Consider the following 70,020-nt stretch of genomic DNA (forward strand, 5'->3'; position numbering starts at 1 on the left):
GGAGGTGACAAATATGCAAAGACACAACACTGTTCAAAACCACATCAAGCATTTAGAACTGTAGCTTTCAGAGTTTGTTTTGTATGCAAACAACACTTAAGGTAGGAGATAGTATTTTATGATATTGAAGAGATTATAAGAGAGCAGGACAGTGAAACACTGGAGAAACCAAGTTTTCTTATTGTTGCTTTATCTGGGTTATTCCCCCGGCCAAGATCAGTTCCTGATTGAGTAAGTGAATTTAAGGCCATGTGCCTCCCTTCCTCTTTCACTCGCCGATTGTTTGCAGTCCGACTGACACGTCAAGAAGAACCTGAAAAACTGCTGCTCCGGGTAAGAGCGGGTGTATTTTCACTGTATTGGGGTCAAATTTACAAATATATTCTGTTTCTTATATTTGTTCTCAAAGATTAATCTTTCCAATGATGGTCCAAATATTTACCACATTTACCTCAATGTGTGAAGAATTGAATTGTAGTATCTGGAAAGGTTCTTTGCAAAGGAGTACATTCCAGTGAGGATAAACTGTCCTAAAGTGTCCACTTCTGCTTCCTTTGCAGTGTTAAACTTATTTGTTGAAGAGTTAAGAGGCTACAACGCAGATTAAGAAAGATGTACCTAATAGTTTGTGCATTGCCGGTGTTGCTAATGTTTTGAGATGTACAATTAGATTAAATATAACTACTTTCGGAATTAAGTGCTGTTATAGTCAGAGATGATGAGTGTTTTTGGTGACCAGTAGTGAATTATGGTTTCTCTTTGATAAGCAGCTCTTTTACCTCATGGGAACTTCATTAAGAGAGCTTTCCACCGGCAGTCACATGACTTACATTTTGTCAGTTCCATCTGTCTATATCTGTCTGTTCATAAACATGTTCAGAGCCTAAATCTGTCAATTCAAACAGGCAACATACTTAAGTTCAAGCAACATCGACAGAAAACCAAAAAAGAACTAGATAAAATAATATAGATTGTTTCCTACACAACCGATGGAGCTCTTGATTGTGGTAAGAAAAAGCATGTGACAGCCAAATAATTTGCAGACACATGACATATTGCAATTGTGTCTGGAAACGCCATGACTTGAATGTTCAAAAAAGTGGATTTTCCATCTGTAAAATCTTTTCAAATGTCCATATTCAAAATGGACAAATATAGCGGACTGGTCCTTTAATCTCAGCCTAATTTAATAAAAGTCCGGCTTGTCTGCTGAATTATCAGGGGTCATGTGGTTTCTTCAGCACTGACAGTCAGCTCTTTCACAGGCCTCCACTGAAGCAGGACTCCCCAACCCAAGGCTGCAGTGGAAATTTACACAAGAACTGTACTTATGCTACTTTATACTTATACCTCACTACATTTCAGAGGGAAATATTGCACTTTTTTACGTTTATTTGCAGTGGAGTTACTTTTCAGATTAAGATTTTATATTCAAAAACATATCATAAGCTTATAAGATACGATATATTGTTAAAGGTTAAACCAGTGGTTTCCAAAAATCATGGCTTGTGACCGCTTACAAACACACAGTGTCTAGTTGGGGCTTCTTGTCACATTTCGGATTTTAATGAATTGTTAATCATTTATGAGTCACAGGGCCCATTTTTCGAGTACTTTTACTTTTTATACTTGAAGTATATTGTGTTGCTACTGTATTTTTACCTACGTAGGATTTTGATCGCAAAAAATTGACTTGTAATGGAGTATTTTTACATTAATATATTGGTATATTTGCTTAAGTAAAGTAATCTAAGTACTTCTTCTTCCACTTCCACACAATTGACTTCCCTGTGGCTCTTCGGGTTTTCATGTTTTCACATTGCTTGAAAAATAACTAACAAACTATATATGCAACCTATAGGTTATCTTAGATGGTCTTGATCATAGAGAGTAGTAAATGTTGACATTAATTAAAAAAGAAGGGGATGTGCTTTAACAAGAAGCCACTGACATAAGAAAATTATAATCATCTTCTATGAATGGGATATATCAGTGAATAAGAAACCAGTAATAAAAAGGGAAAAAAAGCACTCCTCTAAAAGAGGAAGCCTTAATTTATTGCTTGCAGAATGGCAAACATGTCAACCACACAAAAGCAGAAACTTTGCTTGGTTTATGGTGTCATGTTCATTAAAAAAGACGAAGAGAGTTTTGCTGATGATCTTCTCCTTTTTGTCTCCCAACAGTCAAGATGGTCCTGTGCTGTTGGCTGGCTCTGGTGGCTTTAATCCCTATGACCTTAAGCATCAATCCTGGGGTGAAAGTCAGGCTAACAGGAAAAGGCCTTGAATATGGTAAGGTTTGCAGCACGCTTCCTCTTTCAGTTGGAAAGCCACCGATGTCTCCAGAGTTTCATCATCAAATTTCCTTGCCTTTTACTAGGCAGACAACTGGGGATGGCTTCCATCCAGCAGAAACTCAAAACCATCAAAGTCCCAGATATATCAGGGAAAGAAAAGGTGTCTCCCGTTGGCAAAGTCGAGTACAGCCTGACAAAGTAAGGCACCAGTTTATTCAACACTCCTGGGGATTCTGTAGGGAACTGAGATACTTAAGGTGTCTTTACAAACATGCAATTATGTTGTCTCTTCCAGTATGCAAATAGTGGACGTGGGATTGCCAAAGTCTGCGCTGGATCTGGTGCCAGGGACTGGTGTCAAACTGTCCATTGGTAACGCCTTCCTCCGTATGCACGGAAACTGGAGGGTCAAGTACCTCCGAATAATGTGAGTCAGAAAAGATTTCTTCCTCATCCAGTGCAGTTACATCCATTTTATGATATTTCTGCTGCAGCAGTGACTCCTCTCTCTTAACAGAAAGGACCGTGGCTCTTTTGATTTGAATGTCAATGATCTCACTATCACAACAACTATTGCCATCAAGAGTGATGAGACAGGCCGACCTGTGGTCAGCAGTGTCAACTGTGCGGCCACTGTCGGCAGTGCGAAGATCAAATTCCACGGTGGAGCCAGGTAAAAAAGAAACCCTGCTGTGCACTACGTTTGAACCCATATGAGGGAATGTAATGTGAGGTTTGTTTCATGCTTGACACACTGTCCTAACTACTGTGATTGCTTTTTGTTTCAGCTGGCTGTACAATCTCTTCAAAAAGTTCGTTGATAAGGCTATACGAAATGCACTGCAGAAACAGGTGAGGGCAAACCAGCCTTATACACATTGTTTTATCATCACCCTCCGTCTCTGGGGTTATCTTATCTAAGTTCCTTATTTTACCACCAGGGATCCTCCTAAATGCAGCTAAAAGTTTACAATGGAAAAGACTCTATTGCAAGTTCAACTTCTCATTCAAATTCATACTTAAAGGAGCAGTGTGTAGGATTTAGTGGCATCTAGTGGTGAGGTTGCAGGCTGCAACCAACTGAATACCCGCCCACCCCTTTCCAAGTGTGTACCTGCAGTGGCCTTCAGGTTCATTCGTGCCACCAAATTAAAGCTGCCACTTTAAAGTAAAACCGTAAAAGGCCCTCTCCAGAGCCAGAGTTTGGTTTGACCGTTCAAACGCGGCTGTACAACATGGCGGACTCCCTATATAGATATGAAGGGCTCATTCTAAGCTAAAGAAAACGCAACCATTCTTAGTTTCAGGTGATTATACACTCATGAAAACATAGTTATAAATATTATATTCCATTTCTGCAAATAGATCGCCCTAAATCCAACACATTGGTCTTCTACATATGGATTTGAATACAGACTTATTAACAGCAAAATGTACTTAAAGTTTCAGAAGAAAAAAATTGCAGAAAAATGGCCCTTTTGAGTTTTCTATATTAGATTGTTAATACTGATGCATCAGTGTGTACACAGCATTTTGCTAGCTGCTCGAGGTGGAGCTGATTTAACTACTTTATATACACATATGTAGTTTAGTCCAGTGGTTCCCAACCTAGGGGTCGGGCCCCTCCAAAGGGTCACAAGATACATATGAGGACCCATGAGATGATTCATGAGAGAGGAAAGAAGAACACAACGTTCTGATACACAAATCTGTTTTCATTTTTTGAAATATTGAAATATTGGATAATTTGACCTCTTTGGGCCTCAAACAGTTATTTAAATGAAACCATGTGAGATGTTTAGAGGAAAAATCAGTCTTTGGTAGAGCTGCAAACAACTCATAGACATCTGAAACATGTGACAAGGAAACCCAACTAGAAACTGGTTTTATGTCAGAGCTCAGAAGCCAAAAAGGGTTAGACACCACTGGTTTAATCTTTAACAATATGTTGTTTTTTATAAGCTTAGTGAGTGTTTTTTATGTTAAGTGCTATTTTTTAAAGTAACAATAGCTATCAGATAAATGGTGTGAAGTAAAAAGTACAGTATGTCCCTCTGAAATGTAGTGAAGTATAATTCAGCCAGTCTCAGGATGTTTCGGGAATACAGCCACTTCAGAAAATATTCCTGGTATGATCGGAAGCTCTCACAGAGACTGCAAATCTTTATGATCTGACAAAAAAAGATCTGTATCAGAGTCAGTCAGTATCTCCATTTACTCTTCTAACTAGGGCTGTCAAAGTTAACGCGATAATAGCATGTTAACGCCAACCAATTTTAACGCCACTAATTTCTTTAACGCATTAACGCAACTTGCAATTTTTAGGTTGTAGCGGGCTCAGATTTAAAGCTAGAGAGAAGATACTGCTATCATATGAAACTAAAACCTAAAGAATCCATTTATCATGTCATACTAGCGTAGGGAAGGAGGCTAAATAACGCTCCAAACTTACGCTACATTTTGGTGAAGAAAAATTGGTATGGGCATTTTCAAAGGGATCCCTTGACCTCTGACCTCCAGATGTGTGAATGTAAATGGGTTCTATGGGTACCCACGAGTCTCCCCTTTACAGACATGCCCACTTTATGATAATCACATGCAGTTTGGGGCAAGTCATAGTCAAGTCAGCACACTGACAGCTGTTGTTGCCTGTTGGGCTGCAGTTTGCCAAGTGAGCATATTTTTTATGCTAAATGCAGTACCTGTGAGGGTTTCTGGACAATATTTGTCATTGTTTTGTGTTGTTAATTGATTTCCAATAATAAATATATACATACATTTACATAAAGCAGCATATTTGTCCACTCCCATGTTGATAAGAGTATTAAATACTTGACAAATCTACCTTTACGATACATTCTGAAAAAATTAAATATGTGCGATTAATTTGCGATTAATCACGATTAATTATTTGAATTGCTTGATAGCCCTACTAATAACACTAAATAAAGTTAGACATCATCACAAAATAGTGGTAAATGTGGATGAAGAAGTTATTCCTCTGCAGTTGGTTTTCTGATACCAGCTGGTTCTTTTAAGAATTGTTTTCTCCAGTCACAAATCCACTGAGTGAGTCTGGGAATGTTTCTGGTCTTTTTTGTTGCAGATGTGCCCTCTGGTGGCCAATGCAGTATCTGATCTGAACCCTCAGTTGAAAACTCTGAATGGTAAAACATAGTCTTTATGTCAAATATTTGGATGTTTCATTGATGCTGAATATATGAGAGACTTTCTACCTAACTGCAGTTTTAGCCAAGGTGGACCAGTATGCAGAGATTGAATATTCCATGGTGTCATCGCCCACAGTGTCAAACTCTTGTATTGACTTCAGCTTGAAGGTAAAGTGTATATCATTACACTGTACATTTTATATATCTGAAGCTTCAGTTTAGTTATAAAGAAACAAACAATCATGCTCATGTCCCAACTTTTCTGTCTCTGCTTTTCTTTGTCATTTAGGGTGAATTTTACAACATCGGGAAGCATCAGGAGCCTCCGTTCTCCCCCGCAGCCTTCTCCCTGCCGCCCCAGATCAACAACATGTTGTATATCGGCGTGTCTGCCTTCACCATCAACTCTGCAGCCTTCGTCTACAACACAGTTGGAGCCCTCAGCCTGTACATCACTGATGACATGGTGAGCTGCAGCCTCCTGATTCCCTCATCGGTCTACTTTCATGACGTCACAGTTTACACGAACAAAATATTCATTTTTTTTGCCCTCATTACCGAAAAAGACAATATTCCTACTAAGCTGTTTATATGGCTGATGAAAATGAATATTCCAATAATATTCCTGTTTACATGCAGACGTGCATACTCCGATTAATGTAATCGGTGGCGGACTTGTTTGACAGTGCGAACGCAGCCTCCCTCTTTCATTAATGTTACTTCAACCAACTTCTTGAAAAGGTCGGCGTAGTGATATTTGAGCATAACCAAAAACCTGTTGATATCCAAGTCTTTCGCAATGTTTAAAAGTAGATGTTTCTCCTTCTCACTAGAGCAGCCCAGTCGCACAGCAGTTCATGAAATAGTCATGAAATTCAACGTATTGATTCACGTACGTAGACAAGAATTTCACATTTTCGTGATGGTCAGCACAAAATCAGTTCGTATGTAATCCACATAATTGTGAACCGGGAAGTATAAAGAGTGGCAAATGCAGCGTAGGGAGGACGTCGAGGTTGGTCAAAAAACACAGGACTTTCGCCCAGGAGACCAGTGTGAAACCTCAAGCCAAAGTTGATTTATTTGTCACGTGACTTCCGTACCTAAGTTACCCAAACCACAATCTTTTCCTAAACCTAACTAAGTAATTTTGTTGCCTAAGCCTAACCAAGTTGATCTTTTCCTAAGCCTAACTAAGTTGTTTAATTTTGAAAAGACCAGACCGGAAATTGACACGTGCACCACATGTTACTGGACATTCGCAGGAAAACACACTCAAAATACATTGTTGAAAGTCGCGCTGAGCGTCGCAAAAAAAAGGAAATTCATGTCTATGTACAAAAATTAAATAGATTAATTTTCGTGACTATTTCGCTAACTGCCGTGAGACTGTGTTGACCCAAAACGTAGGCTTTTCTTTTGTGCATGCATCTCTGGAAACTGTTGGCTCGTTGGTTTGTGTACAACGTACAAAGCTGGCTGTAAACGGGCACGAGGGCGTTTGTCGCAACCTGCCGTTTAAAAACCCCAAGTGAGATGCATAATCCGAATGCGCTGTATACATGTCCAAAGAATGCTCCTAAAACCATATAACACATGTCTTAATCGGAAAATGCTCCAATAGGAATTAGGCCTAATTCAGAATATCCAAACAGAATATCCTGTTTACATGACCCATATCAAATACTGAATAATAGTGGTATATTAGTGTGCATGTAAACGTAGTCACTGATCTACAACCTTCCTGGCTCTGTCACAACAGATCCCACAAGCATCTCCCATCCGACTCAACACCAGAACTTTTGGAGCCTTCATCCCGCAGGTGACAAACACATTCCACTGATTTTGTAAGAAGCATTGTCTTCAGTGGCATTTTGTCAGCTATGTATGGGTGTATTTTCAGGTTGCCAAGCGTTTCCCAGGACTGATGATGAAACTGCTGGTGAAGACGGTGAAAAACCCTGTCGTCACTTTTGAACCCAACAACGTGACAGTTCAGGCCACTGGCACAGTGACGGCCTACGCTATCCAACCCAACACCACACTTTCACCGCTCTTTGTCCTAAACTTGGTAGGTTAGCCATCTGGTATGATAAAAAAAAAAAAGCCATTTGTGTGGTTCGGAGAAGGTAACTTTCTCACAATTTTGTCTTTACAGGAGACGAGTGTCAGCGCCAAAGTGTTTGTCAGTGGAATGAGGCTGGCCGGAGCTGTCACCCTAAACAAGTGAGTTACTAAAACATCACTACTTGTTCTCAGAAGAGAAAAATGGGGCCAAAAGGTCCTGGTAGAAAATGAAAATCACAGTCTAATTTTGCCTAATTTGCACAGAATGGCTCTGACCCTGGGGACAAGTTATGTGGGAGAGTTTCAGGTGAGAACTGTCTTCTAACACGAGTCACAGTGTGCACCATCATTACCAGCATAACAAACTAACCCTAACCCTAACCTGCAGGTCAGATCCCTCGACAACATCTTCCAAGTGGTCCTCAAAGTTGTTGTGATACCTATACTGAACGGTGAGTTCTTGCATTTTTCAGTTTCTACTCAATGTCATGTACTGTAATCTGCAGCTCCTCTCGGCTTTACGGAGCTTAAAAATGAGTTTCAGCTCAGTGTTTAGCTGTCTGGCGCACAACTTTACTGTTTCAGTTCACTCTCACTGCTCTTATATCGTCGTTTTCAGGGGGGAAAAAAACAATCTACACTACCTGCTCAGCATATAACAGCAGACAGACACAGCTAGACACTAGTGGGTGAACATAGTGGAGCATTTAGCAGCTAAAATGATAGACTTTTTCCCCTCAGGAGTTACAAGAGACCAAAAACAGAGCTAGAAGAGAGTGAATATTGGACTTACATTCATCAGGTGGCCAGATATGTGACTCCAAAATGAATGATAATGTTGTTCCATAACTGCTGGATGTGTAAATAACTGTTCATCATGTAATGTCAATATTGTTTTCACAACTTGTTTCTGCTGTCCCCAAGTGGCCAAAAAAATCAGTTATTGCATGTTTAACTAAAAACAGAAAGACAAACTTGGTTGCCCTTTTTAAACAACTTCGTATTTATTAACATCATATTTATATTTTGTCCTTTTCATTGTAATTATATTGAACCATTAATTGTCCTCTTATCTTCAAGTTCATTTTGATCTTGTGTTGTACTTTTTGCATTTATTTTTTATGTTTATCTACTATTTTATGATTCTTGTTTTATGTTTTATGTTTACTTTGAGCTGCATTTAATGCACAACATGCGCTATATAATTAAAACTCAATATAAAACCCCTGCTAATAATATCACTATGTTTGGATTTTTGTGACTAGTTCATCTAAATGTATGAATTTTGCTTCATAGTTCAACTTGCGAAGGGATACCCACTTCCTACACTTGGAAAGATGAAGCTTGTGAACACTGAGCTTCAGGTCCTGAAGGTCAGAGACTGGATGTTTTCTATAAAACAGCATGTTTTTGAGCTAACTGCATTTATTTATATGACAGAGATTTTAATGTCAAAGCTGTTATTAACTGCTTTTTATATTTTTTTTATTATTGTTTTTCAAGGACTATATGCTGATTGGGACGGATGTTCAGTTCACGGGTTGAATGGCATTTCTGGAAACTCCCAGGATTCATTTCTGCACTGGGGCATGCAACCATGAAGGCAATCACAGCCAGAGTTCAACTATCTGACGGACAGATTTCAAAGAACAAACTGAATGATGCACAAATATTACTTCTAAGAGAAATGCAGATCTCCTGTTTGTATTTGGATATCACCTGAGGTTTTTATCATTTTTCTGTTCTTTATACTATTTTTCTTTTCTTTTTTTTTACTTGTTTTTTTACAGACCAAGTTTTCCATATAAAATGCGATGGGGGCAGTGAACCTTTCCAACAGGGTTACTGCAGTCGTGTCACTACAGGACAGTCTGCAGGAAACGGTTCACTGTTGTCACCACAATCATCTTTTTTTAAATAAAATGCTCCTTCCAAAGCAAATCACAGCACTTTCTACTGCTGACTTTAGGAAAAATAATTTCTCAAAGTTTCTGACCTGCTAGCTTACAGAGCGATTCTACAAATGTGCTGATCGTTGACATTTTTGCTGCAGTTTGGAGAGTCCCATAAAAAAATACAATGACATCAATCAAGCAACATACAAAACAAATCAGTCACTGTTGTATGTATTAAACAATTTACATCAACCAAACCGGTGTCAGCATCTTAAAGGGGTAGTGTGGATGTTTTGAGGTGGGGTTGTATGAGGTACTTATCCATATTCAGTGTATCACCTACAGTAGATGGCGGTCAGCACGCCCCAGTTTGGAGAAACAGAAGAGAATGTTCTAGCTGCAGAGCTCCAGGTTCGGGCATATACCTCCTCCGTCGGACCCTTTCCGGTCCGGAGCTTGGATGATGTCTGAAATTAGGTACGCCAGAGACGAAGACGATCATCAGGGTACGATAGCATGCGTTAAATAGTTTGAATAAGCCACACAACCTCCACAAATAACACCAAGGTAAACTATACAACGTCAATATTTCCATATAACTGTAACTTAGCATAGCTAGCTAACATTAGCAAACTCATTACTATAAATTAGTTATACTGAAATATGAAGGTTGTATTTTTACCTTGGTTTTATTGGAGGAGGTTGTGTGGTATGGATGGAAGAAGTACTCCCACAAAATACTCAATTAAAACTCAATAAAAGCACAGAAGTATCATCAGCAAAATGTACTTGAAGTATCAAAAGAAAAAGTACTCAGTATGCAGAATGGCTCCTTTGAGTGTTAAATTATTATGGAATATTATATTGTTTTGTTTTTATCACATAAAAAATACACGCAAGAGCATTTTAATATTGTAGTTCATCAATGTGGAGCCAATTTGAGATACTTTGTATACAACTGGGTAGATTATAGTACTACTACTGCACCATATCATATAAGCATATTGTGTTTTTATATAAGAAACTAGTAACCTTAGGTGTCAAATAAATGTAGTGGAGTAAAAAGTACAGTATTTGCATAAAATGGCAATACTCAAGTATGTCAAAATTGTACTTAAGTACAATACTTGAGTAAATGTGCTTAGTTACATTTCATCACTGAATGGAAGTGATAAAATGTAAATATATGCTCAGTTCTTTATTTATTAACAATAAGCGCAATAAAACAATACATTGCACAATATAACACAGTGGCATGCAACCGTTTTTTATTGATAAGGAAGCGCGATAAACGCGTAATTTTCCACCATGAGTCCGAGCGATGGAGGTGGGTCCCAGCGCCAGAGCTGCCCAAGTCTGGAGCTCTGCAGCAGGATGCTAATCAAACAGACAGGAGCACCAGCACAGGAGCAAAGCAATGTACTGCTGTAGCAGCAAAACGTATTTTAGTCACCTAAAAAAATCTGTTTATGTTGTGTATAGAGTGTTTTCGCAGAGTTACCGCACCGTCTAACAGCTCTTTCTGACGGGGAACTGAAGCCGTTATTTATGCTCTCTTCAAAGCCACCAGGCTCCTCTGACAAAAACAGTAATTTCACCTCTCAGAACACAGGAGTTGCTGATCTGCCGCTGCCTCGAACGGTTAGTTTGTTTGTGTTATTGTGTGACTTTGGTGAATCTGAACTAAACATTTAAAACACCAAAGTCTCACAATAACACAAACTAACTAACCTATTCAGGCAGCAGTAGACCAACAACCCCTGTGTTCTGCAAGGAAAACATTTTGTCAAAGGAGTCTGGTGGCATTGAAGAGAGCATAGATGGATATAATGGCTTCAGTTCCCCGTCAGAAAGGGTTGTCTGATGGCAAGGTAAAGCAGTGAAAATGTTCCTTATTATAGAGTACACTTAAACTGATATTGATTTTTTAAAGTTGACCTTTTTTTAGGTGGCTAAAATACATTTTGCTGCTGCCCGCGTCCACAGCAGTACATTGCTTTGCCTCTGAGCCGTTACTCCTGTCTGCTTCTCCAAACTGGGGGCGTGCCGACCGTCATCTACTGTAGGTAATACACTGACTATGGATAAGTACCCTCATACAACCCCGACTTCCAAACATCCAAACTATCCTTTTAAGCAGTTCAACATGTACATACACATACTGACTGTATAAATAACATATCCACACAGTCCAGTGTGACAGTAAGATGACCAAAATTCCCGTAAAAACAGTCTCCATGTGTCTTCACAGTCATTCAAGAGAAGAAGGCAGTGTTCTAGTTTTCCCCCAAACAATAACAGTTTGTTTCCTGTGACGTCACCTGAGTCAATCAAGGGCACATTTCAATCACAGTTGTGTCTGTGGCCACATGTTCTTCAAACTGGTGCCTTGGCAGAGTCTCATAGTGCTTCACTGTGCCTCTCAGAGAGCTGTGACTGAGGGCTCGGCCTCTCAGGCTCTGGGAGTTGGCCGACAATATCTATATGAAAGACACACAACATCAAAGAATGAATGATTGACGGATGAACTCTTTGAAAGTACCAGATAATGCCTTAAAGCTCTTGACTGTGAGGATTGTTGAAATGATATCCTCCTGCCATTGACTGGCAGGAAACCGTTTTTTCACGCTTTTATCTTGCCCCCTTTTTTATGATGATTACATGATTGTATTAAGTGTCTATATCTAAACACCTGCAATGGATTTTTCAATAAAAGATGAGTATAGAGACACTTCCAAACTTGAGAAACATGTTTTTCATCTCCATCTTTAAGTAAATGTTCCCAACATTTGAAATAGAGTCTGACCATTAACTGGATTTATGAGAGCGATAGCAATATTGATATTTGAAATAACAATACATCAACTTATATTTTTCAACATAAACACACAATTTAAACAAACATTTAAAGACGACGATGGGGGAGAACCAGGGTGCTGGAATTTATCAATACAACGTTCACGTCCTTTTTGTAAAATAATTAGTGAACTGTTCATCATAACTATAATTGTGAACAAATATAATAAATGAAACATTAGTTAAACGTTTTCTGAATCTGCTTATAAAATATGATTTTACAAGGCAATCATTTCCAGAAGAATTAAATGTTCAGATGAAGGCTGTGGTATGTGTAAATAATAAAATAATCATAATAGTGGTACAAAATTATGTAAAATTGCACAGTTTAGGTCAAAAACCTTATATATCTCCTAGTATCTTTTATTTCCCGTAGAAATTCAGAATGTGTTTCATCATCCTGCTGCATAATATGTAGGAGCATCCTGACTGGGACACTGCTCCTAAAACCTGAATGATACCCGACTATAGGCTACAAATAACACAGGACAGCACACAATCTATTAACACTAAATAATATACAAACACATCCTATAATGTTCCACTTGGATTATTATTGAAATATTATAGGCCTTCTATAGAAGATGCATAGCCCTATTATAATAATATAGCAATAAAATCACAACTGATTAAGACTGACAGAGTATAGCATGCATAAAGAAATAATGAATAAACATAACCAGGAATAAGTCGCAAGAGGTTGCTGATACTGGCCGATGCACACGCCAACATGTGAATAAGACAGTACTAGCACTTATTTTTTTCCCACTTCATCACTGTTTTCAGTTTAAATTTGGTTATTAAAGAATGAAAAAGATATGTACTGACAGTGAGTGGGACACTTACGTTGAAAAATAAATATGTCAGTGCTCTCTGATGGAAATACTATGCAACAGTGACAATGTTTTTTTTTAAACATTTCTGTACTGCAACTTTTTTTTCTTTATTTATCAGCCAACATATACCAATATATCTGTAAATATCTACTAATTATATCGGCCATATCAGCTATGCTCCATTTTGAAGAAATTGTAAAAATGTGATGAGTCTTTAAAGATGTACTATGTGTATGTACCTCCACCAGGACATAGTCTCCAGCATTGACCGATGCAGTGTTGGATTCTGCCGGCTGAGCAGGAACATCCTCTTTGGGGAAAATCACTTTGGTATTGCCATCAGTTCTCCCACACAGGTCCTTGGCAGATCTTTTACTTTCCTGCATAAAAATGGAAACCAGAGATGAGCAGTGTTACCTGGTAATAGGTTATGACAAACCAATACAGTGGTAAAGGACTACAACTTTCATCCACGGTGTTACACATTACGAATTCAATTTCTGTATTTCTATAGGAGACAATCAATCTTCTCCCCCACATATTGGAATGAGTTTAAAGTATCAACACGCCTAAGAGTCTCTAGAGCCATGCTAGTAGCTCTGTGAGGCCACACTTAGGCACAGCGATGCTTTGAGCTAAGTACTATTGATACCATGCTAACATGGTGATGCTGAGCAAGTGTAATGTTTCCCATGTTCACAATCTTAGTTTAGCATGTTAGCATGCTACTATATACTAATTATAACAAAACACAAAGTGCAGAGGATGATGGGAATGTAATTAGCGTTGCAGGTATTTGGTCATGAACCAGAGTTTTGGAAAATCTTAAATTTAGACTTGATGATGGTGCTAAATGAGTTAAGGGGTTGCTGCATTTATTACAATTCATCCTGAGGTGGACATGATTGTCTGTACCAAATTTCATTGCAAGTCATCCAATAGTTGTTGAAACATTTCACTTAAAACCACAGAGGAAAAGTCAGGGGATCACTTGGATTCATCCTTTGGGAATCATGAATGTTTGTGGCAATCCATCTAATAGTTGTTGAGATATTTCAGTCTGAACCAAAGTGGTTGACCGACCAACAGACCCACATTGATCAAGCCATCCCTAGAGCAACGCCACTAGCATGGCTAAAAACAATGAAACTATGATCTTCCATTACTCTTTCCTCAAAGATTAGCCAGTGCCATCTCAATCTAAGCTATCTTTAGAGAGGCAGCAGCATCTTTGTTGTTATTTTGAGAGGCAAATTAATAAAAGCAAACTTCCCATTCTCATGTTTAGGGTAATACACTTAGGTATAATATCCATTCATGCGTATCCTTTGAAGGATGTGCCAGTCATGTGCTCAGTACTCACCCCCTCCACCAGGATCAGCTGTGTGCTGCCAATGAGAGCAGCGTTGACCCTCGCGGCTTCCTCTCTGAATACACGGATACACTCCTCCAGCCTCTGCTGCTTCACCTTAGCTGGCACGTCATCTTGTAGCCGATGGAAGGCGTGGGTTTTCTGAAGTTGCAAAAAGAATGTAAAACTAGATCATTTATGGGTGACTGAAGAGAACACTTCAGATACAGAATTAAAAAAATACAGATTTGTACATTATAAGCCCACAAGAGCTCACCTTTCTCATACTGTAGGCAAACAGGAATCCCACGTTGTAGCCCACCTCTCTGATCAGAGACAGAGTCTGCTGGTGGTCGTCGTCTGTTTCACCACAGAAGCCTGAGATGAAGTCACTGCTGAGACTCACCCCTGACACACAAACACATAATTAATCATGTGGTTCATGTGCTAATACTTGGATCATTGTTTTGTCAACGGAAACTCAGACTGGCAAAAAAGGAACTAACTGCAACAATGGAAATGCAGTAAAACAGAAATGTTTCTCAGTCAGTTATTGTTGGTTTGGACACGAGTTCTTGCACACAAGCACGTGCGTAAATTTCAATGAAGTAACAATGCTTTTAATATATTCTAATAGTCTGGCCGTCACTGCAAATTAAAGGAAAAAAATTAAACCTGACTTTTTGTATCTTACCCGGGATAATTCTCTTGATGTTCTTCACAAGATCAATGTAGGCCTCTCTCGTGTAGCTGTACATTTTGTCAGAAAAGACATGATATTAGAACACTTCACCAGACTTTACCAACAACTTTACAAACAGAATTGCTTTGACAATTTAGTTTGGGAAAAAGAAACATAGTGGTGTCTTACCCACGGCGCATTGCTTGTAGGACCTTGCTGCTGCCACTCTGGGCTGGAAGATGGACCTGCTGACAAATGTTCCCTCGCTCCGCTATCAGATGCAAAACCTGTAAACACCAGCACACAGAGGAGGTCAGGAAGCCTCAAGCAGCCAAGTTAATACAGTGAATTCTCCACAGAAAGTGGCAGGGTATTGTTGCAAAATGTAATCACACAGGAAAAAAGGCGAAGGCTTTGTTGAACATCTTTATTTACACTGGGTTGTGATGAGATTTAGTGCTTTTGAGAATGTGTATTCAGCGAGTTAAGTGTATCATATGGCAGCTCTGAGAGGCAAGTGAGAAAAAACGTGACGGCGTGATGGGCTACAAATAAGGTTAAGCTTGTCTCTTTTTCAGCGCTCCAATAATGCAGTGAAGCAACAACCAGTCGTATGGTATTGTTAGCAGTTGTAATACTCATTTTGGCCACAGGAGGCTGAAGTGCACCACTACCCCATATTCTAAATACGACTAGAAGCATTCATGTTTTCTTCCAGGTGAGTTTTAATTTGCATAACTTGCTAACACACAATATATGTACATTGTGTTTAGAGTGCATGGAGAAATTAAAAAACTAAAACTAAAAGCCAAAACTTTTTTCCCACCTGTTTCTCATATGAAAAAAAAAATTAGAAAGATTATCCTGGCAAAACCTTTTTTTTTCACCTGTTCTTAAGTCATAAACAGTTTAGATCAGACTTAGAAAATCAATCACCAGAAGTTTTGTTTTTCTCACTTGCCTCTAAGGGCTTCTGTAGTATCATGTACCTCATCAGGAAAATCCTTGGGATGAGGGGAGGTGAATCTGATCCTCATGTCTGGATCGATGTTTGACACTCGCTCCAGCAGGTCGGAGAAGCGCAGACCTCCCTGTTTCGTTCTGTAGACGGTCTTAAACCCCTGGCTGAGCTTGGTCAGGTCTGAGCCACAGAACTGTTCTTCTGACGTGTCTCTGTAGCTGTTCACGTTCTGACCCAGCAAAGTCACCTCCTTCACACCCTGGAACAAAAACCATACACCTCACACATACTAGTCAGGGAGAGTTTTATCCGCTAATATATACATTACTGTACAGCACAGACTTTAAACTGATACACGTCAGTGTTGAGGTTATAACTTGCCTGGTCAGAGAGCATACGAACTTCCTCTAGTATAGAGCTGACGGGTCGACTCCTCTCTCTCCCTCGGGTGAAGGGAACGATGCAGTAGCTACACATGTTGTCACAGCCTCGCATGATGGACCTGCCAGCACAAAAGACGCACACAAAATCATCAGAGGTTAAACTATAAAGACACAATGCTGCTGTAGAAAATGACAGTAAACAATTTGCACACTTACACAAAAGCACTGTATCCCTGAGGAGCGTGGTGGACAGGCATGATGTCTGCGTAGGTCTCCTCTAATGACAGCAGCACGTTGCTCGCCTGATGACCTCCGTCAGCTACAGTCAAGAGGCGGGGAAGGTCTCGGTAGGCGTCTGGACCAGCAAGAACATCTACAAGCTTTTCCCGCTCCAAAATCTCTGTCTTTAGCCTCTCTGCCATGCATCCTGGACAAACAAAATGATTAATACATCTTCTAGCCTCTATAAGACAGTCAAATGTCTGTACATTAATGGACTAACTTACCTAAAATCCCAATTTTCATTGGTGTGTGGGACTTTAACCGCTTCTTCTTCATAGCTGTTAGTTGCGGTAGTCTGTTCCAAATAGTTTGTTCAGCTTTTTCTCTGTTAAGAGACAAGTCTGTCCATTAGTTGGTGCATCAGATTTAATTTGTGTGGTCTCATAGAAGCCTTGTAATGCCAATTTTAGTGAGTTGAGTTAAACAATTGTCACTCATAATTAATAATAAATTAATAAATCATCCTGAGAACATAACATTGTCTTACCTTATGGAGCATGTTACCAGAAGAACAACGTCTGCCTGTAGGCGAAAAGATTTTTTTCGTTAACTGTTTTGACATAAATGATGTTATAATTGTTTAGAGCTCTTCTTTACCTGACTTAAATCAACTGTGCGTAGATATCCCTTCCTCTGTAGTATGGACCAGGCTATCTCTGTGTCGTTTACATTCATTTGACATCCATAGGTTTCAAAATACACTGTAATATTAACACAAAACACAAGATTAGCAATTTGTCCCAAACAATCAAACTTAAAGGTCCCATATCATGCTCATTTTCAGGTTCATACTTGTATTTTGGGTTTCTACTAAAACATGTTTAGATGCTTTGATGTTCAAACAACACTTTATTTTTCTCATCATGTCTGTCTAAATATATCTGTATTCACCCTCTGTCTGAAACGCTCCGTTTTAGCGCATTTCAACGGAATGGCAACGGAATTGCGTTGCTAGGACAGCTTGGGTCCACGTTTACTTCCTGTCAGCTGATGTCATTCACATACACTGCAACAGGAAATAAACTGGGACACATTTAGGATGTTTATGTTTAAAACTGTAAAATTGTCTAAATATTTTATATTTGTGACATCACAAATGGACAGAAATCGTAACGGCTTGTTTCAAACGCACAGTTTCTGAATACGGCTGTGTGTGTGTTTCTCTGTGGATTCAGCGTTTTTATACTTTCACAATATTTATATATCACTTAAACCTGCTTTATGATATAAAAGACATGAAAATCTCACTTTTTACAATATGGGACCTTTAACTTAATGTTCTTTCAGTGATGCAGACTAACCTTTCCTTGAATTCCCCATCTCCAAGTCCTCAGAAAGATAACTATGTTTGTCAGAGTACTCTTCATCTTCATCTTCAACATAAGTCTTATTGACTGAAACTCCTTTAATGAAATCCTGAAAACTTGGACCAGAAGATATCTGACTCTTGAACTTTACTGTTGTCTTCCTCTCTCTTGAAGTCACACTACTGTTGGTTAATTTAGAACAATATCTGGGTTGAATACACCTGAGAGGTATCCAGAGTTGTGGAAAGGTAAACAAAGGTTTCCTGAGGTATTCCATGCTTAGTTAGCTAGTTAGCTTACAGGAGCAAAGGCTCTGTAACTACCTCTCTGACTGAACAAACATGTACTTTAGTTAGCTACTTCTATCACTAAGGTTACTTCATAACTTAACATGATGTCCATTGTTTATCTTAAATGACTGTGTAGCTGCTAACTTTAGCAACGTTGGGCTAATGTCATATCATGTGGAGCCAAAGATGTCTTAACATCAAGAGGAGTATCTCCCTAAAACCCGGAAAACAATGCCTGACACCCTTTAGCAGCTCCAATCAAATTAGGACACTCAACCTCGTAGACTTCAACTTACATTACAGTCTAACTATCATCCTGACTTATTTACTTTGTTTTATTTTACCCACTTTATCTTATTTATATGTACAGTGCATGAATGCGACTACTATTTGCACTGACACTATTTGCACTGACACATCTATTTATCTATTTATTAGGTATTTATACAGGGAGAACTACTGGAGAGTCATTCGTTTTTTTATATATAGCACTTTTAAAGACCTGATTGCCTTTATACTGCTTTACTCTGTTAATATCCTGTCATCCACTTTTTATTGTGCTGCACCATCACACTTTGTTCACTGTGTTATGTTCTATGTTTGTGGCTGTTTTTGTATGTCTGTGTTTGCACCTTGGTCCGTGAGCAACGACATTTCATTTTAACCCTGTACTTAGTATGAGGACAAATGACAATACAGATGAACTTGAACTTGAACTTGAATGTGGGTATATGTATGTGTGTATATATATATGCAATATATACGTGTATGTATGGGCATGAACATGTGGGTATATGAGTGTGTGTATGCATATATACATGTATATTTGTTTATTTAATAGAATTACTATTTGGCACCCCAAATGTATATGTAGGGTTCTCGGGAATATGTTATGATTATGTATGTATGTAGACATGTGTTTGTATGGATATGTACAGTATGTATGTGTATGTACTGAATGTATGTGTATATGTATATATGTGTATATATATATATATTTGTGTGTATATGCAGGTATGTTTGTATGTTTGTATGTATATATTTAACTTATTTATTTATTTTATTTTTCCCCCATTATTTAGACATTGTGCGCAGCTAAATGCGATCCTGATTTGATTGATTTTTTCTTTTTTCTTTTTTCTTTCCCTTACAATGTTTATGGTATGTGTACACTTTAAAAAAAAATGGAAACACTCTTGTCTCCAAATAAAAATGAATCTAAAACCCGGAAAAGGCATTGAGCTGTCATAAATTAGAAGGTTATTAAATAATAATAATTAGTTTTGGGAACAGTGCAGCAACTCTACCTTATATTAGCTCAGGTATATTATTATTACTACACTGTTCCTTAAATCCTGAAAGCCATGACAGGAAAATAAAAGATGTAACGGTTTCTTGCTCGGCAAAAACGGAAGTAGACGACAGAGAACTATCTTGTATCAAACAATCCGTTAGCCAAAGATGTCCCCGGGTCCGTCCAGTTTCACGGTCCGTCTAAAGACTTATTGACGTAAACCAACGTTCCGGACGTCGGCGAAAGCTTCGAAGTGAGCTTTTAATAAATCACCAACATCTTGAATCAGTCTTAAAAGCTGAACACTTATACAGTTCACAATTGTTTTTCACGTTATGGTCCCAAAATCGGCCCCAAGAGTGAGGGGAAGGGGAAGAGTGGGGTAGCGTCCAAATAATAATAATAATATAATATAATATAATATAATATAATACAATACAATACAACACAATACAATACAATACAATATAATATAATATAATACAATATAATATAATACAATACAATACAATACAATACAATACAGTTTAATATAATAAAATACAATACAATACAATACAATACAATACAATATAATATAATATAATATAATATAATACAATACAATACAATACAATACAATACAATATCATATAATATAAAATAATATAATAGTAGTAATAATAATAACAATAACAATAATAATAATAATAATAATGATTATGATGATGATGATGATGATGATAATAATAATTATAATAATAATAATAATAAAAAGTTAATTTTTATTAACTTTTTCTCATAGACATTATCCCAGCTAGTGACAGAATGTACCATTGTCTATTTATCAGAAGAAACTCTGTCCATAGGTATGCTATCCATCTGTAGCACCAACTGTTAAATACCAGGCATGCACAAAATAAAGCTTAGAAATAATGCAGTCTGTAGCCTTGCAATAAATAATAGTATGTAAAAACATAACGTCATCTATTCAAAATTGTATCAGAGAGCTGTTTATTCAAATGTCTTCTAGTCCATATGTTTTTGATGTTTTTCATCATGTCCAATAACATAGACACTTTTAAAACGTGTTTCTGTTTTTGTTTTTTTTGTTGCCCCCTTCAGGATCCTTTGCACAAAATCCTCTGAAATGAAGGTCTATAGATGCATTTGTATTTCCTTGACAGGCGATAGTTGTAGACACTTTATTTTAGGGAACAATTTGCAGAATGTATGTATAAGATAATGTAATGGCTGTCAAAATGATCATTGCATTTTATTTTCTACATAAACCATATCTCATTCTATCATAAATAGTCTTATGTTTTTATTTGTTTTTAATTATTTGTTTGCAACAATTTGTTGTCGTTTTTCCCCTACATTCTGAATTATCATACTTATATTGTAAACCTTGTACAACACGCTTTGTCATTTCTGTATTTAATTCAAGCAAATTTGAATTTGAGAAAGGAGAGAAGGATAAAAAGAAAGAGAGAGCATGCCTCACAACTCAGCTCAGTGAGAGAGAGAGAGAAAGAGAGATCATGTGTGACGTGGGAGTGACTGGGAGCTACAGGTTCAGTATAAACTGACCATGGATGCAGGGATAACAAACAGTCCTGTTCCAGTGATTCCTGGCAGTGAGAGATGATGAGAGTGGCGGGCACCAAGTAAAGAGGAACCGCAGGGACGCTCAGAATTGACACAAAACAAGGTAACTCTTCCACCATATGTGTAAATGTAATGTGTATATTATATGTGTAATTGTTCTGTTTTGACAATTTTCAACATTTTAGATTAAATGTAAATGTTTTCCATAATACATCTCTGCATGTGGCAACTTCAGTGCCTTCTGCAGAGCGATGAGGCTGGTTGAGGGAAACTGTGGTTTCAGCATTTTTTCTAATGTAATTTCTACTCCTGTCATTTATTCTAGCTGTCCATTCTTCTCCAGGACTAGCTGTGAGGATGGAGAAAGCTGCACTGCTGCTGTTTTGTTGCCTGGTCATGTCTTTATCAGGCTCCCCACTCTACCCATCCATTAGGTAAGTCCTGACAGATTTACTGAAATCTTACTTTCCATTACTGAGTTTTAGTGTTTTAGTAGAGTGTTTTTTTTTGTTTTGTTTTTTAAAGTTATTCAAATCTTTAATGAGTGCTCAACTCAGCTGTTCATTTTTGTAGATGCATATCGATGGCAGAAATACTGAAAAGAGGTTGAGGATTATTACTCTGAATAAAATATATTTTTTAATAGAATTCTGACAAATTACAACACCACAAAAATACAATCATCTGTATCATTAACTGTTTCTAAGCTTCAGAGAGCTGATGTGTTTAGAAAGCTTTACCAAGTGGAAATAGAAAACATCTTAATATTTAAAAGCAGAAAATACAAGATAAAACAAGATACACAACGTACATTAACACTAATTTGGGCTCCAGGTTGATAGATGATGACTTGATCACAGTGTCAGGGCTAAAAGAATATAGCCATATCCATGCACAAAGCGTATGATGTTTTAAACCTTTCTCTGGTTACTTTGCATGTCATAGTTGTGCCCTCTGCACTTGTTATGCTAAAAAGGGTCAAGATGTCTGGATTAGTCACCACGTTACATTCACACAGCACTTTAATTACAGTGTCCTGTGCTGAAGCAGCAGAATATATAATTTAACAAGAGCTAGAGCGTTTTGCTGTCAGATTGAGGCTATTTTTCTTTGTCTAAAATCCATCCTCACCATCAAAACTTTGAATACATTTACATATCAGTATGGTATAATGTTTGTGGAGATATTTGAATACAATGTTCTACATTCATTAAGTTAACGGATATTTCTCAGGTTCGGCCAGAGGGATACAGCCATCCTGATGACATCTTCTATAAAGAATCCAGCAGAGCAGATGAAGGAAGACACGAGTCCTCCCAGGGAGCAAGCGGAGTTACGGTCAGTTTGTTAACATGGACTGAGTGGCTGAATTAAAATATGGCTTAAAGGGTCGGTTTACCAAAATTACAAATAAAACATTTTTTTTCTCACTTACCTCTAGTGGTATCTACCAATGCAGATAGCTTTTTTTTGGATATCTGCCTCTAAGATTTCTTCCTCCACCCCCCAGTAGAATAGAGGTGAATGGAGTTGCTTTTGTGGTGCTCACAGCAGTGGAAATTTACAAAGAATTCAACATCAGCATGTCCTTTTAGAAAAGGTGTACCAGTTACTCTGGATAATGTACAGACCTCACTGTGATCAGTTTTTGTATGAACTATTAAGGCCAGATAGAATAGTATCTCAAAATCTGGGCAAATATTATACTTTACTGTTTTACAAACTGTTTACACCTCTCTGTGTGTGTGTGTGTGTGTGTATGTATATATATATATATATATATATATATTACTTCTCATTATGCATATACATTTATACATTCCTGTTTACATCAGTTTATTAATTTGCAATACTGTCTACCACAAATTTATATAACGTTATTTTATATTTTGTTCATGTTTATATTTTAGCCCTATATTTTAACTATTTTATGTCTTAGATTCTCATTTTGCTTTTACTTGCATGCTTTTTTTATTTCATTTTTTTTGTTTATACATATTTAATGAGCATTGTAGGAGGGAAACTGAGATCCAAGATTTTAATTGCCAACAACTGAGATATTATTTATATATAATATATAAATGTATATACATATATATATATATATAACCAAAATACTCATTTTGCTTTTACTTGCATGCTTTTTATTATTTATTTGCATTAATTATTTTAAACATAAATTAAAATAAATTATATTATAATAATAAATAAACATATTTAATGAGCATTGTTGGTTATTGTTATTTTTCATTGCCAATGATCTCTTCTCTGTAATTGTTGTGCATATGATAATAAAAAACTTGAATCTTAAAATGTACTTTTTTCTGTAATTCAGGTGAACTGACCCTTCAAGCTGGGCAATAGTGAATGGACAGATACATCCTTTATCTGCATTTTTGTTTCTGCTTCATTGCACTGCAGTTAATTTTTTTCTCTGAAAGCTATTCCAGAATACTGTTGTGTAAAAACTGAAGTGATGTAAATTGTCCTCTTTCTGTTTTTAGCTCAGGACGCCACGCTGACGCCATCTTTACAAACAGCTACAGGAAAGTCCTGGGCCAAATCTCTGCCAGGAAGTTCCTTCAGACAATCATGGGCAAACGGCTGGGGTAGGTGTAGCACTGGAGGAATGATGTCACTTCAATCTGTGCAAATACAGCAGGAGCAACGCTGTGTTTTCAGGACAGGTTGCCAACAGAAACACACAATGAAACATTAACTGTTTTTTTCTACAGAGATGGAAGTGAGAGTTACGTGAAACGTCAGTCAGATATCTATGAAGGAACCTATAAAGAAGATCTTACATCCATCCAGAGCAATCAGAGATACAGAGGAGTGCACGGGAATGTCATGAGGCCCAGGTAAATAAATACCATTAAAGCCTAATACACACTCTAATAAACACATAATGACATGTTAGTCTGTCAATAACCTGATTCTGTCCTCGTTATAGACTGCTGAGTTGAGATTGGTGGATTGGACAGATTGAAGGCTGCCAGTACTCCTCACCAGCGGCACTTTTCATAACCATCACTGCTTGTTTTCTTATTCTTCCTCCAACCTGTTCTTTACAGATGAAAATTATATTGTAATTTTTTTATTCCCATTAAAGCTGTGACAAAATAAAAACTACGGACCGGCTCATGACTGTGGAATAAATGGCACTGAGGAACTTTAAGTTGTGAACTCTTGTTTTAGCAGAAATACTAGGATGTAACATTGTTTAACTGAAATACTAATAAGGACTAATGATATTACTGAAATCTTGAACATTATCTTTTTTCAAGAGTCAAGACTCATCATATAATTTATGTGGTCATGCTGAACTAGGCGGTGGTGAAAAATACAGTTCTGAGGTATTCGTACTATACTTGAGTATTATATACTTCTACATTGCCACCTTTTAGAGAAAAATATTGCATTTGCATTGTAACAATGTTTTTGAAGAATATTACCAACCCAAGCTTTAACTTCATGTAATTGTCACTTGCGGCCACAGTGGCCGTTTAGCAAAGTTACAGTCCAATACAGTCCACAGGCAATATATCGATATTATATCATTATTGTGATATGAGACTAGATATTGTCTTAGATTTTGGATATCGTGATATCGTAATATGGCATAAGTGCTGTCTTTTCCTGGTTTTAAAGGCTGCATTACAGTAACGTGATATATTGTTTAAGGCTGTCAAAGTTAAAGTGATAATAATGCGTTAACACAAATTAATTTATACACCGCTAATTTTTTTAACGCATTAACGAATCTGCAATATTTAGGTTGTAGCTGGCTCAGCTTTAAAGCTAGAGTGAAGATACTGAAATCATATGAAAGTAGAAAATCTAGGGAATCTATTGGTACCAACCATGTCATACTAGCTTGTTGGGAATGTGGCTAAATAACGCTCAAAATGTACGCAACATTTTGGCAAGGAAAAACTGTCATGGCCATTTTCAAAGGGGTCCCTTGACCTCTGACCTCAAGATATGTGAATGAAAATAGGTTCTATGGGTACCCACGAGTCTCCCCTTTACAGACATGCCCACTTTATGATAACCACATGCAGTTTGGGGGCAAGTCATTGTCAAGTCAGCACACTGACACACTGACAGCTGTTGTTGCCTGTTGGGCTGCAGTTTGCCATGTTATGATTTAAGCATATTTTTTATGCTAAATGCAGTACCTGTGAGGGTTTCTGGACTATATTTGTAATTGTTTTGTGTTGTTAATAGATTTCCAATGATAAATAAATACACACATTTGCATAAAGCAAGCATAGTATTAAATACTTGGCAAATCTCCCTTTAAGGTATATTTTGAACAGATAAAAAATGTGTGATGAATTTGCGATTAATCGTGATTAACTATGGACAATCATGACATTAATCACAATTATATATTTAGTAATTTTCTTAACTTACCAGACTGTTCTCGCTGTTTTATTATTTGCCTTTACCCACTTAGTCATTATATCAACATTACTGAGGATTATTTATCAAAAATCTCAGTGTAAATATTTTGTAAAAGCATAAATAGTCAATCCTTTAACATCGTTGCAATATTGATATCGAGGTATTTGATCAAAAATATTGTGACATTTGATTTTCTCCATATTGCCCAGCCCTAAGTGACATCATAATTTTCTCAATTTCTAAGTCTAATCCGCCAGGACAAAAGTGTGGGTGTGCAGGCCCTTAAAAGTCTGTTAATACCACTTACATGTACGGACAATTGTCATTCCATGCCGCTCCATACTTAGAGATTTCTTCCTCATGCGATTAAGAAATGGGGACACAACAAAAATGCAATCCATTCTTGAAACACTTTTAACGAAACACAGAGGGAATTTAATGCTAATAAAACTAAAATGATTTCTAGTACTACTGTTATTGATATTAAGAATCTGAATACTCCTCTAAGTCTCCCCAGCTTCTCCTCTTTACACTCAACCTTCACTCTTTCAATCCATTCGAAAGAAATACTTAAGATGTAATCAGTCTTGATTCCCATTTTCCTTCTACTAAAGAAAGAAAGAAAGAAAGAAACTTAGACTCACCTCAAATTCTTTATTTCCTCTTCTTCATTACAAAAACATCACTTCCTCAAATTGCCCATATTTCATTATCAACATTTTTTCTAGGGGGACGCCAACTGTGTATCAAATAGTGGACCAACGCTCCTCCTACCCATCGGAAGCACCAAACATGCAAACACACTGGCATAGATAGTAACGTTCAACGTATCAGTGCGACTGCCAATGGGTTTTACAATCAGCTGAAACAAATTGACTTACAGCTTCTGTTACAAGGTGAAATGGGCATTGAACAAAAAAAAGAGGAATGTACAAAAAAAAAAAAAAAAACACAAATCAACCCAAAATCCATCAAGAAACCACAAATAAAACCCCCCAGCTCACTTATAAAAGACTCGCATGTTGGACAACAAGAAAACAAATCTCACAGGAAGATGAAGTGCAATGATCAGTAGCTTTACAGTCCTCAGTAAGAGTATCTGTCAGTGAGCGTTTGTCCTCGGAGATGCTGTGATTTCTCAATTTCTTCCATTTGGCAACACAGACAAACTGCATGTTTAAACTGTTGATTGGATTCTTGAACTGCCACGCCATGTTTAAAGTCTGATTTGATGCATCGTTGAATGACTCCTTGGACACAAAAAATGAGCTTCGTCAGTGTCTTCTTTTTAATTTTCTTGCTCTTATTTTTTCTCAATTCTGTGAAAGAAAGAGAAAATAAGCAAACGTTAGTTATTACAAACATGAAGATGAATGAAATACTTTGTGGTTTTATTTAATGCCTGATCTTTGACGAAGTCATGTAAAGGCTGGATCATGCGTTTTAATGCACAACAAACAATGTATTTTGGCAAAGACCACAGAGAAATTGTCATGACAAATGTCTTAAGATCTGGACAATGCATACCTTGGCACACGAACACAAAACATGTCACTCAAATGTAATGGCACAACCAGAACCACAATGGAGGGGTTACCAAAGTGCCGGTATGGCTATGGTTGTAATGATCATGGTGGGATGAGTGAGAGGCAAACAAAGAGGAGGGGCGGCAAGTACATGTGAACACTCGGGAGTTAGAATGATCGAGCACCACACAGCCATGCACGCTGGCCAGCCATTATGGAAATGCACTGAGGATGCAGTCTATGAGGAATGCCCTTACTTCAGCCTGGAAGCACGACCGACTCATTTGTTACAAATGGCAGGGCTTTATCGTAGGCTCCTATACTTTGCCAACCTACTACTTTGCTCTGCGGCAATCCTGAAAAAGGAGTACAGAGACAGCGAGGTGTGGATAGAGGGGTTAAAAAGACAAGCACCAGCTCCAAGGAGACAGAGACTAGCAGGAAAGAAAAGGGGAAAACAAAGTCCTCCCTGGAAATATGACATTTGTGAAATCATTCATTGCAAAATTCTACTTGCTTAAAAAGGTTAAATGGGCTTTCGTAACAGCAAGAAGTAAAAGTGAACAATTACAGAGTGACGTTTTTTTTGTCAAAGACACAGGCTACAAATTGCTCACTCTGGCCCTTTGAGGGCTCTACATATTGATGGTGAGGAAATTGCCCACTTAGATCATCACTCTTGCAGATCTTGCTGCTACGCTTCTCTCCTGGTCCAAGTAGGCACGAGCTCTCCTTCTGGCAGAGAGCCTGGCACTGGTATCAGCCTCTAGGGACCAACTGAGGAGCTACGATATGGAACAGGCACTTTTCCTCAGGTTTAAGGCTAAGAACTACAATGAGTCCTCATCATCTGAAAGGGGGCAAGGCTTTCTCTCTGGGACTAAGGACTCTCTAGGAACCATTTGTCCCAGGCACCATCAGGAGACGTACCTCTTCACTGCTTTCTGGGCCAGCATGCGGTTCCCGGCGAGGAAGGTTACACCGCCGATAATCGCCAGGTACTTCAGAGTCTGGAACATGTTCAGATGAGTCCAGTAGACGTACATCAGGCCCAGCATGGCTGAAATGAAACAACAGAGTTGGAACATTAACATTCAAATTAAATGGCTGTGTATCAGTGGATCCCCAAGTGGCTTGGGTGCTTTAAGGAGAGGCCAAGGGTGCTGCAAGAGTTATTTACATTTCTAAATAAATGCAAAAATATATAAATAAATACAAATGCAAAAATAATTAGTAGAGAAAATAAACAAGGGAATTAATAAATTAATAAATAAATGGGCAAATTGAAACAGAAATATCAATTTATGTCACATTTTATCAATTAATGGCTACATTTATTTTTAATATAATTATATTTGCAACATTTAATGACATATTTATTTATTTATCTCGTAATTTATTTATTTATTTTGGCAGGTTCCGTCCTCTATAATATAGGCCAAAAAACAACCAAACAAAAAAAAAAACAGACTGAAATCACCATATTAAAATAAACCTTTTAAATGAAATTATTTAAAATATGCAGTTATGCCACAGCTAAAACTGGTGACAACAGTCTACGGTTGCACGGTTATCATAGTAACATAACAGGCTTTTTGGCAATTGTGCTCAACCTGGTCTAAGCCGGTATTGCACTGAAATCTGTGACCACGGAGGAGTCAGCCTAATGAGGTCACCATTTCTGACGACTGTCGTCAGAAAATGTGACTCCACTGTAACTATCTTTTGCTTTTCTTTTAGAGTTTTGTGAATATATCTTTGAAGTAAAAATATTGAAATAATCTTGAAAAATTAACAATGTAGTTTTGTGTGTTTTCTGTCTTGAATGTATAACATTACACAGGTAACAGTGGGGTCACATTTCCTGATGACAGCCGTCAGAATTGATGACCTCATATGTTGCTGGCTCCTCTGCGGTCACAGATTTCGATGGTCACAGATTTTGGTGCAACACCGGCCACAAGGAATCACACTGTACGGTAAAAACTACTTGGCTTATAGCTTTTCATGGAGTGAGTTAGTAAGTTAGCTGTCTCATATATATGGCTCACCTGCAGGGAAAAACTGTCAATTGCGCCAATTAAAGTAAACTAAAGGGACATCTCTGGAAAAAAAAGTCACCCTCTAGCCAGCAAAGATATTAAAAACTTCAAGTGACAAGAGAGGTAAATAAAAAAAAACAGATCAAAGTCCATGAAAAAAAGTCTCTAAGGGCTGTCATGGTTTAAAAAAAGTTTGGGAACCACTCTTGTTTGTTACAGAAATATATAATAAAAATTACAACAACCCCAAGTTCTTTGTTACATCCTATTTTTATATTCTGATAAAGACACATATTCCAGAAACTGATACCACGACAAACATTTTGATGAGAATACTGACATTTGCCTTTACACGCATTACGAATGCCCTAATGGGATGAGCTTCTGGGAATATTTTTATACCTTTGAGTAATGTTTTTAATACCAGAACACCCAAATTGTTTGTGCTTTGTCAGAATGGAAAGGAAATTAAATTACAATTTTATCTAACTTTGGATGGAACCTTGGCTGTGACATACACAAACCTGACTTAATGTTCTAGAGATGTTGTGGGTGGGGTGGGGGGGATGTTTCATGTCGAGATTTTGTGTGTGGAATGTCGTGAATAATGCATCGCTGAAATTAATTATGATAATACACAATGTCACACACAGTCATTACTGCAATTCACTTATCATCTTGAACAACAGCAGATGAATAGTAGATGAAGAGGCTGTAAAACAATCAGATCTGCGATAAACAAAGATTGCGACTAACCTGCGTGTCCTACATGGAACAGAATGGTGCTGGGAGTGAAGCTGAAGTTGGAGATGTTGGCTCCGAGCTTAAACCACTACAGACAAGAGGGGGAATAAAAGACAATGTGAGTTTCATCCCCTGCAAGAGCTGCAAACAAAGGGGCTGAAAAATTGTTTACCACCTAACACACAATGCACTGATCCACTGCAACAATAACTATTACTCAGCACTGCAAATGCCAGGTAAAAATACACCATAGCTTTTGTGATTTCAAATTAAAACAAGCATTATATTCATGCACTACTGGAGCCTCATTCACTGTTTATGAAGGCTTCCTACTGAAGAGCTTTTCTGGGGAAAGAAACTAGACCACCGTGCATACAACAATAATAACAAAGCTGAATGCTCTATTAAGAAAGGTTTTGATTAATAATGGAAGTAGGTTTGTTTCTAGGCGGGCCTTTGAATAAGACAAATGGTTTCTAAATTATTTTCATATGCAAGTTGCTCTACAGTTAAAAGGATAGTTGTAGGAATACTTTCACTGCTTTACTTTGCCATCAGACAACCTTTTCTGACGGGAAACTGAAACCGATATATCCATCTATGCTGTTTTTAAAGCAAAAAAAAAAAATCCTAACCATCCCTTTAAGCTGATGGCAAAAATAATAACAGAGCAAAACGTTTTAGTTTTAAATATTACCAGGATGAGCAGAAGTAGGAAGGGGGACAAGATGAGTGCAGTGAAGGTATTGGAAACCACTGTGGGAGGCTTCTTCTCTGGTTCCCTGAATAAGTGCTGCAGAGACAAGAGGAGATTTTGAACAGCTGGACTGATGCTGCTTCATTTTCCATCATCTGGCAGTGAAGCTGATATAAATAAAGAGTAGGATAAGTATTACCTGGATCTCTGGTTTAGGCACATAAAGATTCTTGGGCTGAATGACCACTGGGGCCTCCTCATCCACAAACTTCAGGATAACATCGGCCTTTCAAAAGATTACAACTTTAGAATTCAATATCAACTTCTCACTGGCTTGTTACATCAGTAAATAATCCTCATTGCCACCAACAAGTCTGAACAGACACTCACCACATTCCACAAGATGGGATTCTCCAAAGTAGCATCTCCAACGATGAGGTGGAGGGAATAGGTACCAGACATGGAGTCAAACTCTGATTTCCGCTCTGCTGTGTCCAACTCAAACTTGTACAGATTCTTGCTGTCGGGTTCAGCCACAAACACAACCTCTTGGCTAGTTTTCTGATTGTGCAGCCGGACAAAAGTCTGCGACAGAGAAAATAAATTGTCTTAATCTTGAACAAGACTGAGAGCTACATTTTTCTGGTGGCAGTAGTTGGCTGTTTTCATGATTGTTTTGGCCAACTATATAATGGTTGTATGGTAATGCCAGCAGTTTGCTGTTCATGTCCCACACTCTGGTTACTTACCTGGTGAGGGGTAAGCTCCACTCCAGTGTTGACATCAACCAGCTGGAAGGCCATAGCAAAGTTTTGGTGGCTGTCTGCTGTGAAGGAGATTTTAGCTTTGGAAGGATAGTCCACCCTGAGACATTTAAAAAAAAGAAAAGCATATAGTATCCTATTGTCATGATACTAAGGGTCAGCAAAAAGGGCTTTACTTATCAAACTCTGTTTCCTTACCTGGTGGTCTTTGTGCCAATGCTCTGGTCCTTATCCACCACAGAGAGGTCCATGCTAGTGACAGACACCTCAGTGGACACCTTCACTTTAAGCTACAAGTGGACAGTCACGACACAAAGTTAGTCAAGTAAGGGCTTGAGAGCAGCATACTAATCCCTAAACAAAGAATGACTACAATCATATTCAGATGGGCCGCCAACGTGGGACAGGCTGCAGCCACAACCTCCCCTCTCTGACTCAACAGCACATTCTCATTTGCATCACTTTCTCCACCAAGGCAATTAAAGCCAAAAACATATAAAACATTCAAATCTATGACTACATGTAGGGGTGGGCGATATATCAAATATACTTAATGTATTGTGGCTTGTTCTACATGGGATGTAGTAAATGACTATATCGCAAACATAGAGGACAAATTGTCACATTTTTTTTTTTAAGCCGCCGCATGAGACTCGTTCTCGTTCGTTTCGCTTCTCCCACGGCTCTCTCCCTCTCACACTCCTCAGGGCGAGTGTCAGTGGGCGTGCGTTTTTGTATCTAGAGGGAACAGGGAAAGAGCCTGGAGAGAGCAAAAGAAGTAAAGCACCAAAGCGATTTTATACATGTTGAGATTGGAAACGTTGATGGAAGATGCCAGTCTCCACTTTGAAAAAGATGGTCAAAGTTAGCTCTAACGTTGTTTTGCGGAAGGTGTATAGGCATTATGGCATTATGGTAAGAGCGTGTAAGAAAATAAAAGTGACCTTTCAGGTAAATGTGATTGGTAATCTCATATTTATTCAATAAATCAGTCAGTCTGTAAAATAATAAATAAATAAATCAAACAAAATGGATAAATATTAAGTAAAATAAATGATTTAAAACTACTGCCTGCAAACTGTATTATAGAGAAAAATGAAATTTCAACTGTGTAAATAATCAGTCAAATTTCAAGACCAATCTGACTTCAATATGACAGTATACCACCTCAGAGGGTTCAGATTAGTTTGCGAGAATGATCATATGCACCAGAGGGTTAAATCAAACAGTTATGTTATTTTAGATAAAATATTAAAATATCAAGATATATATCGTATATCGCGGTATAGCCTAAAAAATATCAAGATATTATTCATAAGCCATATTGTCCAGCCTAACTACATGCATAAAAATTGGCTAATCCATTCCACTATAGTTAAATGACTCCAATTCTGACCGCCACCTCACCTCAACATGGTTGGCAACAAGCCGGGTATCCCCGGTCACTGCAACGGTAAACTGGTAATATCCACTGGCTGGCTGGGTGGACATGAAGTTCAGTTCAAAGATGCCACTGAAAATCAGAAGAAAAAAAATAATAATACGGTGTATGTTCTACCAAAACCAGGCAGTACTTAAATCTTGTAAAGAAACTGAATGTGCTGAGTTAAACATAATCTACACAGTCAATGGAAAAGATCAATTACATTTGTGTGATGTTATTATTTGCGTCATCATTCAAACTGCATTTCTGTCAACACTAGGAAAGTTTTTTGGGCTGAGTAATGAGGTAATGAAAGGACATGTGTGTGTTTATTTCTTCCAGCTTTTGGTATAATTTTCAAGTAGAGGGGAACCTGGGTAAACTTGTCTCTCTAATGATACATACTCATTAAGTGTGAATGGAGCTTGGCTGAGAATGACGCTTTTGGAGGCCACAGCGTACGCAGATTCCACCAGCACGTTGGCCATGGCCAGAGGTTGAGACATGACATCAGTAACTAGGAGCTGTGAATCAGACAGAGAAACAGCGTCACTATGAGCGGATTGAAAACCACCAAGAGGGACTGTAGCTCGGTTGAGATCCAACATCTGTACCTGCAGGGTTGGCTGGCTGTGGGACACTGTGGCTGGGCCCTGAGCACTGACAATGACAGGCACATGGAAGCGGTTGTTGGAGAGAGCAGCGGCGGCACTTGCCACGCTGAAGGCCTCAGCCAGAGAGTCCCAGGATTTCTTGCTGAAGATGGAGTTCACCAGCTGGATGACCTGGTCCTGTGGGGAGAACATGTCTAACATCAGTTTCAGAGAGGAAAAACCCATGCAGAGAAAAGCCAACACCTGACAGACAGAAATCATACCTCCTTCAGAGGGGGCTCCATGTCCACATGATCTGACAGGGAATAAGCAGCGGTCACAAACATGGCAGTCGCCTCAAGTCCCTCTTCAAACTGGAGGTAGATGCCACCAAGGTCATCCAAACGAGCGGTCAAATCCTGAGAGGAAAAAAGCAAAAAAAGTGTTTTCTGTTAAAAAAACTAAAACCTGCAAAATTAAGTGTCCAGTGTGTCTTGCGCCAAGTAAAATCACAGTGACACAGCACCACCTGGTGGAAGTTAAAGAGCTCACCTCAATTTCCTCCAGTATTCCTCCAAGTTCTGCCTGCTGGGAAAGGCGGGCGGCGGTCTGCAGAGCTGAAGTGATACTGTTCAGAGAGAACATACATTTGTTGTGAATTAAATTGCTCCGATCATTTGCTCATGAGCACTGCAAGAATGACAAAGAATGATACTGCACTCCCAAACCCACACAGGTAACACTTACGCCATAACGTTGTCCTCTTTGTTGATGCGACCTGTCAAGGCACCTACAACTTCCTGGGAAGCCAGAGGAAGCCCCAGAGAGCTGAGTGCGCTCACGGCTCTGTGGATCTGAGTCATGGTCGAATCCTCACTAACTGCTGCCAGGAGGATGTCGCGGGTTTCATTGGACACAGGGATCTATGAAGTGAACAAAAATCTCATATAAATAGTTGGTTCTTATGGGATTGCATTATAGTAGAGCATCGTCCACTTTGCCATGTCAATGATCATGAAGCAATGATGTGGATTTCAAATACCCAAACAAATACAGTGAGTTTAAAACAGAGGAAAGAAGCACTGCTCTTTAGTAAGGCAGGTAAAAGTACATGAAACAGAATACAGGAAGTCTTGCTTGCTGGATAAATAATCCTCAAGTAGTGCAGACAACCATGGAAAAAAATACTTCAGGTGAAAAAATATATAGTAATTTTATTTTCTGAGCATAGGCAATAAAACAGGCCGACGCGTATTGACTCTAGATCTTCATCAGGGTCTGACAAACAACTGATCAGTCAGGATTATATACTAGCCGTGGGTGGCAGTCATAAAGCCATGTATATAAACAATAGAAGGCGCTAAAGCGTTATCAAGGGCCGCATGCAAGCATATAGTATGTCAAAGAGATATAAGGAGAGAAAAAGCATAATACATAATTTACATAAGGTGGAAAAAATCCTGAAAATACCCAACGAATACTAATAAGGAATGTTCAGAAAACTGAAAACAATATCAAATAAACTAACAAAATAAATATCCATACCTCAAATATATGTAGCGAACTCTACATACCTTTCAATGAATTTCAGTAATAAGTATATACAAGGAGATAGGCAAACAATTAAATATATATGTACCAGTACTACCTGCAATACCGCAGTGAAATATAATACTTCTGCAAGATGGAGACATTTCCCCAAACAGGACAAAACTCAATAACCAGATAATCAAAGCAAATACTACTATATTTTAATTACAAAATTGGCATTATTAAGGAATAAATCGGCATATGCCAATTTGTCAGGTTGAGGAGTATTGCATAATGCCCAGATAAGTGGTGGTAAAAATGTTGATATGCAAAAACATTGTAAATATGATTAAACGATAGTCACTGGACTTTAAATGTACATGATGTTTAGAAGGTCAGGGGATATTAGTTGCTTGTTGGAGGAGTTTTCTTAGTCTATCGCCAGCTCTTATATGATTAGGTATGACTTCGAGGGCAATTGCTTTCAGGGAAGAGGGACTCCCATGTCCTGCATGATTGTAATGAACAGCCATAGTTTGGATTTTTTTGTACTATTAGCAGTTTTGTGCTCCCCAAATCAAATCAAATACGGTGATTTGTTATGAGAAGAGGATCTTCTTAACATTGTGAAATATATTTTTTCCTATATTGTGCAGCCCAACTACACATTTATCTACTCCAAAAAAAAAATGCATTTGCATATAATGAAAAGCAGTAGGACAGATAAGAAGGCCGAGGCATGCATGCATACCTCACATCCTGAAATGGCTTGACTGGTCTCCGCAGCAAAGAAGAGAGAGTCAACGCTAGTGGGATCCAGCTGGGATTTGATAAACTGGCATACTTCCTACAAAACAAAAACAATCAACATTTCATGTCATATCTCTACTATCCAGATAATTGAAATATGACTGTTTTCTATATCAGAATATATATTTTCTTACCTCGTGATCAGGAACAGTTGCTCCAAGCTTGGTCAGACCAACAACAGAGTAGTATGCAGAGTCCAGATCGGTGAATTGTTGGCTCAGGAGGTTCTGCAGCCGGGCCACATCGGACAGGGAGAGGTGGTGCGCCGGTGTGAGCGCCTGAGCTCCAGCGAGAGCAAGGCTGAGGAAAACCAACCCGAACAGCCCTGCAGACACAGAGAGAGGACAGATGTTAACCTGCTGGCTGGTCGGAAGGTGTATGCACCGGTTTACCACCGTGGAGAGGAGACAACACATTCTTATCATGTACTATCTCTTGTGTCTTCATTCATTGAGATAAACGTCCATTGCAGGTTGAAGCTACGAGGTTAGCTAACGTTAGCATCAGCAGGAAGCAACACACTGCATCAACCAGAGGGCTTTTTATACAACTATCATATAACTAGCGACTCCATAACAGCATTCAAAATGTAAATAACACAAAAAACCTCCCGTATCTAACGTTATATTCAAACTGTTTGAATTAATTCACTTACTAGACCGGTCCATGTCTTGAGAGTCTAATGCAGCGTCACCAAAACGGACGAGAGCTTCCGGTTTCTCAGAGAGTGAGCTGTCACCAAAAGGTACAATATCCGGCGGTGCGTTCGACGTTTCAAAATAAAAGCCACGGTAAGTACACGTCGAGTAAATCCCAGCTGTGAAGTGCCATTTATTTAATTTTTCATTTCAAAATGTATTTCGAACATGTAAAATACAAAAAAAAAGATCATACCAACATGTGGACAGTCAGAAACAAGTAGTATTTACATAAAATGAAAAGCGTAAGAAAAATTAATTGTCAACACTTGATGCCTTGATTTACATAATTCAAAAAAGATTGACTTTGACTTTTGACTTTGAAAGACTTTATTTCGAACATATAATAAATAAAAACAGATACAAAATAATAACAAACAAAACAAGAGTTATAGTGTCCGAAAAGGAGTAGGTAGAAGAAAAACTTATATTACCCTACCCCTTTCTCACTTCTCCTCTAATAACTCATATATCATAGAATGATAATATAATATAATATAAAAACTATCCCAGATTTATTTACATCCCAAGTTGAATATATGAACAGCATCCCAAGTTTATTTACAACCCACAAATACATCCGGAGTTAAAAAGTATATAACCAACCTTTAACACAACTCTTCTTCAACCATATACCTCCCAAAAATATCTTTCTTGTATAGCTTTTTAAATTGATTTATATTTGTGCTCCCCCTTCAACCCATCACCAGAAGAAGTATAAACTTGTTTAATCCCACCTCTTCTCCATAAGTCAATTATTAATTATTAACCAGCTTCCTTATTGAGCCATACATATACTCTAATTAAATGTTCCTAAATTTGTCTAACTATAATTATTATTTATAATTACTCTAACTATAATTATTACCTTTTATCTCTATCATACAGAAATATAAATTAATTACTGATATAATTATCCTTATCAAAATATACATTTGTTATCAATCCAGAATACCAATTCATTACTGATAATATAACTTAATCACAATACCAATTCATTACTTACATATTTATCTTAATCATATTGACTATTTGTTATCTTTTCTTATATGCGCAAATTATTATTTACAATATACAGTTTTGTAATATACAATATGCACATGTAATACAACCTGCAATATATACATATATACACATACACATATACATACATATACTATATATATATACATATACATACACATATACACATACATACACCGCAAACATAATTTAACGATAATCATGATTGTTTCATTAGTACACGTGACGTTGAATACATTCAGGTTATGCGCCCTTTAATAAGAATAATAATGTTATTACAATTGTATTACCAATTTATTGCCATATTTAAAGCTGCAGTGGCAAAGCCTGAAGAGAGCTAGAACAGGTGCAGAAGTTTAGTTTTCTGTCAGAGCACTTGAATTACATATGCTGAAAAGATGTTATGGATTTCTTTGCCCAATGATGGCAAAAACATTCTGCCTACTGCAGGTTTAAATTTGCTATTGATAACATTCAGCCACTAGATGTTGCATTCGCCCTCCCCTGTTCCCATTGCATTTACTTCACAACAAGTCGTTGCCGGGCACTTACCGCCAATCTCAGTCATTTATCAGTTTTTTACACACTAACTGACGACCCAGAGATACCGACGTCGTTTTACTATTGACTCACGAACCTTGTAAGAAGTGGGAATGGAATGTAAACATCTTCCACAGATATAAACAAAACATTCCTTCTGGACCCGCCAACATTTTTTCAATTATTTATACACAATCATAATTTTTTTCGGGAAGAGCCATACTTTTATTCGGCACCTTTCTAAAGGCTCTGTTGATGTACTAATTCAAAAAAAATATTTGTCTACATAAAAATGTTATCAATAAAACCTTTAATGTCAATTTATAAATAGTGAGTTTTATTTCATAAACTGGTGTATTTACAAGATTTATAATTCAAACATGTAGACATTGTGTCACATTTGCATGTATAAAAAAATGCTCCCAATAAGAAGGTTCTGAACTTCAATGAATCATAGAGCCTGATAATTATTATCTAAAGTAGGCTACAGGTGGCCAAGAACTTATAAAACCTACTCTAACATAGTCCTTTGACTTGTTTCAAAGTACTGAAACAGCAGACCAATGAATAATCAAAACATTACCATTTGCTAAGATCAAATGTGAAACCGTACCGATCACCTGCGTTGAGCACATCATTTCATTTAGCTGTACTGTTTTAAATGTGAATCCGGTTCAACTGAACATATCGTAAAACCACAACTAGGCAAATGTTAAATGCCAGGTTTACATTAGATATGCTGCTTTGCACAGTAGCAGCATAATCAAGGAGGAAAGTGTGTATAGGACATATTATATTTGCATTTTATTAAATTTCTCAACAAAATGCTGTATGACAAAAGTAAAAACATACAACTCTAAATATTTACAAACAGTGCCAAATAACATAATACTCTTGCTGTCGACGGTGGTACAGCTCCCATGCCTCCTTTACATCACAAGTCATTGTCCAGCAGACATCTAATTTTCCCCCTGAGGTCCTCACTATTAATATGTGTATTGAGATGTATATTATAAGTCTAGACACATGCTAAACTGATTTTTACAACAAGACAATGTTCATTTAACATTTTCAACATGGACCCTTCATCTCTAAATGCATTACTGATCAACCTGTCTGAATTTTACTCCATATATAACAGAATTTAAGATATGGAGGTGCAGCCCGAGTCTTCTTTGTACTCTTCACAACTTTAAAAAACGGTTAAATTACATTCACATTATGCAATGTAAAACCGTGTCTTTTCAGTGATAGCAAAAGTATATGGCCGTGATTTTTCAATTTTACATTCATTGTTCTTTTCATGTTTAAGTGACAATACACTCAAGCCTTGCACAAGGCCATTGGAGTGAGAATAAATCTAAAACCGTTCCCTCTCAAAATATTGATAGGGCTACATATTGTCAGTGTTTTGATTGCTAATGACTTGTTCAAAAACTGTACTAAACCTACACATGGCATGTTCATTTTCTCCACCATAAATTACAACAGCAAAAAGTATAGGGGGGAAAACAGCAACATTAAGTTCTGCATGTGTAACATGTTGGTGTAAAGACGAGACATGTCTCAGGACAGAATCAGAGCCCGGTTGGGAGCGTGGGATTTTAGTGAGCGAAGGTAGCGTCTTGCTTTCTCCGTCATAATGAGTTGGTCTTTAGTTTGTCCACAAACAACCGTCTCCCATTCTTTTGACATCTGAAGAGAGAGAAAAAAACATCATATTAGGTCTAAGTAGAAAAGCTATGTTAAAATATTTTTTCTCCATTGATGAGGATATCCATTCCTTTTAAGGTTAAAATGTAATAACTTACCAGAACTGGGGGCACCGTGCTGGGAAATATGGCACTGTCACTGGGTCCCAATAGGAAGCCCTGATCCAAAATATTTTCATGCTGCTTATTGCAAAATGATGAGGAGTTGATAGAAACTATCTCTGGTTCTTCCTGTTGTTGAAAAAGGAGTACAAAAAGAATTAGGATGCGTCAAATCTACAGACAGGTTAATAACACATTTAGACTTTTTTTTTACCTTGATGGTGTGTTTGATTTCAGTTTTCATGGATTTGCGTTTCGACATAGGCGTCACGTGGCAGTCCACGGCATCTAGGGCCAATGATTTCCGTACTTTCTTCATCGGAGGCCGATGCTGGGAATAAAAAAATGCAGATATGTGTAAATAGCTTCAGCACAAAAGTCAATGATGAAGTACAATCTGTCTAAAATAAAATCAATACAATTTTGTCCAGGCAAAAACGGAAAAGAGTTCAGCATTGAGCTGTTTATATACTGTTTCTATAGCCCCATTTCCACCAGAGGAACTTCCCCCCTGGAACTAAGAACCTTTTGAGGAACTCTTTCCGTTTCGACCACAGGGACCAGGGTCTAGATTAAGTTCTGGGGACAATTTACCTCCCAAAAAATGCCCTGATTGGGAGAGTAGTTTCTGTAAGTACCCAAACTTTTGGGTTCCATTTCTCTTTGTTTGATAACACTAAAAGTAAAGTTAGGCAGCCCTTGTCCCATGACATGTTGCTTTTTCATTCGCCCAAGTCTTCTCAGGTCTTTAAACTGCGGTGGAAACATAGACAACATTGGGCTGAAGAACCTTTTAGTTTCTTAAAAAGTAGTTCCAGGGACTAAAAGTTCCAGTGTGGAAGCTAAAACATATTAGTTGAAAGCATTCTTGAATGGCTGTGGCAGTAGAAGCCTAGAAATATCTGGTTGGGGGAAGTGAATGAACAAGGGACTTCACACTCAGTCGCTGCTGTGCAGTTGTCTGCTGAACAACAGTGGAAGACTGTCAGTAGCCCCTTTCACACAGAGATTCCACCTCTGATCCCGGCTCAGCGGCGGAACATTAAAACGCTGTTTTAAAATGAAAACGTAATAGTGTGGATGTTACCCAAGATTCACCTTCTACAGACAATCTACAGTTATAGTTTAACAGACATACACTCGAGTCGGTACTTGATCATAAGCACAAACCATCATATAAACGCTTATCCCTTCTCTTCACTATCTTATACCCCTTTTCCACAAAAATTAGCGTGTATATGCTGTTTTTTAAAACACAAAATAATAGGAGATTGCCAGTAGTAGCATTTCTGTTTTTTTCCCTGTTGTGTCACATTCAATGTCACAAATGCGCTGGAAAACAGGGTTAGCAAACTGAAAATATGTTACTTATTCATTCTCTCTTTCAACCTCTCAAACCAGAGTTGGTGAGAACTAACAAAGATGTTTTTTTTATTAGTTTTGTTTAGTTTCTGTCGAGTTGAATAAAGTGTGTTTTACAACGATCGGTGAGGTAAAATTAATGTTTCTGTCAATGGAGTCTGGTAGCTTTGAGAAGCGCATATAATGGCTGTTTCTTTTCACATCTAACTCTGTGAATTATGGGATTATTTCGACCAAACTGGTGATTGTTGGAAGAGTGGATAGAGCAACCAAGACGGTTTTCATTAGTTTTATTTTTTTTTATAAAAAACAAAACTAAAAACAGATATATAAAACAAACAACAATATTACTTTTTACTATTATTATTTAGCATCCTTACCTGGACATACAGAATGAACTAAATGCTGTACTGTTGGGCAAGGTTGTGTTGATTTTACTAACTTGCTTTATTACAAATGTCTCTAATATTTTATATCATGCTGGCTCTATATGATCTGTACTAATATGTATAAATGTTACGGTATACCTTTAACAGGGGTTAAAGGATTAAAATAGGTGTTAAGTATTAAAGTTGACTCATTTACCATCGTTTTGCGTCTTTGCTCAGGCGTTGTCGTACGTACAACAACCAAGTCAATCCCACCGTCTCTTAGGATGACCTCGTTTATGTCGTCTTCGAGATTGGGAGTCTGAGGCTAAGATCACACAGCAGAAAAATAGTGTTAAAGCAGCGTTGATAAAAACCATAAGGGGAACTCATTGCTTTTCACTGACAATCAGACACTCACCAGTGGCTGCAGAGGTCCGTACTTCTCCATGGCATTTTTGAACGGAGTCGGAGTTCGTGGGGTCGTACAGAGGTCGGACTTGTGGTTGGGTGTAACAAATCTGCATGAAAACAAAATGTGAACAAATCAAACTTGAATCCAGTATCAAATCCAAATCCTTTTGAATCCCTCATCGATACTCATTAGGCTTACGTTTCCACATTTGCAAGTAACTAAAGGCTAAAATGACTCAAAGATGTCTATCACCTTTAGTTGGCTGAGAAAGCAGAAACAGATTTAGTGGCAGTCTAATTCATGTTCACAACCAGTACCCTAAAACCTAAAAATGAGATGAGCAGCTTAAAGGGACTGTTTGTAACTTTCTAAGTGTATAAATGTACCGGGTCGGGACACATGCGCGCTCGCGTGTGGCTGCTGCCTCTCCTCCTCTGCCTGCTTGCCTTCACTCAGACAGCGCGCGCGTTCTCGCGTACTCGCTCCACCTCTAGACGTGAACGCGCGCTCACTCCACACTGCAGAAGAGTTAGTTTATCTCTGACAATATCTAGTGAATGTACAGTGGACGTTTGTGCAGAAATAAATGCTGCAGCTCCTCCAGACCAACATAGGTTTCCCCGTGTCTTGTGATGTGACGGGGCTCTCCAGCGAGAAACGTTGTCATCTCGTTACCGACCGGGTGCCGGTGTCTCCCTGTTCACTCCGGCTGCGGGCGGAGGGAGACGAGTTTCTCGCTGCGGAGCCCCGCTGCTGAAGCCTGCTATGAGGCAGGAGAAGCAAACACAGTATCAGCAGTGATTCATGGAGAGACCTTCGTTTGGTCAGCTAACATTACTGCCAAGCAGCTGAAATATAGAGTGATATTGTGGTTTTAGCTGACGTGTGTCGCCTCACTGTGTTGAGCGATGCTCGTTTATGTCTACGTAGCGCGAGCACAAGCACGAGCCCGACGCTGACTTTCGTTGATTTCACGGCCACAGGTGTCACTGTTAAGAAGCATTTCTGAAAGTTACAAATAGTCCCTTTAATATATAAAAAAGGTTTATTAAATGTACTGGACACATTCAATGAGCAGCTGTAGCCTACTGTACAGCACAAGCAACATACTTCAAATACTGAAGTAACTGAAGTCGCACGCCAATATTCACTCCCATGCACTTATAATCACACTAAGGTATGTAGGCACACAGTATTCATCATATATGGGTAAAATACCAGAAATGAAAGCAAAAATAATCAGACTTTTTGTCTAACTATGAAAGTTGTGTCTTTTGTGAGCGCTATACGCATATGTAATTAGGGTTGTACCGAATAGTTCGAAGCTTCATTCATAATGTTGACATTCAAATTATTATTATTATTAAAGGAGCAATATGTAGTACTGACAGCGAGCGTTTAAAATAGGTAAAAGCAGTACAAATCAAAATGTTGGAGCCGTGGCCTGTCTGCTCCGGTGTGAGTTAGCTGACATTACAGCTCAGCCGAGGAGGACGCCATTCACGTTTACATCTCACGCTGTCACAAGCACGAGCCTCTCGTCCATGAGTTGGTGCACTTTTCCTTCTGCGCGGTGATACGGTTGGCGGGTGTAGTTCGGTAGAAAGAAAATAGTTCCTACATGAAACTGCTCATAACAAGGTCTGTGGATTATCTTGAGTAACCGGGTCACGATTTCTGGAAAGAGACATCGCTGTTGAGTTTTTCAAATGTATTTTTTTGGTGCAAGCCAAATGCCATCCATTATATTGGAGAGAAGGCAGACATCTCTACAGCCGATATCTCCAACACTCACACCAAACCAATCTAGATGGATAAATAGCACTACAGGTAAGAGGAATAATATGTGTTTTTGATTTTGGGGTGAACTGTCCCTTTAAAGAATCCAGGTATTTGGTCAACCTGAAATCCAAAATGGAACCAGCTATTAGAAGCCATCACTAGTTAGAGACCACTCACGCTGAGTTTTCCTTCTGGGTGAGGGGGGTCTTGTCACGCTGTAGCGGTGTAGTAACAAGGGCTTTCTGGCTGCACACTGGCGTGGATGTGAGGGACGGGTTCTCCAGGTCATGAGTGTCCTGCTTGGTCCACATGTTGAGGAACTGGAACAACACTTGTTAGTTAACGGACCATCTCATGCGACATTGTGAGCAGCGCCAAAAGTCAGTTGTGCATTGATTTAATAACTTACTTGAGATGGAGAAAAGGGCAAGATTTTAACAGGAGTGCTCTTGGGAGTCATGGAGCTACTGGTATCAGGAGACAAGGCGATGCGTCTCCGGCTTCGGTGGCTCAGTATGGAGGGCGGCGTGATCCCTCCAGGAGAGATAGGGATGAGTTCCCCCTTGCAGCTTTTGCTTAACTCCTGCAAGGCGCTGCCCTCCAGACGAAACCGGTGGCGCTCTGGACTCGGACTGTCCTCAGGCAGGTCAAAGGCTTCTAGGTTGCACCAGCCATCGAGGTCCTGATAGCAGAAGAGACAATTAACTTGTTAGTTGGACATCTAGTCACTATTCTAAAATATTACAGCTACGCTTTTTAAAGCTTTTTCTGCGTTTGTTTAACTATGGCGGTGTAAAATGGTAAAAGGTCATAAAAGTTAAAAATAAAATAATTCATGTTAACTAGTCAAAGGAAGCGTACATCTTTTATAGAAGTACAATAACAATATACATATTTAAACAACACAAATTATCTGGCAATCTTTTTTTAGGGCTGTCAATCGATTAAAATATTTAATCACACATTTTTTTTATGTGTTCAAAATTTACTTTAAAGGGAGATTTGTCAAGTATTTAATACTCTTATCAACATGGGAGTGGACAAATGTGCTTGCTTTATGCAAATGTATGTATACTTTTATTATTGGATATGAATTTAGAACACAAAACAATACAAATTATTGTAAAGAAACCCTCACAGGTACTGCATTTAGCATCATAAATATGTTCAAATCATAACATGGTAAACTGCAGCCCAAAAGGCAGCTGTCAGTATGTCAGTGTGCTGACTTGACTATGACTTGCCCCAAACTGCATGTGATTATCATAAAGTGGGCATGTCTGTAATGGGGAGACTCGTGGGTACCCATAGAACCCATTTTCATATCTTGAGGTCAGAGGTCAAGGGACCCCTTTGAAAATGGCCATGAGTTTTTCCTCGCCAAAATTTAGCGTATGATGCCAGTAGCTTCACTCTACCTTTAAAACTGAGCCCACTACCACCTAAAAATCGCAAGTTGTGTTAATGCATCAAATAAATCAGTGATTGTTAAAATTAATTTGTGTTAACACGTTATTATCGTGTTAACTTTGACAGCCTACTTTTTTTTTTATCTGCACATAACTGAACTTTATATTCAATCGCATTATTTGTCATTGGTAGAAAAAAAGAGGTTGCCAAGCAGCAGCCAAGATGGAAGTATCATCTGTTGGATATGTTTGAATTAAATGCTATGCGATGTGTCTATTTTGTTGGTTACTGGGGATACTTACCCCATCCACCATGTCCAGCACCTCCTTCAGTGCTGGGCCAGTAGGGGAGAGAAAGCCAGAGCTGTCCACCACCCAGCTGGTAGCGTTCATCTCTCCTGTGGTGTCTGCTTCACTTTTGGGGCTTAAACTGTCCTTTGGAGGGGACACAGCCTTTGATGGCCCTGCTTCGCTGGGACCGGCTTTATCCGAGGCTGAGACAGGCGTTTCCTGCAACTGGTGGAAAATGTAGACATCTATAATAATACTGACATTGGAAACACAATACAGATATTCTTTCAATCTACTGACAGAGATTAAATTACTCAAAGCCAAACTGTATATAAATTCTGATTTTCAAATCGATGTGACTGGTTGCTTACCGAAGGATTCGCTTTCTGCTCTGGTTCGTTTTCTGCGCCATCTTGAGAGCAACTGGGCATCTGTATAATCAAAAAACTGTCACTACTGTCCGCACAGTTCAATACTACATCCAAATTAGAGGAGAGGATGGAAAGACAGCCCACCTGCACATCTTTATTAACACGGGCCAACAGCTCTTCAAGTTCCTCTGGCCTAAAGACCTCGCCGGCATAGAAGCCCATCTCTAATTTGCGTTTGATGGTTGAATTCCAGTGATTCTTCACTGCATTATCCGTTCTGTGAATAAATATTATAACATGAGTCCTTTGGAGTGGGTTTATTTCCACGCATCATACCATATCAACTATCAAATCAGCTGCCGAAGATGGAGAGTATTTACCTTCCAGGGAGCAGCTTGGCAATCTCAGCCCAGCGGTTTCCGATCAGGCAGTGAGCCTTGTAGATGATGAGGTCCTCTTCTGCGGTCCATGATGACTTCTTCACGTTGGGATTGAGGTGGTTGTGCCAACGCTCTCTGCACTGCTTCCCCAGTCTGCCCTTCAGATGCTTGGCCACCATTGCCCACTGTTTGTTGCCGTAGAGATTTACAAGCTCTAAAACCTGAGGAATGAGGGGTATGCAATTACTCATCATACCGGACATACTTGTGTAGGGAGTCAAATTGTAAACTTCTGCACTGCTACCTAACGAAGCACTCACCTTCTCATCCTCCTCTTTAGTCCAAGGGCCTTTAACCAATTCTGGATCCAACACCTTAATCCAACGGTGCTGACACTGGTGTTCAGTGTGACTCTACGCAAAACAAAACAAGCAGAAGAAGCTTCAAAACACTGAATGATATGAGATCAGCTAAGGAGGCCCTAAAGCTAACTATTAACCCTCTGAGACCTGCAGAATTGTGGGCGATTCCGACCAACTTTACTGTCTTTCAGAGGCTGTAGCAGGTTCAGTTTTAAAGCTAGAGAGAAGGTAGCTTGTTGGGAAGGAAGCTAAATAATGCAAAGTTAGGCAAAATTTTGGCGAGGAAAAACTGGCATGACCATTTTCAAAGGTGTCCCTTGACCTCTGACCTCCAGATATGTGAATGTAAATGGGTTCTATGGGTACCCACGAGTCTTCCCTTTACAGACATGCCCACTTTATGATAATCACATGCAGTTTTGGAAAAAAACGTGCAGTTTTTTGCATGCAGTATAAATGTGTTTTTTTCACCTATTCTAAAATGATATGTTTGAATATTTCTGCATACTGGGGTCCCTAAATCGTCTTGGAATTACGTAAATTGGGGATCACTGTAAAGCTGAGACTCTTGTGGATCCAAAGAGCCCAATTGTATTCATATGTGATGATGTTAGTCCGCATAGTAGCCATTTCATCATATTGAGACCATTTTTAAAACGTGACCTCGCTGTATAAAATGACCTGTGGTGACCTCTAGGATAAACACAGCCTCATGAAACTTTACAGCCACAAACTAGAGACCTAGAGCATTCAGAGGATGGATGGCTTTCCTATCTAGATTGACAATAAGGGGGTTTCTGAGCAGTTTACACAACAGAAGTGCTCGCCATACAACAACCAAAAAATGCAATTCTTGCAGAAATCTCCAAATGTCAAAAGTTTTTGAAACCAAATCACAGCATGGCTTTTTCTATGGTGTTCCTCAAGGTCTTGGTGTCTTAATGTGGTATTTTTTATCATCTTTATCAATTCTTAATTGGTAAAAAAATTGTTAACTTCAGCACCAAATCTGTGTAACAAATGGTTTCAACCCAAAATATTGCTGCAACAACTTATGAGACATAAGTGAACATGAGAATGGCCATCACATTGTCCAATCATAATTTATTTTAAATAATTAATTAATAAAAATCATGTTTATTTCTGAATTATGACTAGAACAACTTGACACACAGTGCTGAGCTGCATCTCAAATTAATCTTCAGCTTCCCAGCTTTCAGATGATGTGCACCACTTCTATGTGACATCTACGGTTGACCTGCTATCCCCCCATAAAGAAGACAAAAATGAGTCTATTGTCGGTCTCAGAAGGGTTAATAACAAAAAGGATAATCAAACTCACTGGTATGTAGTTGGCAATGTATTTCCAGTCATTTGGTCCCAGCTTCTGAACCAGCGCCTTCAGTTTGTCATCCTGTTAACATAAACAAATAAGCATGTTTATGTTCCCTAGTCCTACAGAGCCATTATTTACTTTGACAGGGTCAGAAGTCATTTGAGACAACATGCAAATTGCTGGGACATGTCAAGACAATCACCTCCTCTTGTGTCCATTTCACCTTCACTTTCCCACCGTCTCTCTGCTCTGCCACATCAGAATCGGTGTCTTGATGCATGGCCTCCTCTCCATCCTCACTGAGAAACAAACAAAAGATGTGATGTACAACAATAAAGCTGACAGTGAAAGCAACAAACGAGCCACTGTGACCCGCCCTTATGGTGTAGCAAGGAATACTTGATTATCAGGTTTGTTTCTATAGCTAACTGGGACATGGCGGCGATCTCATGAGCATTAACTAGTGTTTGTAAGTATACTGTCAGAACAGTATTAGATTATTATTTGATTGCTGTGATTTAATAGAGTGGCTGACGTTCAATCATGGATACATAAAATAAAAATGGTAGAAAATACAACACAGGGAGAGTATTCGCAAATAAGTCATGAAATAAGAAGAGAAAAAAATTAAAATAAAAATGTAAAATATATTATATATATACACATATACATACCTACACACACACATACATAAATATAAATAAAAATAGAAAAAAATAATAATAATAATAGTAATTTAATATATATACCTACATACACAGATATACATACAAACACATACATACATATAAATAAAAATAGAAAAAATAAATAAATAATAATAATAATAATAATACAAATAATAATGAATAAATAAATAAAATTAAATAATTAAAAAAAAAGGAAAAAGAAGATTATACTAATGGCTACTCAGAAATGACATATACATACATACATACACATAAATACATATAAATAAAAATAGAAAAAATAAATAAATAATAATAATAATAATAATAATAATAATAATAATAATACAAATAATAATGAATAAATGAAATAAAAAAAAAAAAGGAAAAAGAAGATACTACTACTGGCTACTCAGAAATTACTGTAGTGGGTTTCTCAAAAAAAAAAAAAAGGGGCTCCATACTTTGTAAAAATGTACTCTTAAATTAAATACTGAACACTCTTTAGTGATTCTCCAGGAAAAGGGCGGCACAGACAGACGAGTCCGTGAAGCACTCACAACAAGTAAAAGGTCAAAAAGCAAACATTTACCACAGTCCACTGGAATGAAATTAATATTGTAACGTTATATGGTAACATTAAATCCATCTGTGATTAAATTAATACTGTTAATGCAGTAAAGATCAACATCTCACCCGCGCGGCCACCAGGACATTTCCCTCTGTTTCTGTCTCTGTTGTTATTTGTCCTGCAGCCTTTGCACGTCATGTGCGTCTGTATTTGGTGTAATATGGTTGTATTCCGCGTGTTTTGTTGTCTTCAAGAGTTAGTCAGCGGTGGTGGTGGAGGCTCGGTGCTGTGTTGTGTTGGATGGTGATGGTTGCAGGCAGCCTTTAGCCAGCTGGAGAGCAGAGCAGAGGTTGTCCGCGCTCCTGGATTTCTATCTCGCGCTCTTCTCAATCGTAGAAACCGGATGGTGACGTAGATGCGCAGTAGATGTGCGCCTAGGGTCCGAGCAGTCAGATCGAAAAACTTCCTGTGGGAGTTTCAAAATAAAATTTTAAAAACAGTGGGTTTCCCCCCAAAGAAATAATCAAATAGCAATAAGCTTAGACTAATCAGACAGAGTTATTGACCCAGCTGGAGGCATAGCAGGTCATCAGTCTGGAGGAGGTGAGGGAGCATACATGTATATATATATATATATATAAATATAAATATATGTAAATAAAATGTTATTTTAATTATGTATATTTTGTGTATTAAATCGTCTTTGTTCTAAAGAAGAAAAATGTTTAGAAAAAGGTGATTTTTCTTTTCAATTTTCTGAGCACTTCTAGAAAATAGTCAAAAATGCCCTTCACAATAAATATATATATATACTTCCTGATATGTATATGTTATTAATATGCCCTTGTACAAAGTATTTCCTTTTATAATTGTATTATAACTTATTATTTTTAATGGAGCTTCCCAGCAAAAAGTATTTCACACGATTGTACCTGTATAACCGGCGTGACAATAAACATCTTGAATCTTGAATTACCTCCACATATTTTTTTACAATATAGTGACAAGCAAAATCCTTTACATTGTTGTATATAAATTATTAAATCATTTATAATAAAAAATATTAAGCGACAAACAAAAACAGGTCATTGTTATATTTATTCTAATTTTTTTTTTTAAAACAACAATAATCGCAATATTTTGAGGTGATTGTAAATCATCGGCCAATTAATCAAATGACAAAAAATTCATTCACTTAAGTTAATTATTAATCAAAAATACTGAATATTCTCTGATTCCAACTTCTCAAATGTGAAAATTTGCTGCTTCTCTCTTTGTTGATTCTTTGCTTTTTTTTTGGACCTTTGGTGGTTCAAAATAACCAATTTTGAAAGTTGTCATCTTAGGCTCTGAGATATTGTGCAGGGCATTTATGACTATTTTCTATAGACAAATTAAACAATTAATTGGAGAAAATAATCAATACATGTATATATGAGATAAATTATTCTTATTTGGAGCTCTATTTTATATATTTGTCCAAAAGGAAGTGCTCAGGAAATAAAAAAACCCAAATTTTTTCTAAACATTTTTCTTCTTTAGAAAAAAAATGATTTAAATAACAAAATATACATAATTAAAATAACATTTTATTTACATATATAAATATATATATATATAAAAATATGAATGCTCCCCCACCTCCTCCAGACTGATGACCTGCTATGCCTCCAGCTGGGTCAATTAACAAGCAGCTTCAACAGTTTAAAACCCACCTGGTGCTCAGTTGACACTCACTGGCCCCAGGAAACAATGGAGAAAGCTTTTGTGATTAAAGGTAAGACAACTGGTTTTATTCATAAGATAGATATATTCATTTATGTCTGATTAGATGATGTGATTCTAAGTGGGCTCTAATGTTTTACCTCCTAGATATGAAACGCTTTGAGTGTTCATCTCCATCGGAGCTTGACAGGAAATTTTTGGGGGAACAGAGTTTGCCGTCTGCTCTGTTGCTGGAACAACTGTCCACATCAAGAGCGTCAAATGACACAATGGCTGATGGATCCGACACCAGACCGTCCATTCTGGCTTCTCTCTGCCTATCATCGGATCCCATTTCTCCCTCTCAGGCATTTTCAGTGAACAGCTTAAACGCTCAAGAGACTGACAATTGTCTCCTGGCTGTGCCTTTGCAGGGAATGTCCTCCACTCCCTACATGTTACTTAAAAAGCAAAAAAAGGCTGCTTGTGTTGACCAGATGTACAGTGATCTCACTGTCTCTCATATGTCATGGGATGTGTCGTTGATTAAGTCCGAAAACAGCCCCAAATCCTGCATGGAGTTTAGTGCCCTGGAGGCAACATGTAGTCCAAAACCCCAGTGCACACAACAATCACAAGCTGAAGTTTCTCCCTGAGGTGACCATGAATGTTCCTCTAATTACACACTTAGCATGGAGAAATTTTAAGAGACTTGGATGGAATTTTCAACTGTACATGATTGTGTCCGCCTCTGCATCCACCAAGCATCAAAGATGAATCAAAATGGATTTTAAAAAATGTGAATGTAAGCTGCTTGGTTTACTTAATCATTTTTAATATTTGTCTCTGGCAAAGATCTGCAACTAACAAAAATTGTTTTGATTTTACAGGATCCATGTGTGAGGATTCATGCAGAGTTCTGTATGCCTTTTTTTTAACAATGTTTTTAAAAGATTTGAAAGATTTAAATAAAAGTAATCAATGACTTTATTTGCTCAAGTGCACTGTACATTTTTTTTCCAAAATGAAATACAATATAATACAAAGGTATAAAGATAAATATCTTGTGTATATACAGTTTCTAAAACACAACAGCTTTACCTCCTTTACTAAAGAATACACTCATCTGCTTGGTCACATTACAGTGTGTTGAAAAGGCAGCTGAATATAATTAACATGTTTCTTGAATCCAATCACAACAGCGTGAATGGTGCCTCTGTGTCCGTCTCGTGCTCCTGCAGGGAGGGGGAAATTATTTTTTTAGACCAGGCCTTCAATGCATAATTTTTCTTGTAAAGATTTTTTTTAAAGGTTCTCACCTGATTAAGTTTCTTGAACTCTACAACCTGGAAGAAAATGTGTTCCAAGATGTGCTTGGCATCCCTCTGCTCTTTATCCAACTTTGGAGTCACCCCCAGAATTTCACCACATTTCCGCACGTAGAATTCAAGATCATCGTCTGTACCTATTAATTTTTAAGAACGGAACTGGTTAAAATTAAATAAACAATGATGAAATATAATAATAGTACCTAAAGGGGTAGTTGAGATTTTTTTTTAAGTGGGGTTGTATGAGGTATTTATCCATAGTCGGTGTATTGCCTACAGTAGACGATGGTCGGTATGCCCCCAGTTTGGAGAAACCTGCAGGCGCAAAATAATGTGCTGCTGTGGACGGGGGCAGCAGCAACACATTTTACCCCCCCCCTAGATAGCGGTTTCAGTTACCCGTTGGAAAAGGCTGTCTGATGGCAAGTTAAAGTGGTGAAAATATTCCAAATGTAACTATAATTTTTCCTTTTAGGTGTCTAAAATATATTTTGCTGCTGCCCCGGTCTACAGCAGTACATTGCTTAGCTTCGGTGCCGGTACTCCTGCCTGCTTTTCCAAACTAGGGGCGCGCTGACTGTGATCTACTGTAGGTAACACACTGACTATGGATAGGAACCTCATACAACCCTACTTAAAAACCTCTGAACTATCCCTAACAGTCCTAAACCTTACCAGTTAATCATTTTGGTTTAGAAAAACATTGAACTTACATTTATTGGTGAGCTGTGCAAGGCGCACTTTCTCTGAAGAGAATGTTTCATCTAGATCGAACAGGTCCAGCATGGGCGGAGGCAGATCGCTTAAGGCGGGTGGAAAGACCTAAAAGAAAAGACAAGACAACACCCACTTCTGGGTTTAAACTTGTGGGGCTTAAAGCAAATTTTCTTTTCCATAACATTTCAATTGTAGATGACTAGACTAGAATTTACGGTAAATTAATTGTATGTATGGAAAAACATTGTCTGGGACAGGAATGCAGGACAGACACTTACAGCGGGTTGGAGCTGAGGCAGAGGAGTCTCAAACTGTGGTGTGATTAGCTGAAGTGGCTCGTCTTTGACATTAAGCTGCTTGTAAGCACTGCAGAAAACATTTAACATTTTTTAGCTATAAAGAAGATTCAAGATTCCTTTATTGTTATATCTCAATATACAGGTATGAGAGAGTAAAAATCTTTGTTTAAGCTCCTTGACCTAGCAACATAACACAATTAACAGTAAGAGACATTAAAAGGTAACAATACAGTAAAATGAAATACAATATAATAAAATAATATAAATAATGTGTAGTGTGCAAATGTGTATGCCCTATATTTACATGTTGTGTGTTTGCACAGTTATATGTGTGTCTGTGTGTGTCTCAGACAGACAGAGTTTTAGTGTCCTTTGTATATGAGCCTGGTTGCCTGATAGAAGAAGCTTGTCCAGGCCTTAAGGCTGCGGTACAGTTTGCCAGATGGCAGCAGTCGAAACAGTCTGTGGTTGGAGTGGCCGTGGTCTCTGATGATCCTACAGGCCTTACTGACACACCAATCGTTGTAAATGTACTGGATGGAGGGAAGCTCACATCCGCTAATGCAGTCAGCTGAAAAAACGGCAGTGATGCAAGGACAGCCTTCTCGGGCGTATTTTGAATTCTCACCTGATGACTTGGGGTAAAGTGTCCATTGACAAATTGAACAAAGACATATCAAAGAGCGAGGTGAAGTCCCTGGGGTTTTCATCACCCTCTTGTAAGCATACTCTGAGATGTTCTGACAGGCACCCTGTGTCTGGCAACATGGTGTAATCTGTGATCTAGGGGACAAATGGACAACATGGGATCTTTGGCTAATTTAGAAGACAATATAAGTGAAGCCATTCTCCTGTCAAGTATACCTCCTCACCTCTGGGTCTTCCGCATCAATCTGATTCAGCTGAATATTATCAGCCATGAGCCACTGGAGCACAACATCCTGCAATGAAAAAGCAAGACAGGCTGTTGTGCACAAACATTGATGCTTAACAAAAATTCCACAAGAGAGCAGAATACTCTTCTACTCTTCTGATGTGTTAGTTGATAAAAAAAAAATCTTTAAATGTCAACTGGACTCACCATGATTTTACTGTTCTCCTCTTTGTCTATGTACTTGTCACTGAACATGTGGCAGGAACCCAACACTGCCAGCTTGCCAGCCTCCTTCATGAGACATAGGATATCTTTCAACATCATCTCAAGTACAACCAAGTGTTATATGGTCTGGGAATGAGTGTGAAAACTACATCTGACCTTTCCTTGATGGAAGGCCAGGACAGGCCTGTTTAGGGGGAAGCAGACGGAGCCAGTAGAAAGAACAGCCACAGCAGGCTTCATCACACTCAGAGTGGCACCATATGGGTACACAAATGTCAGAGCCCTACACAAATAAAGACAGAAGAGCTTTGCGTTAAATAACCCACCAAAACACTAAATGCAGTACTTAATGAAGAAGATAGGAGTATAAAAGTAAACAACTTACTGTGCATTATTTCCAACATTTTCATCTTCGATGACGCCTGTGACCACTTTGCCAGCAGCCCGACTAATCTCTCTAAACAAGAAAAAGACATAAAATTAGCTAAGAAACTAATCTGTTTAAGAGTAGTACATTTATTACAACTAAATGTGGATACATATGTACAGGCTATTAAAAGTCTGGGAGTTACTGAGTGCTACAGGAATTAGTCCTAAAACCTGGACGTGGGTTAGCATTTTAGCACTTCCTGTTCCCTCGTCTGGAAGTCAATGGGTTTTTAGATGCCTGAAATAAGTTCTGTGGTTAACACAAGCTTAAGATAATTAAACGCTAACTTTTTACTTCTGGCGATTGCATTTACGCTTTAAAATCATAAAGGAGGTGTTCATTTGTGAAGATTATCTTGCTGAACAAAAGGTGTAAATATCAAACGTTTGTTTGTCACAGAGCTTATTTTCTATAATAATCCAAAATCCAATGAAACAATCCCATTGGCTTTTTTTCGAGGGAACCCAGGGTGATGCTAACTTCCTGGTTGACCTATAAAATACGTCATCCCTGGAGCCCTCTATTGGAATATACAGTATAAAATGGGTGTGTTTGTGTGTTTTGAGAAAAATATATGCTCCAACGACAAACCTGTTCAATACACCATTGGACACAAGCGCCTCCTTAGGATGGAAGTATTTGTAATACACATTCCTCACAACAGCATCTGCAGCAGTGATGCAGAGAAAGAAAACAAGAAACCACAGAATTCAATACCATTGTCACAAAAATACATAGAACTACTTAGATGATGTCAACTGTCATTTCAACAAATTTAAATATGCACCATTGTTGACCATTATTCCAAACTCCTCCAGGAGAAAGTTGATATTAGTGTCATATTTCATTTCTCCTCCTTCACCAAGCATTACCAGGACATTTCCTCCTCCGTCCAGGTAGTGCTTCAGTACCTCCAGCTGAAATGCAAAGGGACGACACTGTGAAAACATGCTTGTGTGTGCAGAATTTAAAAGTAGCACAGGATGAATCCAAGTTTCACAGAAATGTGCTCGAAATGTTAAGTGGAGGTGGGAAGTTATGGGTACTGTATGTGGTCATGTATCCACATTGAGGAGTACTGGGGTAAAATGTTTGTAAACTTAACTTGCTGTAGGAGCTATTTATTTGTTGTTAGTATTTATTTGTTGTTTTTCTAATAATAGGTAGTATTGTTTGATTTATTATTCTAGATGTTTACTTTATTTAAACTCGATTTTTGCTAGTGTTTTTCATCACCTCTGAAGCTGTGAACTTCTCTCTTGGTCCTGCAGTTATCCACAACTTGACGCCCTTCAGCTTCTCCAACGACAGCTCTTCCTTCATACTAGGGGAGACAACATTTATTTTGAGGGTTTTCTCCAGATTAGTTACTGCAATACTATGGAACATTTTGTAGTTTAAATGAAGTAACCGTAGACAGCAGAGATGGTTCGTGTTACACTACAAGCACCTTACCTTTGGATTTTCCATTGAGCTCTTAGTCTTTTCTGCATGGATTTGTAGCCATTATTCGTAGTAAACAGCTCTCTTTTCGAGACGTTGAAGACGACAATGTTGTGCTGTTCCTTCTCCATCCTTCATTAGATTCACTCAGCGAAGTTCTCTGCATCCATCCACCTAGAAACACCAAGAAACACCTAGAAACACATCCGCTCTGATTAACTAGGAACCGTCTTAAATACGTTAAATACTATCTGAGCTAACTATGAACTGAGATAGCAAGATTATTCACCGGCTAGAAGTGACATTCACGGGAATACTTGGCTAATATTAACTTGCAAAAATTGTATTAGTAAATAAATAAGGGGTGAAATGCAAAGGGGAAAATCATGTATAAATAAATGCATACGTACATTTAAAAATGGATATAAAATAAAAATAAGTGGAAAAATTAATGAATAAATAAGAAATAAATTAATGAATAAAAATAAATGCAAAAACAAATAAATATATTTAAAAATTAATACAAATAATTGCATAAATAAATAAAAGGGAACATTAAACAGACGAGTAATAAATAAGAGAATAAATAAAAAAGATTTAATTAATGGCTACATTTATTTCTAATATTATTTTTGCTACATTTAATGACATGATGGTGCTCCTGTCTGTTTCTTCAAACTCCATCTGCTGTAGGTAATACAATAAGTACCTCATACAACCTCACTTCAAAACAACCTGCCAACACCAAACATAACATAACATAATAAATAAATAAATATCATTAAATGTAGCAAAAATATTAAAAATTAATTTAGCCATTAATTAATTAATAATTTAATCCTTTATCTATTTGTGTTTCTGTTTAATTTGCCCTCTTATTTCTTTGTGTATTTATTTTTATAAATATTTAAATGTACTTATTTATTTTTGAATTTATTTATTTTTGCAATTATTTTGTATTCATTTTTGGAAGTATTTATTTATTTACTGTATATTTGTATTCTGGGGGTATAGTTCTTATGCAAACGGTAGTTTAGTTTATTTATTGACTACACTGACAACGCGTTTTATATTTTAATAATTTATTTATTTATTGTGTTGTAGTTGAATGTGCTACTTATTTTGTACTGTAATTACCTTGTGCCTTTTCTACCTTTTTTTCTTTTCTTAAAGCTGACTCGGTGTAAACTGCTCAGAATTACAATGTACTTATATAATAGGTGCAAAAAACAAATAAATAAAACTCTTGAATCTTGAACAGAGCTAACACAGCTAGCATGCTGTTAGCAAACAGAGCTAACACAGCTAGCATGCTGTTAGCAAACAGAGCTAACACAGCTAGCATGCTGTTAGCAAACAGAGCTAACACAGCTAGCATGCTGTTAGCAAACAGAGCTAACACAGCTAGCATGCTGTTAGCACACAGAGCTAACACAGCTAGCATGCTGTTAGCAAACAGAGCTAACACAGCTAGCATGCTGTTAGCACACAGAGCTAACACAGCTAGCTAGTTTTAAGCTAAGTTAGCATGTAGCTAGCAGCTAGACGTCGTTACCTCACATTAGCGTCCGCTGTTAGCTACTAACGTGTTTCTTTTCTCTCCGGTTGTTGTCGATATAACCTTAGTTTCCCGCTGTAACGCTGTGTAGTCTCATATTAACATGGGTGTATTGATATTAACGGGTTGTCGTTGCCTTAGTTACCTCACCAGCTCTCCTCGCAGTGATGCATGATGGGAGAAAAGTGGTAACCAAGGGCGCTTAACCCACATAGCAACCAAGAATCATTTGCATAATGAGGCAGAAATGCACAAAGAAATGTATAAAGAAATACAGAAAATAAATAAGTTTGGGGAAATAAATAAGGGCTGAAATTCAAAGTATTTGTAATATACTATATACTAAAATAATATATATATATAATATATAATATACTAATCATTACTATCATAAATAAATAAATGAATGAATAAATAAATAAATAAATAAATAAATACGTATATTTAAAAATAAATATAAAATAAAAATAAGTGCAAAAATAAATGAATAAATTAAATATAATTATTTAATAAATTTATAAATTTGATCATATAATTAATAGCTATATTTATTTTTAATATTATTTTTGCTACATTTGATCTGTATGTTTAAAATCACGAGTGTTTGCTGCCCTCTAGTGGTGACAGCAAGGAACTGCTAAATTAGTAAAAGTAGCGTCAATGCAGACGTTATAGCATACTCACACTTCCGGTACATCATTTCAAAATAAAACTTCCAACGTACAGAGAGGTGTAGTTAGTCGTGGTCACCACAGGAGGGCAGTGTAGAGTCAACGCAATGATTGTCCATGAGCTATAATAACATAACAAATACACAATATTTAATGTAATTATTTAATGTTATACTGAGTATTTTTAGGGATTATTTTGAACACATAAAGGAAAATAAGAATAAGTTTGGGGAAATAAATAAATAAGGGGTGAAATGCAAAAGGAAAATCATGCATGCATATAATTTAAGCATTTTAAGCTTTAGCAGTTCCTGATTCACCCTCTACGTTGATCTGTGTATTTAATTGATCAAATGTGACATAAATTGAAATTTCTGTTTAACTTTGCTTCTTTATTTATTTATCGTTGTATTAAATCCTTTATTATTATTATTATTATTATTATTATTATTATTTATTTATTTATTTTTTTTAAATTTATTTATTTATTCATTCATTCATTCTTGTACTTATTTTTTTATATTTGTTTTGAAATGTAGGTATTTATTTATGTATTTATGCATTTATTGAGAGTCCCTTCATTTGCATAATAAGGCAGAAAAGCATAAAACAATGTAAAAAGAAAGTAATACAGAAATAAATAATCTGGAGAAATAAATAAGGGGTGAAATGCAAAAGGAAAATTATGCATAAATAAATTAATACAAACATTTAAAAATAAATATAAAATAAAAATACGTGTTTAGAACAATTAAACAGAAGAGTAATACATAAGGGAATTAATAAAAAGATAAAGAAGAAAATTAAAACAGAAATAACAATTTATGTCACATTTTATTAATTAATTAATGAATACATATATTTCTAATATTGTTTTTGCTACATTTATATTTATAGTTTTTTATTTATCGAGTTATTTATTTATTAATTAATTAGTTCTATGTTGATGCGAGGAAATGTTGATCTGTGTATTTAAAATCACGTGTTTGCTTCCCTCTAGTGGTGACAGCGAGGAACTGCTAAATTAGTAAAAGTAACGTCAATGCAGACGTTATAGCGTACTCACACTTTCGGTAAACGATTTCAAAATAAAACATAAAACGAGATGTAGTTACTCGTGGTCACCACAGGAGGGCAGTATAGAGTCATGGCAATGATTTGCCATAAGCTATAATAACATAACAAATACACAATATTTAATGTAATTATTTAATGTTATACAGAGTATTTTTAGGGATTATTTGAACACATAAAGGAAAAGAAGCACAACATCCCAATAGTGTTTTCCTTTGTATTTTACAACATTGTAACATACTTCTGGGAAATATAGTTTCTCAGCACATTACATGATGCAGGCTTTATATTGTTTATAACAAAGTGTTCATGAGAAATACAGATACTATTATGAACATATAAATGTCTTATTGATACCTGTAAAGAATATAATCTGTATTGATAACTGTATTATTGTCTGCAAAGTGTGGGCCAAAATGTAAAATGAATAGATAAATAAATAAATGACTCTATGAATAAATAAATATGTCATTGAATTTAACAAAAAATAATATTAAAAATAAATGTAGCCATTAATTTATTGATCAAATGGGACATAAATTGAAATTTCTGTTTAAATTTGCTTTTTTATTTATTTATCTTTGCATTAAATCCTTTATTATTATTATTATTATTATTATTATTATTATTATTATTATTATTATTACTTTTAAATGTATTTATTTATCCATTCATTCATTCTTGCACTTATTTTTTATATTTATTTTTAAATGTATGCATTTAATGATATATTTATGCATTTATTGACAGTCCCCTCATTTACATAATAAGGCAGAAATGCATAAAGAAATGTGTAAAGAAATGTATAAAGAAAATAATAGAGAAATAAATAATTTGGAGAAATAAATAAGGGGTGAAATGCAAAAGGAAAATGATGCATAAATAAATGCATACAAACATTTAAAAATAAATATAAAATAAAAATAAGTGCAAACAAAATGAATAAATAAAAAAATAAATGAAAAAGTAAATGAATAAATATAAAAAAAATAATAAAAAAATTAATTAATGCAGAAATAAATAAATACATTTAAAAATTAATAAACATAGTTGCTTGAATAAATAAAAGTGACAATTAAACAGAAAAATAATAAATAAGGGAATTAATAAAAAGATAAAGAAGCAAATTAAAACAGAAATAACAATTTATATCACATTTCATCAATTAATTAATGAATACATATAATTGTAATATAATTTTTGACAGTTTTTTATTTATCTAATAATTTATTTATTTATTCATTAATCCTGAGTCTCCCTCTATGTTGCTGCGAGGAGATGTTGATTAGTGTATTTAAAATCACGAGTGTTTGCTGCCCTCTAGTGGTGGCAGCGATGAACTACTAAATTAGTAAATTAGCGTCAATGCAGACAATATAGCATATGAGCACTTCCGGTAAAGTATTTCAAAATAAAACTTCCAATAGAAAATAAATAAGTTTGGGGAAATAAATAAGGGGTGAAATGCAAAAGTAAAATCATGCATGCGTGCATGCATGCATAAATAAATAAATAAATACGTATATTTAAAAATAAATATAAGATAAAAACAAGTGCAAACATAATTCAATAAATAAAATATAATTATTTAATACATTTATAAATTTGATCAAATAATTAATGTCTATATTTATTTATAATATTTTTGCTACAGTTTTTTATTTATCGAGTCATTTATTTATTTATCTCCTTCATTATCCATAGTCTCCCTCTGTATGTTGATAGATGTTGATCTCTGTATTTAAAATCAAGACTGTCTGCTGCCCTCTAGTGGTGACAGCAAGGAACTGCTAAATTAGTAAAAGTAGCGTCACTGCAGACGTTGTACTATATTTACACTTCCGGTACAGCATTTCAAAATAAAACTTTCAACGGTCACAGGGGCGACGGAATCACACGCTCTTTAAAAACGTCTCCTAAACTGGACTCCCAATTGCTTGGTTTTTCAGAATATTAATTTAAGAAACGTTGTACTTCGAGGTAAAAATTGTGTAACAAAGTTCGCCAGAAGTCGAAAAAAAAAAACTGCGTCAATGCACATTTTCACACTTCCGGTAAATCATTTCAAAATAAAACTCAACGTTCACAGAAGTGTAGCTGCTCGTGTTCACATAAATAAGCGCCATATCCGATGATATTAAACAATACTTCTCTACAAGTTAAAATACAACTTGTGTTGAACCACAGATTGGCGAAGGATACACGGGTTTTCCACTTCCGGATGGATCCTTCAGAATAAAAGCGTCGTGTGCACAAAAGTGAACTAAACTTTGTCACAGATCTGCAGCACTGTGTATCTGATACTCATCTTTACATGTAAGGTTATCTGATCTTCACACTGTCATTTAATCTATGGCTGTGTAAGGAAAACCTACAGGCCCTCAAAATCAGCCATACTGTACAATAAATCAGTGCAAAAGACATGTTGTGTACAACCTTTAATGCATTATGCACTTCAGGTCTGCTCAATCTTAACAAACGTATTTGTGAACAGATTTCATGGTACTATTGTAGCTGGAACAATTTACAGTTTCGTCCTGTCCACTATCATTTCCCTTGTTTAGTCTCTCCTGGAGGATCAGGCTGTGTTGCTCTACGATGATTGCACTTATTTCATTTTCTGTTGGTGGATCAGGCTGTGCATTTCCTTGACTGTCCTAATCCACAATAATTCCACTTTTTTCACACTCACTAATTTAATTTAGCATGTTCTCAATAAAACAATCCTTCATTATTATATTAAACATTTTGAACATTAGTCTAAAAATCTAATAACATTAATATGATTATAAATACATTTAAATAAAAGAAATGTTATGAATGTGCTTATAGTTTGCTGGACTCTGGGACTGGTTTCACTCTCAGGACTCCCTCCTGGGAACACGAGGCAGCCAGCACCCCGTCTCTTCTCCACAGTCGGCCTTGAACCAGTCCCCTGCTACCGCCTGTCGGACACAACACAAACCACATTAATTATATTAGTGAACTGGTATTAAAACATGTATTAATATTCTCATTTTAAATGTAAAATCTTAAACTAACAAATCACTCTAGACATGAGTCTTTAAGACCCTGTGGTGCAAGACAGAAGACAGAACAAATGAAGTACAGCGGAGATAAAGTGAACAACATACTGACCTGCCCATGGGCTCTCACACTCGTACAGCATCCACTCATCACTGCGGAAAGTGCTGTGGAACCACATGGCGTGGTCCAGGGAGGCTGAGAACAGGGCCCTGTAGTTGGGATAAGGCAGCAGCGCTGTGCCCAGGAACGCAAAGTCTGATACATAAGCAGCAACGCAGCAATGCAGCTTCATGTTGCCTTCACCTACATAAATACACAAATAAAATGCATAAACAAACCCTGCTTTGATTGCACTATACATGTAGCCTTGTCTCCTAAAAAAATCTATACAACTAAACTGCATTCTCAATTACATTTGGAAGGGAATATATTTTTTTGCGGATTACATTTGTCTTTTATGTATCACAAATACCTGCAGAAATCTGCAGATGGCTGCAGCGACTGACGTAGAACAAGGAGCGACGCTCAGAGCAGGTGACGCAGTATATCAAGCAACCGTGAATAAAAACGTTATTGAATAATAATGGGCATAACAAGTGAGAAAGTCCACTACTGGCGGGCAGGTGGATGGGTCCAACAAACACCAGACTTTCCCCCAAGAGATGTTTGTGTCCCGTGTGAAACAGTAATTTCTTGCGTTTTTGTTTTTCCAGTAAATAATTTAAAGCCAAACCATGATGTTTTTTTTATTAAGCCTAACCCAGTAGTTTTGTTGCCTAAACCTAACTAAGTAGTTTTGTTTGGTTTTGTTTCACTCTCCTAGTCATTTTAAGTCAAACCATTTTTACAAAACCTAACCAAGTAGTGTTGTAGCCTAAAACTAAGTAGTTTTGTGGCCTGAACCTAACTTAGGAGTTTTGTTGTGTTTTCTTTTTGTTTTGTTTCCATTTACAACGTTAATCCCGTGTTTAAAACTGCGATTGTAATCCAGGAGAAAATATGTTTCCCTCAAAATGTATTTTGGTTATGCACTTTAGTTGTACGGCAACGTCACTTTGTGGGAGACAGGGTTGTATACATGGTATATTTTGCTTACATCCCGAGTATATGTCATTGTGTTATATGCTGTATCCTCTCATGTCTGCTGCAGTCATTTCATGTCCCCAAAGATTCTCAGCTTACTGTTTCATTTACACTCCAGAATGGAGCAAATAGAGTCAATTGTTTACCAATATATCCTCGTGCTCGCACCCAGAACAGCTTCTTCGGCTCACTTGCAACAACTCTGTAGAAGTGTGGTGGGTTGACTGGCTTTATCTCGATGGGGACCTCATTAGCCAGCAGTTTGTTAAGGCCTTGTTTTGATTTCTCTGCCAGGTCTGGTTTACTGTGAAACAATAGAAAGAAATACAAATCAACGATTGAGGACCTCCATCTGCAAAGTGCTCAATGGTCATTCATGGCAAACTAAAACATTGCATATTTTATTTTATAACTGGAGTCAATCCATCATTTGTTTATTCTAATGAACCTGTGAGCTGGTTCCCACACCTGAGGACTGTATAAAGTGCTACAGGAATGAGTCCTAAAACCCTGAAATGAGTTAGCATTTTAACACATCCGGTTCCTCGTCTGGAAGTCAATGGGTTTTTTGAATGGGTTTTTAGTTAGATGCCTGAAATAAGGTCTGTGGTTACACAAGCTGAAGAGGTTTTAACGGTTTGTTTGGATTATCAGAGTACTGGGACACTAAAATGGGATTTTCCATTCACCTGTATTTCATTTGGGTGATTGCAGAAAAAAAAACTACCTGCATGGCATGGAGGTAAGTGGGAAAATATATTATCTTTTTTTGGATTCGTGTAACCTGACCATTTAACAAATAAATACTGTACATACTTCTTTAAATTGTACTGTGTTTTTATGTCACTCAAATGTACTAGCTTCTAATGCAGTTCTCTAATCTAACCTACTGAGTATACAGACTACATGTCGGCCTTGTTCTGCAGGTGTGTTGGTGTCTATCCAAGTCCCTCGTTCATGTTGCTTTGTCACTAATAAAATAAATAGTTATTCCACTTGAGATCAGGGTTGCAGTTAACATTTACTGTCTTAATCAATTAATCTGCTCATTATTTCCTCAATTAATCTTTTTGTCTATTAAATGTCAGAAAATAGAGAAAGGTGATGAATTCAAATTGTTTGTTTTGTGTCCAAAACCCCAAAATATTCAGTCAGATATGACAGAGAAACACAGAAAATCATCACATTTGAGAAGCTTTAACCAGAAAAAATTTGGAATTTTTGCCAGAAAAATTACTGCAACGATTAATCGAATAGCTTAATTAATACATTTTCTGTCGACTGGCTAATCAATAAATTGACTAATCTTAGCAGCTTTACCTGAGATAATGATGAATGAGCTCCTCTACAGTGAGGAGGTCTTCAGGCGGAGGCACCACCGGCATGGTGAACTGGTGCTGCAGGGGACTCGGCTGCAGCATGTGGAAGGACGCTTGGCAGATGAGAATAGGCTGTCCATGCTGGATGGCCTTCACAGAGCGCACTGCGAAACTGCGACCATCTCTTGTGCGGTCCACCTGGTACAGCACTGGAACCTTAGGATCCCCTGAAAAACACCCAGAAGACAGCTGTGGGGAAACAGTAACTGGGACTGACTGAAGCCAATTTACCAGATCACCACTGATTATGACAGGATAGAGTCACTGTAACTGTAACTACTGTTCTAGTCTTCTGTGGTTTCATTCATTCTATAAAAGACAATTTGCATTAAACCATTAGGGCTGGGACGATACGCCCATCTCCCGATTCAATACGATCACGATACTTGGGTGCCGATTCGGTATGTATTGCGATTCGATATTATGATTTTGTTAACTTATTTAACACTAGACCATGGGAAAAAGTTGAATCATACACTTGTAGGGACTTAGTGGTTTTTTCTTTTTAATTTATGTTTAGACATGTAATGTTTTATACTTCTGGTGAATATAATCAATCAATCTTATTTCCATATATATATATTTTGTATATTCAGTTCCCTTTGTTAACACCTTATTTTGAAAACCGGACACGTGTATATTTCCTCTAATTTCTCCAAGGTGGTCTCTAGCTCTCCCGTCAGCTCCGTTCTCTTTATCCATCCATGGTCAGCTCCATCGGGCCGTTTGAATGCATTTAACATAAATGTCAGTATATTGGTGCTCTACAGTCGTAGCGTCGGCCCATTTGACCTCAGAGATTAGAGTGACGGCTCGACCGCACGTTACTGCGATACGATAACATTTCCTGTCCATGACAGAGTTAGCATGCAGCTTTAGCCGTGATGTCTAGCTCTGCTTTTCCTGTCAATGTGTGAAACCCAAAGTGTTTCCATCCTTTACTGGATGTGTAGTGTTTACCACGCTGGATTTAAAATGTGAGGGTGCAGGTCGTATCCACGCAGACCCTCTGCCGTTTTATACTTTCTTGTTTCAGCTCGCTGCGGTCGGCTGCAGTTTGTTTTGGTTGACAGATATGGAACGGATATGACGTCACGTTACTCAGACTACAACAATAAAAGCGGTAACTTCCTTATACCTCCGCTTTAATATTTGGGTTGCACTATCGCTGGCCAACACCTTTAGAATTATGCTACATCTTACCTGCTCGTACAAAGTAGCAGTGGAGAGAATGGGCATAGAGATTATCGCTGACAGATTTGGCAGCAGCTACAAGGGCCTGACCGACTATTTGACCCCCAAACAAACGCTGACTGCGGGGCACCCAGTGGTGTGTCCCTCTGGGGAAAAACAAGAGAAATAATTGAAATATAAGTAATGTAGTCTCACTTGATGATAGGGCTGTACAATTAATCAAAAATGTTATAAAAATCGCAATATGGCCTACTGCAATTTTCAAATCACAGGAGGCATAATATTTGTTCAAGGCGAAATGATTAACAAAATACCATTTAAAATGAAATATTGTGGTGCTCCAGAGATCTCCTGGCCTACACATCATATTCTATTTAAGAAAATATCTTTGTTTGGTACAGTTCCCCGCAAAAAAAACCACACTAGTCATTTTAATAGGTTTTTAAATTAAAATGAAAATAATGATGATAATATCGTTAAAATATTCGCAATTTAATATTTTTTTCAAAATCATGCAGCCGTACTCATTGATGCTCATACAGCGAGGCTGATCAAAGTATTTAACAGTCATGAGTTTAGAATAGTTTTTTTTGTAAAAAACATGACAAACCATTTCCATAATAGGTTTGCATCCAGTTTAATTCTGCTCAGAATATCCTTGACTTGTGATATACAATCTGAAGTTATTCTAATGTACAGTTTTGGAGAACATTAAAGGAAAAGACTAAATAATAAATTGTTCAAAGTGACCTTGACTATGACCTTATAAAATCTGAAGTTATTCTACTGAACAGTTTTGGAGAGCATTTAAGGAAAAGTCCCCCATTGTGATCTTTAGGAAACCTGCAGACACATTAGGACACTTTGGTGACATCACAATATAATTGCATTTTGTCAAAAACAAATCATTCAGAGCCACATTAATTTGCATTTATTCAGTAACTAAATGCACTGAATCAAAATAGTTATGCTGCGTTCACGTCCTACGGGACGGTGGGAAATTCCATCCATGTCAACAAGACGGTGCTTTGACAATACAACACCATGAAATTAGGGTTCAACTACATTAAACGACGGTCTTTGGCTCAAGTGAAGCATCCATATGTGTTTGATTTTCAGGGACTTGTCGGATATATTAGATCTTTTAAAAAATATCCGAGTTTGACTTGAAGGCTTCTTGCAGTAGGAGAAACAGACTCACCTGTACAGGTCTACGTCGAGCGTCTCCAGGTTTAACACGCTGGTGACCAGGACGCTTTTGAGGTCCTGGTCAAGCTGAGATGCTGCACTCTCTGAGCTGTCACCTTCAGGTGGTTTCTGTGACACAGAACCGCCTGAAACATCACAATTATTGGTTGAGTCGCTGCTGCTGCTGGCACCAACTTCTTCCTCCTCCATGGTTCTTCTTCCTCCCTTCTTTGGTGTTTATTGGCAAACCAGCTTGGAGGTGCATTACTGCCACCTACTGGACTGGAGTGTGGAGCAGTAGATTGGCAGAAAAATACTAATAATTGAAAATAAATAAAAATAAAGTAAAATAAAATAATAAATAAATAAATAAATAAATAAATAAATAAATAAATAAATAAATAAATAAATAAATATAATTATCTCTACTCAGTATTGCACTATTGCCATAATAAGATAAGATAAGATAAGATGAACCTTTATTAATCCCCGGAGGGAAATTCAGGTGTCAAAGCAGCAACATCAGCAAACAGAGTGAAACACAGGAGAGGTAAAGGTATACAAAAATTATAAAAATGTATTTATTTATTTATTTATTTAACGCTTAATGTTAAGAAATAAAAGAGGCCAACATTTTAACATTTAAAGTGTAGTGATTATTTGGACAAGGTGTTATGTGCAAGGCAAGGCAACTTTATTTGTAGAGCACATTTCAGCAACAGGGCAATTCAAAGTGCTTTACATAAACATTCAAGAACATTGCGACAAAGTGCAAAAGAACATTAAGACATAATTAAAACAGTTATAAACATTAAATATTAGAAAATAAAAACAAGCTAAAAATAAAAGCTAGAATAAGATAAGATAAAATAAGATGAACCTTTATTAATCCCTGGAGGGAAATTCAGGTGTCAAAGCATCAACATGAGCAAACAGAGTAAAACACAGGAGAGATAAAGGTATACAAAAATTATAAAAACAATAGTAGAGATATAAAAGATACAGAGTGAATGGGTGAACATAGTGTGTGCAGTCCGTCAATAAATAAATGTAGTTTTATGTTTTATGTTTCATGTAAAGCGCTTTGAATTGTTGCTGAAATGTACTGTATAAATAAACTTGCCTTGCCCTCTTATTTTAAGAGTCTAATATGTGTGTCTATGTTTTTTTTGGCTAGTTTGTCCACTCTTTCACCACTGAGAATGCCCATATGAGCAAGAACCCAAATTAATGTGACCTCAGTGCATTGTTTTATTAGTAAAGTAAATCCGGATTATTACTGGACGCACCTGACATAGAGACTGTACAGAGCAGAGACTGAGTCACTTCGGACTAGGACTTTGATTTGTTTTGTTCAGCTCATTCTAAAGCCATCAAAATGTTGTACAGCTCAACATACACTTAGGCAATTAGAAGTTTACCTGCATATCTCACGTCTATGGCTAGAACTCTCACTGCAGAACCTGTGGATCCTTCAATCCATCTGTAAAAACTTGAATATAGTCTTTCTAGTATCAAGGTTTTTCATAGGAACTAGTTCTTCAGTAGAAGATTGTGCGTTAGAGGGAGAAAGGCACTTTCAGTGTGTGTCATAGGGAACCATAGGAATGTACAAGTCATTATGCACGTATGCTCAATTGACAGGTATATTCAAACTGAAGGCCTCCCACATGCGTGTTCTCATGTGGCTGCAGGTAGTTCAGCAGAAAATGTTGTACTTGTAATCAGTTACTTGTAGACCTACTTAAGTGCGACAAAAAAACAGGAAATATCACACATGTCAACATATTAAGTAGGTCAACTCATTGTTTATGCGGATATCATTGAGGTTTAACTTTTATGTCATCTTTGGACACATCTCATCACAAGCTCTCCCACATGCCATTTCCCGTACAAACTCAACTTGTTCCGCGGCACACCCATTCATTTCTGTAATTAGTTTAATGACTGGGTGGATACAGACTGCTACTTGTGTAATATTTGTACGTCACTGGTTGTGAATTTGGCTTCACCTGCTGACGATTCACTCTTTAAATGGCATAACAAAATAGCTTTTACAAGGAAATACATTTTGCCACACAACATTATCTCATTAGGTGACCTAGATAGGATGCAACAGCAATATTGGATAGTCAGACTCTCTTGCAGAAATTCTTGCACAAGTAGAACAGTTAAATACACATTAAATATGTGTGTAAGTATTATGTTACATTCCTTCACATCTGTGTGGAGGTCAACCTTTTAAAAAATATAACAACAGTAGTCAGATTTATAAAGCTGCACGTTGCTTGATTCTGTTTTCTTAATCACAATCATTGTGAAACTGGCCGCTCGCGCACAAGCCTCATTTCCACAGCAACAATTATTCATAAATGGATCTTGAAACGCTCTTAACATGCATTTGCATATGTGCCAGCTCCACATTAGACCTGTCAATGAGAAATAGCCTACGGCAAGAAAGTGCAATTTCACCAATTGTCTCGCATCGGCGAGGTTCTTGGTGCCAGAGCAGCTGTCATGGGGAGACCAGGGACAGGAGCCACATTTGAAATCCCAGAGAAAGTTACCAGCAAAAGTGTTTTTAAATTTAACTTTTCTATCAGATCTATTTTTTTGGATACTACCCTGAGATCA

The 70,020-nt window shown here is 37.3% G+C and overlaps 7 protein-coding genes and 2 long non-coding RNA genes across 13 annotated transcripts; 4 read left to right on the forward strand and 5 right to left on the reverse strand.

The window, feature by feature from the left end:
* The first annotated feature begins 243 nt into the window (after nt 1-243).
* On the forward strand, nt 244-9,604 carry LOC119491662 (bactericidal permeability-increasing protein-like). Of its 2 annotated transcripts, XM_037775836.1 has the most exons (17): nt 310-333; nt 1,266-1,324; nt 2,187-2,294; nt 2,383-2,497; nt 2,595-2,726; nt 2,817-2,972; nt 3,088-3,151; nt 5,406-5,466; nt 5,546-5,637; nt 5,759-5,935; nt 7,232-7,291; nt 7,373-7,540; nt 7,628-7,695; nt 7,801-7,843; nt 7,925-7,988; nt 8,833-8,909; nt 9,040-9,604. In XM_037775836.1, the coding sequence occupies exons 3-17, from the start codon at nt 2,192-2,194 to the stop codon at nt 9,079-9,081; spliced, it is 1,422 nt and encodes a 473-aa protein (XP_037631764.1). In that variant the 5' UTR covers nt 310-333; nt 1,266-1,324; nt 2,187-2,191; the 3' UTR covers nt 9,082-9,604. The 2 variants fall into 2 exon arrangements, with proteins under 2 accessions (XP_037631755.1, XP_037631764.1); XM_037775827.1 differs by lacking the exon at nt 1,266-1,324 and having other exon boundaries at nt 244-333.
* A 1,793-nt stretch (nt 9,605-11,397) lies between these two features.
* On the reverse strand, nt 11,398-18,571 carry cdk5rap1 (CDK5 regulatory subunit associated protein 1). The gene is made up of 13 exons (XM_037785818.1): nt 18,084-18,571; nt 17,380-17,483; nt 17,270-17,304; nt 17,007-17,107; nt 16,717-16,927; nt 16,499-16,619; nt 16,146-16,376; nt 15,346-15,443; nt 15,169-15,224; nt 14,752-14,882; nt 14,487-14,636; nt 13,363-13,503; nt 11,398-11,911 (listed from the first exon to the last, which is right to left on the reverse strand). Exons 1-13 carry the CDS (start codon nt 18,364-18,366, stop codon nt 11,762-11,764), a joined length of 1,812 nt encoding a protein of 603 aa, XP_037641746.1. The 5' UTR covers nt 18,367-18,571; the 3' UTR covers nt 11,398-11,761.
* A 2,709-nt stretch (nt 18,572-21,280) lies between these two features.
* Nucleotides 21,281-24,149, forward strand: ghrh (growth hormone releasing hormone). Its single transcript, XM_037773028.1, is given in 5 exon segments — nt 21,281-21,366; nt 21,589-21,697; nt 22,497-22,601; nt 23,768-23,872; nt 23,999-24,149. Coding segments are annotated over 4 exon segments (438 nt in total). The 5' UTR covers nt 21,281-21,366; nt 21,589-21,620.
* Nucleotides 24,150-26,313: 2,164 nt separating this feature from the next.
* On the reverse strand, nt 26,314-36,598 carry rpn2 (ribophorin II). Of its 2 annotated transcripts, XM_037776920.1 has the most exons (18): nt 36,458-36,598; nt 35,937-36,127; nt 35,744-35,839; nt 34,210-34,385; nt 34,015-34,090; nt 33,747-33,881; nt 33,484-33,660; nt 33,275-33,393; nt 32,854-32,959; nt 31,645-31,736; nt 31,432-31,546; nt 31,073-31,267; nt 30,882-30,968; nt 30,683-30,778; nt 29,998-30,073; nt 28,130-28,259; nt 27,457-27,555; nt 26,314-26,992 (listed from the first exon to the last, which is right to left on the reverse strand). In XM_037776920.1, exons 1-17 carry the CDS (start codon nt 36,468-36,470, stop codon nt 27,504-27,506), a joined length of 1,932 nt encoding a protein of 643 aa, XP_037632848.1. In that variant the 5' UTR covers nt 36,471-36,598; the 3' UTR covers nt 26,314-26,992; nt 27,457-27,503. The 2 variants fall into 2 exon arrangements, with proteins under 2 accessions (XP_037632848.1, XP_037632857.1); XM_037776929.1 differs by lacking the exon at nt 27,457-27,555.
* Nucleotides 36,599-38,843: 2,245 nt separating this feature from the next.
* Nucleotides 38,844-49,622, reverse strand: mybl2b (v-myb avian myeloblastosis viral oncogene homolog-like 2b). The gene is made up of 15 exons (XM_037775665.1): nt 49,318-49,622; nt 48,156-48,252; nt 47,960-48,031; nt 46,576-46,668; nt 46,256-46,476; nt 46,020-46,152; nt 45,876-45,935; nt 45,517-45,729; nt 44,214-44,486; nt 43,982-44,124; nt 42,029-42,128; nt 41,825-41,935; nt 40,092-40,208; nt 39,875-40,006; nt 38,844-39,758 (listed from the first exon to the last, which is right to left on the reverse strand). Exons 1-15 carry the CDS (start codon nt 49,335-49,337, stop codon nt 39,630-39,632), a joined length of 1,914 nt encoding a protein of 637 aa, XP_037631593.1. The 5' UTR covers nt 49,338-49,622; the 3' UTR covers nt 38,844-39,629.
* A 155-nt stretch (nt 49,623-49,777) lies between these two features.
* Nucleotides 49,778-51,359, forward strand: LOC119491563. Its single transcript, XR_005207628.1, has 3 exons — nt 49,778-49,795; nt 50,843-50,969; nt 51,065-51,359. It is a non-coding gene; the product is annotated as an uncharacterized LOC119491563 (long non-coding RNA).
* A 193-nt stretch (nt 51,360-51,552) lies between these two features.
* LOC119491570 lies at nt 51,553-51,887 on the forward strand. The gene is made up of 2 exons (XR_005207629.1): nt 51,553-51,701; nt 51,787-51,887. It is a non-coding gene; the product is annotated as an uncharacterized LOC119491570 (long non-coding RNA).
* On the reverse strand, nt 51,866-57,995 carry ift52 (intraflagellar transport 52 homolog (Chlamydomonas)). 3 transcript variants are annotated; one of them, XM_037775680.1, is made up of 14 exons: nt 57,916-57,995; nt 56,225-56,406; nt 56,006-56,093; nt 55,557-55,686; nt 55,361-55,436; nt 54,725-54,796; nt 54,496-54,622; nt 54,322-54,405; nt 54,113-54,181; nt 53,869-54,023; nt 53,220-53,307; nt 52,938-53,046; nt 52,216-52,361; nt 51,866-52,131 (listed from the first exon to the last, which is right to left on the reverse strand). In XM_037775680.1, the coding sequence occupies exons 2-14, from the start codon at nt 56,341-56,343 to the stop codon at nt 52,090-52,092; spliced, it is 1,305 nt and encodes a 434-aa protein (XP_037631608.1). In that variant the 5' UTR covers nt 56,344-56,406; nt 57,916-57,995; the 3' UTR covers nt 51,866-52,089. The 3 variants fall into 3 exon arrangements, with proteins under 3 accessions (XP_037631608.1, XP_037631615.1, XP_037631602.1); XM_037775687.1 differs by having other exon boundaries at nt 57,921-57,942; XM_037775674.1 differs by lacking the exon at nt 57,916-57,995 and adding an exon at nt 57,768-57,909.
* Nucleotides 57,996-61,938: 3,943 nt separating this feature from the next.
* acot8 (acyl-CoA thioesterase 8) lies at nt 61,939-67,636 on the reverse strand. Its single transcript, XM_037775697.1, has 6 exons — nt 67,400-67,636; nt 66,208-66,344; nt 64,946-65,171; nt 63,772-63,929; nt 62,654-62,845; nt 61,939-62,460 (listed from the first exon to the last, which is right to left on the reverse strand). The coding sequence occupies exons 1-6, from the start codon at nt 67,594-67,596 to the stop codon at nt 62,342-62,344; spliced, it is 1,029 nt and encodes a 342-aa protein (XP_037631625.1). The 5' UTR covers nt 67,597-67,636; the 3' UTR covers nt 61,939-62,341.
* Between the last annotated feature and the right edge of the window lie 2,384 nt (nt 67,637-70,020).

Source organism: Sebastes umbrosus, chromosome 1 (genome assembly GCF_015220745.1).
Source record: "Sebastes umbrosus isolate fSebUmb1 chromosome 1, fSebUmb1.pri, whole genome shotgun sequence".
In the NCBI taxonomy this organism is placed as follows: Eukaryota; Metazoa; Chordata; class Actinopteri; order Perciformes; family Sebastidae; genus Sebastes; species Sebastes umbrosus.

What these genes read in the sequence shown, in the direction of transcription:
- LOC119491662 (XM_037775827.1), top strand. Translation starts at nt 2,192, where the DNA reads ATGGTCCTGTGCTGTTGGCTGGCTCTGGTGGCTTTAATCCCTATGACC. An exon ending in AGGAAAAGGCCTTGAATATG is followed by an intron (nt 2,295 to 2,382) that starts GTAAGGTTTGCA and finishes GCCTTTTACTAG; the next exon opens with GCAGACAACTGGGGATGGCT. An exon ending in TGTACATCACTGATGACATG is followed by an intron (nt 5,936 to 7,231) that starts GTGAGCTGCAGC and finishes CTGTCACAACAG; the next exon opens with ATCCCACAAGCATCTCCCAT.
- cdk5rap1 (XM_037785818.1), bottom strand. Translation starts at nt 18,366, where the DNA reads ATGGAATACCTCAGGAAACCTTTGTTTACCTTTCCACAACTCTGGATA. An exon ending in AATGAAAATTGGGATTTTAG is followed by an intron (nt 16,928 to 17,006) that starts GTAAGTTAGTCC and finishes TTGTTTGTCCAG; the next exon opens with GATGCATGGCAGAGAGGCTA. An exon ending in CTACAAGCAATGCGCCGTGG is followed by an intron (nt 15,225 to 15,345) that starts GTAAGACACCAC and finishes CAAAATGTACAG; the next exon opens with CTACACGAGAGAGGCCTACA.
- mybl2b (XM_037775665.1), bottom strand. Translation starts at nt 49,337, where the DNA reads ATGTCCTGGTGGCCGCGCGG. An exon ending in AGCAAAGACGCAAAACGATG is followed by an intron (nt 40,209 to 41,824) that starts GTAAATGAGTCA and finishes TTTTATTCCCAG; the next exon opens with CATCGGCCTCCGATGAAGAA. An exon ending in AAATCAAACACACCATCAAG is followed by an intron (nt 40,007 to 40,091) that starts GTAAAAAAAAAG and finishes TTTCAACAACAG; the next exon opens with GAAGAACCAGAGATAGTTTC.
- ift52 (XM_037775680.1), bottom strand. Translation starts at nt 56,343, where the DNA reads ATGGAGAAGGAACAGCACAACATTGTCGTCTTCAACGTCTCGAAAAGA. An exon ending in GCTCAATGGAAAATCCAAAG is followed by an intron (nt 56,094 to 56,224) that starts GTAAGGTGCTTG and finishes TGTCTCCCCTAG; the next exon opens with TATGAAGGAAGAGCTGTCGT. An exon ending in AGAAGTTCACAGCTTCAGAG is followed by an intron (nt 55,687 to 56,005) that starts GTGATGAAAAAC and finishes TTTGCATTTCAG; the next exon opens with CTGGAGGTACTGAAGCACTA.
- rpn2 (XM_037776920.1), bottom strand. An exon ending in AAGCCATTTCAGGATGTGAG is followed by an intron (nt 34,386 to 35,743) that starts GTATGCATGCAT and finishes TTCACTTCATAG; the next exon opens with ATCCCTGTGTCCAATGAAAC. An exon ending in TCCTACTTCTGCTCATCCTG is followed by an intron (nt 30,074 to 30,682) that starts GTAATATTTAAA and finishes TCTTGTCTGTAG; the next exon opens with TGGTTTAAGCTCGGAGCCAA.
- acot8 (XM_037775697.1), bottom strand. Translation starts at nt 67,596, where the DNA reads ATGGAGGAGGAAGAAGTTGGTGCCAGCAGCAGCAGCGACTCAACCAAT. An exon ending in GCGAGCACGAGGATATATTG is followed by an intron (nt 62,846 to 63,771) that starts GTAAACAATTGA and finishes GTATTTATGTAG; the next exon opens with GTGAAGGCAACATGAAGCTG. An exon ending in GTGTGAGAGCCCATGGGCAG is followed by an intron (nt 62,461 to 62,653) that starts GTCAGTATGTTG and finishes TGTGTCCGACAG; the next exon opens with GCGGTAGCAGGGGACTGGTT.